The sequence below is a fragment of the Callorhinus ursinus genome, unplaced genomic scaffold (assembly GCF_003265705.2).
Source record: "Callorhinus ursinus isolate GAN/ISIS: 27379988/994484 unplaced genomic scaffold, GSC_fseal_2.0 scaffold72, whole genome shotgun sequence".
NCBI classification, from domain to species: Eukaryota; Metazoa; Chordata; class Mammalia; order Carnivora; family Otariidae; genus Callorhinus; species Callorhinus ursinus.
This window is the reverse complement of record NW_027397134.1, coordinates 1,554,168-1,626,256: the sequence shown is the minus strand read 5'-3', so window position 1 is coordinate 1,626,256 and position 72,089 is coordinate 1,554,168.

The following is a 72,089-nucleotide window of genomic DNA, read 5'->3' as shown; positions in this document are numbered from 1 at the left end:
CCCAGCGTCAGCCATCATGAGCTGTAACTGGCACCTCTGCTAATAAATTGAGAATGTCACATCTCCCAAACTGCATTATTACCGTTTATAATTTTGATTGTTCATTTGCATACGAAAATTAGCCCTGTGACATGCGTGAATTTTATTTTATTCTTGAACTAATTATAAACAAGAATGCCACATTATTTACATAACTAATTATTGTTCCTTATGTTCCCCTGTTTTTAAATGGGGGGCCCATTCTCCATTGGTTAACTATGCAGATGAAAAATCCAAGAACATTTCTAAAGTTTAGGAACTTGCTCTATTTGCATCAAATACAAATTCCTTTGAATGAGAGATAATATGCTTTCCATTTTAATAGGCCTAAATTAGGTTGATCTTAATTTATAGTTAATTTGAATGAATAATTCCTGTCTACCTGAGTCTGTTTTTTCAGCAGTTCATTGTAAATGTTTATTAACCCATAAATCTGCTGACTTCCTTTAGCTGATGATTTCAAGGGCCCCCCAAACTAGAAAGAGTATAATGCACGGAGGGGGGAAGCACAAGAGCAGTTAAGAACTCTGGTACTAGTCCCTGTGCTTCAAGTCACATGCTGTGTGCCTTTGGGCGAATACCTAAACCTCTCTGAGCCTCAGGTTTCTTAATCCTTAAATGAGCGGGCTGAATTAGATGGCTGCTAAGATTCTGACCCTCTCCAACATTATGGGAGAGGAGGAGGCAGAGATATCTAGGTGTCTTCTTCATCTTGCCTTTGATGAGAACTTCTCCCCCAATCTCTCTTTTAAGATTTTAAATCTGTCTCCACTCATGGGGAGCTGACCCATTTTACGGGCCACTATAAAAGAGAGGGAGAAGTTCCTACCAAGAAGGGGACTGGAAGGGCTGCCAAGCTAATGGTGGTGTTCAAGGCACTGGTGAACCTGAGGGAAGACAGGGGGTGGGCAGATCACATGGCTGGGATTCTGCAGGGGCTCCTCCTAGCTGGCAATCACACCACAAAGATATGAACCACACTGCTGTGTCTATGGGGAAAAAACCTTTGGAGTCCAAAAGACCTGGACTTCAACCTCTGAAAGATGACTTCACTTCTCTGAGACTCAGTGTGCCAAATAAGAAACACAATCCTACCTAGTTCCCAGGAAATTGCTGGAGGATTAAATGAGATAGTTATGTGCAAATTGCCTGGGACATAAACCGGTGCTCAAATGCTAAATCCTGCTCTTTCTGTTCATGATTTGACCTCTAGAGGGGAGGAAGAAGAAGATAAGGACACATGTCTCAAGTGCCTCCTCTTCAGATTTTGGCCCAAGAGTTGCTACTTCAAGGAAGCACTCTCTGACCTCCTGAACAAGGTCAGACTCCTCATTGGCGACTCTCAGAGATCTGTGCACCACGCTTCATGACAGTGATCACAATTATGATTTCACATTTCTTTGTGTGGTGTCTATCTTGACCATCACCACCACTCTCCTACATCCAACAGAGGTGGACGCCATGTCTTTTTTTTTTTTTTTGTCTCTATAATACTCAAGTCCCTGCCCCCAGCCAGTCTTCAATAAGTATTTGATGAAATAATGACTAAGTATTTGCCCTAGATTGTCTTATACCATCTTCACAAGATGGGCTCCACTACTGTCATACCAATTTTATGGATGAGGAAATTGAGGCTCAAAAGGGAATATTCCCAGCTCAAGATTACATGCAGACTAAATGGAGGATCTTGGATTTGAACACTGACCTTAAGAAGCTCAATCTCTTAGACTATTGTTTACCTGTCACCCAGAGAGATGGGGGAAGATGAAGGACCAATAAGGCTGGGCTGAGAGGGTCCTGCCTCCGGAAGTCGTCCCAAGTTTCTTGCTTTGCCCATCTACTTAAAAGGGTGGTGACTGATCTTTGAGGCACTCTCCAGGCAGAAGAGCCCTGTGCAATCCCCAAGAAAAAGAAAGGCAGCTGAGCAGCATTGACATTGTGACATTTCTCTATAACTAGTAGCTGAAGGTCAATCTCCCTTTGTAGGAGGTGTAGCCACAATGTCAACAGCCCAACCCTCTTCAGGCATTAACCAGCCTCTGACTACCCCATTTTTGTTTTTAGATTTCCCCTATAGAAAAATATGACCCTCCCCAAAGCAGACAAATCATGCCGATTCTACAATTAAATCATTTCCTGAATCCTTGCTTCCTATACTGTGCTGGGTACTGAGGACACCGGGATAAACAAGACCCAATATTAAAAGTTGACCATATAGATGGGGACTTCAAAGAGATGCTCAAGATAACCCAACTATCCCCGGACCCTGTAGTTCTCCCGCACCTGAAGCCACTGCACCCAAACACCCATCGTGTCAGATATGACCCCAGCGTCTGCTAATACTTCCTCCAGAGCATCTGCCACAATAGGGGGCAGGGAAGGAAACTAATCCCCCTTTACCCCACCTAGATTCTGGGATTCTTTTTGGCCCAAGGTAGGAAAAAGGACCACAGTCCTTGGACTGAGAACTTAGACTGCAGTCAGCCGTGTGTTGATTTAATAGGCATATATTGCAAAATAATTACCTCCATAGCATTAGCTAATACCTCTACCCTGTTGTATAATTACCATTTCTTCTTTGTGGTGAAAACATTTAAGATCTACTCTCTTAGCAACTTTCACGTATGTAATAGAACATTACTAACTATAATCACCATGCTGTACCTTAGATCCCCGGAATATGTATTCATTTTATAACTGGAAGTTTGCACCCTTTGACTGACATTCCCCCCATCCTCACCCCCAACCCTTGGTAATCACCATTCTACTCTGTATTTCTGTGAGTTTGGCTTTTTTCAGATTCTGTAAGAGACATCAGACAGTATTTGTCTTTCTCTGTCTGACTTCTTTCACTTGGTATCATGCCCTGGAGGTATATCCATGTCATTGCAAATGGCAGGATCTCCTTCTTTCTCATGGCTAAATAATATTCCTGTGTGTGTGCGTGTGTGTGTGTGTGTGTGTGTGTGTGTGTGTTTGTGTCTCCCAACTTCTTTATCCATTTATCCATCTATGGACACCTCAGTTGTTTCCATGCCTTGGCTCTTATGAGTAATGCTGCAGCGAGCATGGGAGTGTAGATATCTTCACGAGATACCAGTTTCATTTTCTTGGATAAATCACAGAAGTGGGATTGCTGGATCATAAAGTAGTTCTTTTTTTTAAATTTTTTTTAAGAACCTCCATCCTGTTTTCCACAGTTTGCATCCCCACCAACAGTGCAAGGGGGTTCCTTTTCCTCCACATCCTTGCCCACACTGGTTGTTGCTTGAGGTTTTGATTTTAGCCATTCTGACAGGGGTACAGTGATATTTCATTGTGGTTTTGATTTGCATTTCTCTGACGATTAGCGATATTGAGCACCCTCTTGTGTACTTCCCCCCCTGCATTATTATATCAATCTGTAACCGATACACATTTGTATATCATTTTACGCTTCACCAAGCAACTTCTTATAAATCATTTCATCTGAGCCTCCATTCCTCATCTATTAAAAAAAAGATAAATTACTTTCTATTGCTCACACAATTAGCAAGGAAAGGGAGCCCTTGTTCTCATATTCATTCATTTACTCCCCTACCCTACGCTCCCACATGCAATAAACGGTTAGGATGTGCTGGACGTACAATGTACCAAGCATTGTTCTAGCTGTTGTGTGTTCAAGAGGAAAAAATTAAAAACAAAAGACATAAATCCCTGCCCTCATTGAGCTTAAATTCTATTTTCCTTTTAAAATTCGCTTGTTCATTCCTCATCTTCTCCCTGAACACTTACCCTGCGGGCAAGTGAGGTCAGTCCTTTGCACTCAAGGGTCTGAGAATCTCAAGAGGTAGATAAAATTTGGGTTACTGCCCTTCACACCACCAGACAGGACTTCTAGAGATAAGAATAACAGAGACACGAATTCCCAATAGGTCCCAAGTGTGGACTTGAAACAAGTTTGGTTGAGGCAGGAGTGGAAATTAAATCCCTGATACATAGGTCAGTCCCCTGTTCTCTTGGCCTGGGATGGACTTTGCCTTCACACAATTATTCTTCTGCTAGATTGATATATTAATGTGTTCAAACAATTGTTTCTATAACTAAACAGAGGGTGCTGAATAGAACCTAAAACAAAGGTGTCTCTGTGAGCTGGAACCTATGACCTCTCCTCCAGGTGGTTCAAGATCAGACAGTAGGAATATGGCCATTACTTCGGTGTTTTAGGGTACACACACAGTTTTCCAAGCAGTCACGGGGCTCAGCAACCCCAAAGTGCCAGTGACTGTGGTCTGCGGTTTAGTGAATGATGCATCCTTTGTTTTTCTAAGTCGTATTATCTATTTATTATTCAAAAAAGGTTTGGAGTTGGAAGGACTGTGACTGGAATGAGCAGCAACTCTCACTTCTTGCCAACAACCTTTCTAGGATATTCCTGGAAGATGAGGACCATCAGAGCTTCTCAGGAACATCCATCAATACGGAGCTCAACACCTTACAAAGAAATCGAACCAAAAAGCCATGCCTTGTTAGAGACCCACATTAGGAGCCAGGCTCATCAGCTCAGCTGAGGGGGTGGGGGTGAGATCTTTGCTCCTGATGGCCTTGTGGTTTCTTCTGCCCCTTGAACACATGTGAGAAAGGACAGGGAAGGGAGGGGGGAGAGGAAGAAAGAGACAGAGAGATGCTATTGGAGAAACACTGTTGTTTTGACATGGTTTTCAAGTAATTGCAGTTACCAAGAAAGAAAATTGTTTTCCTTTCAGAAGTCAAGAGAGCACTTACTTCCCCTTCACCTCCCCCATCACTGTGTTTGCGCACACAAGGCTGTCAGCCTGTGGTTTTGTTACGTGCACATTTCTGTGTTGAGACATGGCCCTACACAGGCGTTGGGTGGAATAGCATATCCGCGATCCTGGCTTTAGTGACAAAGGGAGGCTGCTTCTAGTCTCCCCAGTAGGGCTTAGACTATGGCCACCGGCCGAACTGCCATGACCAACTAGAAAATGTAAGAGGGCAAATCGGACAATGGACTCCTACTCCTGGTTCTGGGTTCCCAGGCTGTGTGACTGTGGGCAAGCATCTCTCCCTCTCTGGCTCTCAGGTACCATACCTTCAAAGTGAGGGGATTAACCCAAATGGATTCTGAGGCCATCCATCCCCACTGCTGACTTTCAGAAATTCCTCAAGCCAATTTTTTTTTCAAGGAGTGAAATCCAGCACATTTCTCACTTAAAATGGCCCAAAAAAGGATTTCTCCTCTGTTAAGCAATTACAGGGGCCAAGCAGCAGAAATTCCAGAATGTAAGATCCTCAGCATAAGAAATACACTTTTGCCTCCCACGAGGCAAGCTGCTGACCTTCCAGAACCTTCCTCATTCACCACTTTACTTACTCACTCCTCCTAGCAACTGTAGGAGGTAAATACCATGGCTATCCCCAATTTACAGAGGAGAAAACTGAAGCACAGGGAAATAAAGTGACTCGTTCAAGGTCACCCAGAGGAACAGGGACCCTAAACCCTAGCTGTTTGAGTCCAAATTATTTCCACTATCCTTGGCTGCCCCTCGAATGTCATTTTGAATATACAACCTGTCCTGACAACCCCCATTGACCTCAGGGAAAATGCCCAGGCTCTTCGATCCCCTCCAAAGTGGCTATTTCCTGACTTCCTGGGTACCACATTCTCCTCTGCCAACTAGTTGTTTGGGTTTTTTTTTTTTTTTTTTCTGGAATGCAGGTGATGCCAAGCTCCAGTTCCAAGCAAAGGGACCTAAGGCTGGCTTTTAATTAGGAGGCTCCTGATTATTTGTTGTGACTTCAATAACAAGCATTCTGAGTCCTGGGGAAATCATTAAATAAACACACAGGCAACCAGGCTTGCTCAGGACTCATGCTAGATGAGAGAAGGAGGAAGGAGAGTTGATGTCCCTTCTCAAGGAGTGTCCTGCTGCTTCCAAGCCCAGGTCTAAGATACACGGGACCAGACTCTGATCAAAGAGGGAAGCACCGGTCTGTTTCCACACCTCCTGCGCTGTACTCCCTACAAAGGGATGGAAAGCTACTCTGTCTTCTGTCCATTTCTGCCCAGCCAGGGAAAGGTCTCAGAGTGTAAGTCTCAGAGCTGGAAGGGACTTAAAGACCACCCACTATCCCTCAAGCTCTGGACAGCTCCAAACATGAGACAGGGTTCTTTAGTTGAGACAAGTCCTGTGTCGCCACAACTTGAACCTCATTGGTCTTAAGTATTCTTCTCTCCTTAGACATCCACTGAGCACATATTTACTGAAGTTTATATTGTGGGTCAAGCTGGGTTAGATTCTGGGGACATAACGATGATCGGGAATAGTCCTTGTCTTCGGTGGGGTCATGGACACACCTCACAGTCCCCAAATTCTTGCCAGGTTTAGCACATACGGTTTCTTTAATTGTTTCTTTGGGGACACGATTCTGGGCACTCAGCAATTTGTCATCTCAGAGGTACAAACCTGATACATCTGTCCATCCCCTGGGAGACGCGATCCTGCCCCACCTTACACACGCCCCAGACCCAAACTCACACGTTTACATTTCATCCATTCAAAAGACAGTTACTGAGTACCTACAGGGTACCAAGGGGCCAACTGAGAATAAAACCAGGAGTTGGTTTTGCTTCCCTGGAGCTTTCAGTCTGCTGAGAATGAGAGGCATTCATCAAACAGGTGTAAGTATAAACACAGCAGTGCCTTTGGTACCATGGGTGGTGTGGAAATGAGCAGGTGCAATGAAGGAGGGTAATATGGGGGGGACCGACCCACCTAGGAGGCACAGGGGGAGCTCCTGAAAAGAGGTGAGCTTTCCAAGCCCTAAAGAGTGAAACCTTGCAGCCACGCGATATCCAGACAGAAGGACAAGCACAGGGTGGCCCCAGGATAACCATAGGGATGGTCTGTCCACAGATATGAAAGGAAGCCTTCCAGACGGAGTGAGGTAGGTGAGGGTGGAGGTAGGTGAGGGTGGAATGGCCCCAGATGGGGTTAGAAAAGGAGCCAGAGTTAGGTGGGCTCTTGTCCACCAAGCGGGGGCCTTGGAGATTTTCTCCAAGTGCAATGGAGAGCCACCAGAAGCTGAAAAGCAGGGAATGGTGTGAGCTGCTTCCTTTCTGAGGACACAGAGAAGAGGTAATTGTGGAAACAGAGGGAGGCCAGGAACAAGGCTCACACAGTGGGCCACGTCCCCATATCTTCACACACCCTTTACCCATATTCACACTCATCTGTGCTTTTATCATATACACTCAGAGCTTCAAGGGGAAATGGGCAGGCAAAATAGAGAGGCAGCTGGTCTGTAAGCATGCTAGGGCGTGGATGGGGTAGCCACGGGGCATTCTACCACTTCATCTCCCAGAAATACTTGGAAGCACGTTGTCCCTATTTTATGGATCAGAATACTGAGGCTAAGGGAGGTTAGATGAGCCACCCACTGTCATACAGTGAGGACATGAGAGTGTCGACATTCTACCCCCAGAGCCCTGATTCCGGCACCAGATTCCCTCCTTTCAAAGTCAATTCCAGCAGACCCTGAAGGGCATCGTCTAGCTCCTGTCCATGCGGTGCCCCCTGGGCCCCCTGGTGACCTGGAAGTTCCCTTCTGTGTTATTTTCCTAGGGCCACAAGCTGGGTGGCTTAGAACAATAGAAATGCATGGCCTCGCAGCTCTGGAGGCCGGAAGTCTGAAATCAAGGTGTCGGCAGGGCCACGCTCCCTTCGAAGGCTCTATGGAAGAAGGATCCACTTCAGGCCTCTCTCCAGGCTTCTGGTAGGTCCCTTGGCTTGTGGCAGCATAATTCCAGTCTTCACACAGGGTTCTCCCCATGTGTGTGTGCCTGTCTCCGAAGCTCCCCTTCTTATGAGAACGGCAGATATATTGGATGAGGGACCCACCCTACACCAGCATGACCTCATCTTACTAATTACATCAGCAGTGACCCCATTTCCGAAGTCCCCTTCTGGGGCACTAAGGGTTAGGACTTCAGCAGAGGAATTTGGACTGGGAGTAGGAAAACACGATTTCTATTATTCCTTCCAGTCCCATGTGTCTCTGTGTCTAGAGAGCAGGTGAGCCGTGAGGCTCTGATGGACACTGACCCACTGTAGATATCATGTCCCCTTCCCTCCATTCTGTACCACCCACCAGCCACATCCCTCTGTGCCATGCCCCAGGCTCTGCTTCGGGTCCCGGTGTCATCCTGTATTAGTCACAGCCTGGGGCCTGGCTCCCCCGGTGCTGGAGAAGCCAGGAAGCAGGGAGGAAGCCCTCGTCCCTTCCAGAGGAGGCGGGTGAATATTTCATACCGTGCAAGAGAGTGGAATTCCATACAGCCACCTCCTGCAAATGCAACATGACACCTCATAATGGGGCAATATCAGTACAAATCCAGCCTCGCGGCAGCCGGGACCCTCCTAGTAATTCCTCACATATTGTGCTCACGTTACTGTAAATACAATTGCCAACTCAGGCTTCCATCGCTGCCAGCAGATCAGAGAGAATTATCCCATTTCTGCAGCTAAGACTGAGACCCACAGAAGGTAATGGCCCTCAATCATGCAGTGGGTGAGTGGTGACCGCCCCCCCGGGGCAAGAGCCAAGGAAACAGAGAAGGAATGAGTAGGGCTGGTGTCCAGTGTTACCTCTCAGAAGAGGTGGGAGCAAGACAGAGAGGTCTAGTGGGTCAAGGCCTGGGGTAGGCGGTTTAGGGAAAAAAGGAACAGGTGCTGGGGTAGAAGCAGGAAAGAAATGGCACCCAAGGAAGTCATCAGGTTTGCCAGAGGTGGGCAAGAGGTGAGTCGGGCATCAAGGGGTGGGGCACCGGGCTTTGACAAAGAGAAATCCCAAGCCAGAGACAGAGGGCTTTCATGCTCCCTCCTGATGGGCCCATCGGCAGGAGGGCCCAGTCAGTGCCTGGGAGAGTGAAGAACGTTTAGTCCCTAAAACAAAGGCTGAGCTTTAGGACAGTCTCCAGTTTGGGCAGAAAATCCTTAGCTTAACAAGGAACCAAGACTGGAGCCTGGATGTGGGGAGCGGGGGGGGTGTCGGTTCTCCTCCTTTGGTCCCTCACACCAAGTCTATTCTTTTTCCTTCCCTGCTCTGCTCTGAGTCCCAGGAGGCTGACCCCTTGGGACCACTTGCTCAGTCTTCTAGCTTGGGGTAAGATAATGAAGATGGAGTCGGGGGGAGGGGGTCAGCCAGTACCAGATATCAAAAGGCCAGCGGGGATCTCAGAGGGACTTCTTGAGGATGAAGCCATCACAGAGGAAAGAGAGGCTGAAAGATAAATGCCTATGCTTCTTTCAGGCACCTGGATTCCACCATGCCTGAAGGCCTACTTCTAGAGTTTTCAATTAGATGATCCAACAAATTTCCCTTTTCCCTTTAAGCAAGTCCCTGCATCCTAAGAGTCCAGACTGGCTCAGGTGATCTTGCAGTCCTGGAAAAGGAGCCATTCACTTGTAATTGGACTGACCGTGGTTTTAATCACGGCTCTGCATGACCTTGGACAAGATACCCCATTCTCGGAGTCTGTTCTTTCACACCTGCAATCTCCCCGGGTGAAGAACAAAATAGAATAATACTTGGAGAAGCACCAAGATCCTACTAGATACACCCAATAAATGAGTCTACCTCCAACTCTCTCCCCTTTCTGGGTCCCCAGATCCAAATAAGGAAACTGTAGATCCAAGCATCGATGAGCTCCCATGTTCCATGAGACAACCCCATACACTGTCCTCTACTGCCATTTTCTCCTCCACGCCTTGGAACAGTGGTAAAAAGCCCCCATCCTGTGCGGCCTAGTGCACATGGCAGGACATCTCTGGGCCTCCGATGCCTCAAATGTATAACAAAGATATGCATAGGACTTACCACATGCTGTGAAACTGAGTTCACATGCGTAACGGGTTAGAACAGAGCCCCGGACCTGATAAATGCTCAGTAAATGCTGGTTATTTGGGTGGCGGTGGAGGTTTTAATCATAAGCAATATTGTGATGGTGGAGCATCTGGTTTTCTTTATACACCGTCTCATGCAGACCTTGACAGCACACCTCTGTGAGGCTGGTGATGTCCCAATAGCCCAGATGGGAAACAGCTCAGGGAGGCTGAGGTGCTTGCCCGAGTGTTGGGGCTGGGATCTGAACATGAGTGCCCGATCCCAAGATCACTGTGTCTAAGGAGTACACAGCACCACCACCTCCCCAGGGGATGGCGTCCCCACCCACGTTCTGCCAGCCACCATCTCTGAACTTAGAAAGGCGTCTTCTTGGCGCTCAGCAAGTGCAAGCCGTCCAGAAAATGTTCCCAAGTTTGCTTCTCAAGCCATCCCCTTTTGCAAGCGCACTTTCTGTTCGTGTGAATGAAACCCACTAAATGGTATGGTGTCTGCTCTAATTATAGGCTCCCCAGCCTGTGCCAAGAGGAAGTTGCTTGATGTACACTTGAGTAGATTGCAAATCAGATTTTGTGAGTCGCCAGCATGAGGGAAGGAGGCCAAGTTCTCCTCCAGAACAAAATAATGGGAAAGGCTGCATCATGTGAGTGTTCCCAGCTCCTTTCCTGCCGGAGCAGGTGATGCCTTCTGCTCCCCAGGTACAGAGCCCTTTCCCCAGCTTCTTTTACTCTGCCTCTGGCCCTTTCCAGGAGCTGGGAAGCTATGGGCAAGTGAGGGGAGCGGCACCGGCAGGTGCTGGGATGGAGGATGTGGTGCAAAATGGGAACAGTACTTTGCAATCAGAGGAAACTGGGTTCTGAGCGCAGCCCTGGGTCATTTCCGCTTTCGCTGCCTCTTGGAGTCTGAAGCTCATCATCTATCAATGGGGTAGCAGTGCTTGCCCAAAGATGATTCAAGGATGGGTGTCTCGGTGTTTAGTCAACGTTTATCCAATATTTACGCACAGCTTACTTTGCACTGCACTGTACCAGTTACTGCCGTGAGTAAGACGCCGTCCTGGGCTCCTTGGAACTCCTGGTTGAGCCAGGAGCAGGCCGTTGATACACATCCTTATCACACACTGTGATGGAGGAAAAAGAGGGGTCTGTGGAAGCAGGGCACTGATCCAGAACTGGCGAGTCAGGGAGGACTTCCTGGAGGAGGCACATCTAGGCTACTCAACCTCAAGGGTGACTCAAATTAAGAAAGGATGAGAGAAGGAGTGATCTCCACGTGGGAAGAGCCATCTGAGGACCCAGAAAGGGAAGAATACAGCACATTCCAGAAACGCCATTTAGGATGGTCAAAGATTGGGAGGGAAATGGCCAAAATACAGAAATGTTTGGTGTGGGTTTTTTTTTTATCATGGAATTCAATAGAGCCAGTCAAAATAACATCAACAAAGAATAATCTATAACACAGGGATTGTTCAGGAGGGTTTGGGTGAGCTACCATTGATATTGCCACATGGGTCCTAATGATGTAAAAAATAATAATAATAATATACATGTGAATGTGTTTAAAAGAGTCTGGAAAGATATACATAAAAATGAGAATAGTAATTATCTCCAAAGGATGGGATTATGGATGGATTTTCTTTCTTTTCTTTTTTTTAATGTCCCAATTTACTGCAATGAGCATGCATTGCATTTGTAATCAGAATATAGTTCTTTAAATAGTAGGAACGTTATTAATATAGATAGCGATATATATAGATCTAATTAGCCTAGCTGCAAGGATTATGTCTGATAATCGTGCCGAGCCTCTTTGAGATCTGCACGGCGGCCGACACCCCTTGCATGGGAATGCCGGTGCTCCTGCCAAGCTGGCCACAGCTCCTGGGTGCCCGGTGTCCCTCGCTTATCCCACACTTATCAGTGGGGCAACCCGCAGGAGCTAAGGCTGCTGAGCTCCAGCAGACCTGCCTTTACCTTCAAGGGCTCAGTGTGGTGGGGACACAGGCAGAAACATGGAGGACGCCAATGACAGTGTGGTTAGAGCTCAGCCCAAGGAGGAAGAGCAGTCCACCCAGCGCTTCCAGCAGACATGCACGGCACACGTGTACACACACTCGGTGTGCTTCACTCAACTCACACCCCCACTCACACGCACTCGCCCACTGCACTTACCTCTTCTCTCCAGCCAGACACCACATGTCCACGCTCACACTCACAGAGTCTTCCACTCAGCTCACACACTGTCACCCTCGCCAACCTGCTTGCACACACACTCAACTCACATGGCCACATTCATTCAACACACCCAACATACATGAGCTCACCAATACACACTTATACACACTCACACAGTCACCACACATAAGCTCACCAACGCATACATACATTTACACACTTACACTCAACACACATAAGCTCACCAACACAGTCAACACACTCTCAAAGACACAAACTCACCAATGACATACTCATACATACACTTACACAATCAAAATACACATAAACTCGCCAACAACACACATACCTATGCACTTACACACTCACTACACATAAGCTCGAGAATACACACCCACATGCACATTCACGTACATACCCTGACATGCTTACACGCATACATTCACACACATAAACTCACAATCACACCCATATACTCACACTCACACACACATGCTCCCACACATACACACACATATATTCACACTCACGCACATGCTCCCACGCTCATACATACACTCATACTCACACACGCATGCTCCCACGCATACTCACACACTCACACATATACTCACACTCACACACGCATGCTCACACATACACTCACACTCTCACACGCATGCTCCCACGCATACTCACACGCTCACACATACACTCACACTCACACACAGTCCTGCACTCAGTTGAATCACAGCTCTCTCCATCCTGTCACTTGGTCTGTCCACATCCCTGGGGACTTCATCCTCATCCTGACCCCCGACAACTCTGGCCACACTGATCCCCACCTCCCACCAGCACCTTCATGCTGCAGAGAAATCTGCCATCAACAATGCTTTCCTGTGGGTCCTGCTCAAGAACTCACACGACCTCCCTCATCTGTGAGACTGAGTCAAAGTCACGTCCAAGGCCAAAACATTCATTGGTTCTTTCAGGTCCTCACACCCACTTCTGAGTGGGCCTCAGGCACTGTGCTCAGGCTGAGTGGGGGGCAGCAACGCCGCCCATCAAGACGGCCTCCCAACCACTCCCCAGAGTGGATGGTGTGTCCCCCCCGGAACCTCTCTTGGCCTTCCGTTCTCCCACTCCACCGTGCTCTGCATTCATTTGTTCCTCAGTTACCTAAGTTTCCATGATTTCCTAAGCAGAAAACCACTGAGCAGCCGCACCTGAGTGCACCAGACTCCACGGTAGACGATTTATATTCATGATATCTGGTTTAAGCCTCACTGGAGCCCTTCACATGAGAACACGGGGCCAAGAAAGGGCTTTGTGTACCTTAAAAGGATGGGCATGGCTGAATCATTGCTGAATTGAGCATTTATTATAGCCGGACACTATGATGAGTGCTTTACATACATTATTTCAAACATAAATAATAGTCCGACAAGGTGTTATTGTCATCCCCATTCCCCAGGTAAAAAAACTGAGGTCCAAAGTGGTGAAACCACCTGTCTAAATGTATGTCATAGCGGGGACTCATCACTTCTCTCGACATAAAGCCAATTCAAGGCGGGGGGGGAAACATTTTAAGGCAATGAAAGGAGTTTATAGGTTCATGTAGCAAAAAGGTCTAAGGGCATAGCATCAGGCATGGCTGGATCCAGGCACTCAGTGATCTGTCTTTCTCCATCTCTCTGTGTGCTTTTTTTGTGTGATAGTTTTACCCTCAGGCAAACTCTCCCTCAGGGAAGTAAGATGACCGGAAAAAGCTCTGGATATACCCCAACCACCTCAGCAACCTCAGCAGAAACCCAAGTATCACTGGACCAACTTGGAATTGTGTGACCTTCTAACCTGCTCTCTGTGGACAGAAGGATTAGAGTGTGCTATTGCTCAGGCCAGGGTGCCAAGCCCACCCCCTGAGGCTGGGAGGAGCTCTGGGTGTAGGAGAGGACCATCTCCACAAAGGAAGAACAAGAATCTGTTATCAAAACCCACAGAACGGAATGAAGCGGCCAAATTGCAATCGCCCACCACACGGGGATTTGACCCAGCGCCGCCTCGCTCACAGCCTGTGTGTTAACCAGTATGCTCCAGTCCCTCTATTTTGATTGCCTCTTTCTAATTCCCTGGCCCTGGGCTGACCCCTCTCAGAGTCCCCTCTCGCAGCCCTCGGCACTGAGCACTGGTACTTAACAGTCATGCCAAGCCGGTGATGGATGGCGGCTGTCGTGAAGGCTCTTCAAAGGGGACGGGCAACTGCCGGCCCGGAAATGACTCTCCTGCAGGGATGAAACCCAAAAGCAAACACACACAGTGGGGCCACCCCAGCCTTTTGCAGATTCTCTCCTTTGGCCCCCTGCTCCTGTTTCCAATTTGCACCCCAGGCCTGTAAGCAAAGCAAAATGTCCCAGGCTACTCTAGGAGGCAGAAATCTCAGCTGAAGTGGAATCGGGTGACTCTCCTAGCAGCCGAATAATTGTGTGTCCATTTCTATTCTCAGAATAGAAGATGCCCCAGGTGGCGTCTCATCCCACTTTCCTAACAAGCAGAGGAGGCCCAGAGAGGGCAAGGTCTTGCACAGAGGTTGCACAGCCAGGGAGTGAGGGCAGAGTGAGACAAAACAGAAAGACAACTGATATTAACAGTTCACCTACTATGTGCCAGCTCCACGTGGTGGAGGGGTGGAGGGTGCTTTCGCCAAGCTTTAGCTGCTTTTGCAAACCACGAGGTAAAGCTCTAGGGACGAACCCTTGCTATGTGAGATGGGAAAGAACCCAAGTCCTACACTACAGCCCAGCTTTGCTGTATGTCCTCGGGCGAATCATTTCTGGTCTGGGACTCAGTTTCTCCATTTACAAAAAAAAATTGCTGGCCCTCAGGGTACTTCCATCTCAGCACAGTGGATTGCGTGACAAAGACCATCACTGGGGGAGGGAAGGCCCCTCTTTTTAGCCATAACAGCCAGAGCTGGAGCCACAAATCGCCTATGTGAGCAGGCTTGGCACTGAAGGAGGGCAGCCTTGACTAAGAGCAGAGTCTTAACCATGGATTGAGCCTTTCCGGATGCAATTCCTGCCAGGCCCTCCACCTCCAGCCTCCTCTCTCACGCTTTGCACCCGGCCACTTGGAAACACTTGAACTGCTAGGAACAACCCCCACCTTCACCTCCAGGCCTTTGCCCGGGCTGTTCCCTCTGCCCAGGACCCCACTTCTTCCCACCCACACTCCCTTGCTACCCCCTACTCATGCTTCTGTTCCTGTGAAGCCACTCCCCTTTACCCCATCCCCCAAGTTCGTTGAACCCCCCCCCATTGCATCCCCAGGCTCCTCTAGTCCCCATCACAGCACTTTTTACTGATTCGCTGTCTTGCATGGAATTGTCTGTTGCCCCCCAGACTGTCAACTCCTCCAGGGCAGGACTGCGTTGGGTCATGGCTGGATCCCTGACACCCAGAACCAGGCCTGGCACACAGGACATACAGATAAAGAATGACCCCCCCCCCCAGTATTGGGAATCCCAAGAGTTTGGGGGAGATTATGCCCCAGAACACCCCTCTGAGCACCAAACAGCAGGGTGCCTCTGCCCCCCTCCGTTCCCAGGACTTCTATCCCCCAACTACACATATTGTCAGTAATAATAATAGCCATATCAAGCACAGGGACGGCATTTCTAGCTAGGAGTCTCTGGACAGGAGACCTGTCGCCTTGTTCCTGAACCACTGCGAAAATCTCCTCCTGGCCTCCCAGAGTCTGCCCTGGTCCTCCTCCTCCGCACAGCAACCAGAGTGATCCTTCCAGAAGGCAGAGGAGATCACATCCCTCCTCTGGCCACAGCCCTCCAGAGTTCCCCATCCCACTAAAAGCCCAAGTCCTTAAAATCCCCTACAAGACTGTCACAGGTTGGGTTTGGGGGGGAAAAGGCACCAAGAGCACCCCTACGCCCCCAGCCCCACCCCCACCAGGATGGTCTTTTATCACACAATCTGAAATGTCGAGATGGAAGACACTCTGGGGCCATCAATTCCATCTTCGGAAAGGAGAAACTGAGATGCAGCTAAGCATATGCCCTTGGGATGGATTCCCATGGAAAGGGAAGGGAGGTGGAGGGGAGGGGAAGATGGGGAGGAGGAGGGGGAGAGGAAGGGAGAGGAGGGGAGATGTCTGGGCAGAGTGAGAAGCCAGGCACAGACGCAGGCCCCTGGAGGGCCTGGGAGTGAGAATGGCCCGTTAGAGTTGGCCACGTCAGGTGGAGAGGGCCAGGCCCTTATAGCCACATGCCATTGTCAGTCGATGGATGTGAAGAGCAAGGACGGGCAAGGTGGCTCTCTGCAGCTAAGCCGTCCAAGACAGGGATGACAGCTGAGAACCACAAGCCAATGACAACATCTTCAGTCACTGTGGCCACAAGGCCTTCCCCCCGAGAAGAGTCCTAACAAAGTCCCCACCCAGCCTGCCCTTCGTTACCTCTCTGAGCTCAATTCTCCTCCCCGTGCCAGCCACCCTGACCTCTTCCTTCCTCTAACACGACTGCACATTCCCACTCAGGGCCTTTGCTCTTGCTGGTCCCTCCACCTAGACTGCGTTTCCCCCAGCTATTTCCATGCCTTGTTCCCTCACTGTCTTGAGGACTCTGTTCAAACATCCTCTTATCAGAGCATCCTCCCTTGGTGCCCTCCGTTAAAAAGGGGCTCCCCACTTCTCCCGGACTCCCTTCCCATCCTCCACTGCTGCCATCGACTTACTGTATAATCCTTGTTGATTTGTTATTTCCTATGTCCCTTCCTTTGAACGTAAGGCCTAGACAGACCGGTCTACCCAGCACCAAGCCCAGATCTCAGATGTTGTAGGAACTCAGTAAACATCTGGGGGCTGAATCAATAAGCCTCCAGTTCTTCACTCACAGTGGCAACGCTCCTGGCTTTGATGGCTGCCCCATGTATCAGCCCCAAACAGAGCCATGGCCTTAAGCACATCACTCTGTGGCTGTTATTTCAATTCTCATTTGCCCCATTTTACAGAGGAGGCCACCAAGGCTGAGACAGCAAAGTGTCTGGCCCAAGGTCACGCACCAGGGAGCAGCCGAGCCACTGCCAAGCAGCGGGGCTGTCAGACTACACTGCTCCTTCTGACATCGGGCAGGTGTGGGGGTGCTCGAAGCTGCTCCCCAGCTCAGGGGTCCTGCCGCCCCTTAACTATGCCTTTATTCCATGGTCAAGTCTGCAGTTACTCTCTGACCATAATGATGGTTATTAACTTCCCACTGAGCTCATTACTGAGCAGCCACCTCATCACCTGCCACCTGCATTCGGTGTGATCGTTCCCAGCCCAGGAAGAGCCCCGGTATCTGCCCCAACAGCTGTCACAGCAGCTTTGCTCAGAAGTTCAAGTACGAAGGCCAGGAGCTGGCCCTTCCTCCGCCCCCTCCCCTCGCCCACCACTTTGGAGCCATAAGTCAAGCAAGAATACATCTGAGTCACCCAAATCCCTCTGTCCCATCAGCCGTCCCTGCCCCAGCCCACATATATCTTGACACTGTGACAAATTCACTGCCACGTGGAACTCATCCTCAGCACAGCTGAAGAGTGCCCTTTTAGAACTTTCTGTGACAACGCGGCAAACTGTCAGACATGCGCTTTGCCATTGACTCTCTCGTGCTCTTGGGGGAACTAGCCAACCTCTCCGAACCTCAGTTTTCCCATCTCTGTAATGGGCACAATTATTCCATCTACGAATGTTCGCTGTGTGATTTCAAAGAGATAACAGATGTGTTGCAGGACAGTGTCTGGTAAGAGCTCAACCATTCAGGGCTGACTTCTCCCTCAGACACGCTAGGCAGAGGGTCTAGGGACCACATTGCTTTCAGGGGCTCACGCGAATGTTTTCATTTCTTTCAAAATTAAAAGCAAATTTTTAATACAATCCAGCCTGAATTATATTTCTCTTTATACCAACACAGGCGTCAAGCATAATTTTTAAATATTTTTTTAAGGGAAGAAAGGGCCCACAAAGGCAAAAGTGCCCAGGCCCAGGAATGTCATATTAGAGTCCTGTTTGTTCCTTTCTGTTGGGGAGCCCAAGGCAAGGCCTGGACACAGGCTGGAATCCAGAAGGGGCACTTCGTCAGCTTGACCTGCAGCTCTGATCATCCGATGCATCTCAAGGCTTGAGAGTCACACAATCAGTCTACAATTAAGCCCTTTTCTGGCAAAACCCACTGGTTTATTCTTGCAACGAATATTTGTCTGAATGCCTGCTTGCTCCAAACCGGGCATGGTCTGGGTTCACATACCAGTGTGGGCACCTGCTAGCTCCATGAACTTGGGAACGTGACCTTACTTCTGTGTGCCATCGATAAAATGGGAGACGTGGGGTCGCCCAGGTTCAGACAATTAATCCAGGTGAAGTTTTTATAAGACGGCACAGCACATCATAAGGACTCCATAATGTTCACCCCAGCCAGCGCCACAGACATGGTCCCTGCCCCGAGAGAGCCCGCGATACATGATTCATTAACAAGCACGTTAATGAATGCGTTGGCCTCTGTGGTCATTAGGGCCGTGAAAGGAATGAAAAGAGGTGAGCTGCACAAAAACCGGGAGAGCCTTCTCAGTTGGAGCAGCCCAGGAAGACTTCGCTAAGGAGGTGCCATTTTAGCTGCGCTGGGAGGGAAAGAGACAGCTCATTCTAAGGCCTTGCGAAGGAATTCCAGGGAAGCCAGCGTGCCTGAGCCCACAACAGCTCCCGCACTGCCCCTACCCTGCCCAGAGGACAAGGCATCCCATGGCCGATTGGGCGTAAAACTCGGGGCGCCCCCTGGAGGCAGGCTTGGGAATTACTCCCATTTTACAGATGAGGGCCCTGAGACCCCGTGAGGAGGTGGGAGTTCTGCGGACCAGACACCATGGATTCAAATCCAGGATAGAGACGACTTGGGTCCTCACCGCAACACCGGCTCCGGCGCGCTGTGTGAGCTCAGTAAAGTCACCAGCCTCTCGGATTGTCCTGGTTTTGAGAATGAAGATGATAATCTTTCCCTCCAAACAGACATCGGGGAAGAAAAACAAAGGTTATTTTCTACCATCGGGTGGTATTCTTACCAACCCTGAAAGCAGTCTCCCGTCTCCATCCCCACCCCCACCCTCACCCCCACCCTCACCCGGGTGCTGGGAATTTCCCTTGAAGACCTGAGGCCAAGCTACCAACCAGGAAATTTCTGTGCATCTTCCTACGTGTTGAAGCATCCTCCCCTAGCCATCTCCAATAGCCAGTAGTATTTCCTAGATAACTGCAGACCTGGCCTTGCAAATGGTGATTCTAGCCTAAGGCAACTTCCTTCGGCTTCATGGAGGGGCTGGAACCAGCTGGAAAGGCCTCTTCTCCCCTCCTCTTCTGCCAATCCCTGCCCATAGCCCTCTGGCCTTCCTGCCCCCAGCTGCCCATCCAAGCCACTCTGGACAGCCACCATCTCCAGATGGAATGCCCGCGTTCTCTCTCCTTCCCATTCCCTTTGCCCACAGGAGGGATCTTGTCAAAACCAAACCCATGTGTCACGAGACTTGAGACTCTTCTGTTTCCCACTATTCCTGAGACACAGAGCAATTCCTGACCATGGCCTCAAAGTCCTGCGTGATCTGGGATCTGCCAACCTCTCTTCCTCCCCACATCCCCTCCTCCCTGCCCTTGGACTCCCTGTGATCCTCCTGCCACAGGGCCTTTGCACTGGTTCCTTCTGCCTGGATTATTCTTGTCACATGCCTCTTTACCCTCTCACTGGGTCTCTGATGAAATGTCACCTCCTCAGAAGGTCTTTCCTGACTTCCCCAACTACAGAGAACCCCTGTCTCTCTCCAACCCACTTCCTACTTGGTTTTTCTTCATAACTCTCATCACTACATAACACTATGGTCTCCTTGTGTACTGTCTGCCCCTCACTAGCAGGGGGCACAGGGAGATGGGCTGTAGTACCTGGTCTCTTTCTCTGGTCTCCAAGCCAGGAATGGAGCTTCAAGGGTTGGAGGAGTGGGGTTGGGTCTATCTTTTTCTATCCAAATCGATTTTTATGGATAGTGATTCTCTGAGAGCATATATTATACTCCTATGAAAGCTGCTTAAGAAGTTGAGCTCAGATTTACCAAGACCAGTCTCTTATTTTACTGGTGGGAAAACCGAGACTCAGAGAGGTTGAGTGATTTATACAAGGTCACTCAGGAATCCTAGAGCCAGAAAAATGCCCTTGTGGCCATAGCCATATATGCTCATTTTCCAGGGCTGAGTGGGAGAGCTTATCCACTTATGATATTGGCCCGGCTTGCTTTCTGAGTCCAAGCCTCCCCGCTATAGTGGGCTGAATACTGGCCCCCGAAGATGCTCACACCTAATCCCTACAACCTGTGACTATATCACCTTCTGTGGCAAAAGGGACTTTGTGGGTGTGATTAAATTGAAGATCTTGAGATGGAGAGATTATCCTGGATTATCCAAGTGGGACCAATATAATCATAAGGGTCCTTGTAACAGGGATGCAGGAGGGTCAAGTGGAGGGTCAGACAGGTGGGAAGACGTGTGGTCAGGGAGACAGAAAGAGAGAGACAGAGACAGAGACTGGAAGATGCTATGTTGCTGGCTTTGAAGATAAAGGAAAGGATCATGAACCCAGGAATACAGGTGGCCTCTGGAAGCTGAAAAAAGACAAGGAAACTCATTCTCCGCTGGAGCCTCTGGAAAGAATGCAGCCCTGCTGACCCTTGGGTTTTAGGACTTTTGATCTGCATGTGAAATGGCCCAAAGGACCTGGGTCTGTCCTTCTGTCACAGCCAGCCCAGGAAAGCCAGGTGATAGACCTTCAAACCTCCCTCTCTCCTCTGCTCTCTGATCGCCTGCCAGGATCCTCACTGGCTGAACCCAGCCAAGCCCACAGGGCATGGGCACATGCTGACGTGTCCGAGCAGGTCAGGGTAAGGTGGTGAAGGATGGAGATCCATGTGGAGGTTCAAACAAGATAGATTCTTGCACAGACCTCCCCCCCAATTCCCCGCCTCCACCTCCAGGCTGACATCAGCCACTGACTCCCCTTTGCCTATAAGCAAAGGTCCAAACACCCAGGACGCCCCAGCCCCTCTCTCCCTACACCTGTCCCCACCCCAACCCTGCTCCAGTACCCAGCTGGTCTTACTGGCAAGCCCTAAGCCGCTTCTCAGGTTCCCCAAAAGCATCAGGCCATTTCACATCTTTGTGCTTTTGCCCGGGCTGTCCCCACCACCCGGAACGCCCTCTCCACACCCACAACCTAGGCAAAAGCCACAGGACAGAGAGATAGTGCAGAGCCTTAAGCCCTGGGATCCTTCCCAGCTGACAGCACCTGAGGAAAGCCAATTCATCCGGCTGAACCTCGTTGTTCCACCTGTAAAATGGGAAGAAGGAAAAAAGTCTATATCATGAAGTTGTAATGAGGTCCAAACGAAATACTGCTTATAAACTGGGTCACTGGAATCATGCCCTAGGCAATTTTTAAGCGGCAAAAGGTTCACAATGCCATTCCTGACCATCTGTCCCTCTAGCAATCGGGACCCTACATTTCTCTGAACCTCACAGAGCCTTGTGTGGACAACTCTGGGAGCCCCTGGAATGTTTTACTGTTCATCTCCTTCAAGGCACTGTGAGCTCCAAGACAGAAGGACCTGAAAGCGTTCATATCTACGTCCTCAGCATCCAGGGCATGGTAGACCCTCAGCAAATACTGGATGGATGAATGAATGAATGAATGAATGAATGAACCAACCAATGTTGAAACCATCCAAAATAGGTAAGTCTGCCCCCCACCTCCACCAGAATAAAGGCTGAACTACCTTCACTCCCATCTGAATGACTAACGAGGGCCCGGAGTGACCTTTCCAGGCAGCTTAGGCCAAGGTCACAGCAGGGAGAGGGGGTAGGAGGGGAAGCAGCGGGGCTGGGAGGGGGGTGGCAGGCCTGAGCTCATTGGAAATGCAGAGAGAATCCCAGCAGAGCCGCCTTCTCTGGCAGGGAGCGCGCAGGAAAAGACAAGAAAAATGAAGCCACCACAACCTCATTTTCTGAGGCCTGCGAGTCAGCCAGGAAATAGCTATTACTCCAACCCACTGTCGGGATTAAGTTATTTCCTCCACTAAATACGGGAATGTTCATGAATATCTATTGAGTCCCAGGTACAGACACCTCCTGGCTCTGAGGCTCAGTCACTGTGCCTTTACATTCCTGCAACAACACCCCTCAATCTTGCTCTGAAGTGAAAGACAATAGTATTTTAAATTGGTTAATAAATCTCGGGATTGATGCTCCTCGAAGGCCCGGGAACTTCGTCTCTATTACTCGAATAAAAGGGATCACATTTTAACCACTGCCGGGCTAGGAATTTGGGAGAGTGACCCAAGCCACCTGCTCCTGGGGAGAGGGGGAAAGGGAGGTTTCAGGACCCAGCGTCAGACGGACCTACTTTTGACAGCCAGGAGATACTCATTTTCTGGCCAATTTGGGCCAGTTGGACATCTCAAGCCACTTTAGTTTTGATGGCTTTGTGTTCAGCCAGTTCCCCTGGACTCAAATAAAAGGGATGCATGAGCAAAGCTCCAGGGAGACTGTGGGTGTCTGGCATCCTTTTAAAAAGCCCCCAAGTGAAGATAAGGTTGGGGAAGAAGAGGGAGCATCAATCACGCTGTTTGGAAAAGAATTCCAAGTGTTGATTTTTTTATACCACCTTCCACTTGAGTGAGGGTGACCTTGGGCATCCCCCTTGGGGTGGAGAAAGCTTTTAAAAGCCCAGCTCATGGGGAATGGGAAGAGGGACTAAAAGACCTCCCATTTGTAGAGTTCCTTGCCACCTGCTTTATGTCCTTTCCCGAATCCATCCCCACATTCACCCTAAGAGGAGGAGAGTCCAGATGTTGTCCACAGGCAAAGCAAATCCACGGGTGGGAATCATCCCTGTATACCCAGCCCCAGAGAAAGGGCTCAGAAAACAGTGGAAAGGCTGGTTGTTGTCCAACATCCCCAATTTACGGATGTAAAAACTGAGGCTCAGAGCAGGCAAATGGCTTGCTCAGCATCTCACAGCGAGCTGGCCTGTCAATGACTCAGCCACCGCAGTGCCTGCCCCCTATGTCCAGGCACGGAGCCAGGTGCCAGGGATAAGGATGGGGACCCAAAAAACACGGGATGGCCACTTTGCTGAAGCTCACCATCTCTCTGGAGGAGGCAGAGAGCTCCTGAGTGGATAAGGAGACAAGCAGGACAACCTCAGCTACACTCCATCGCTGAGAAGGAAATAAGCAGGGTGGTGGGGTCAGTGGGGCTGGCAGTGGGCAATGGGGGAGGGGGGCACCATTCCAAGCCCCATCTGCAGACCCTGGAAAGCAAGGAAGCTGAAGCCTATCTCAGACCTAGTGAGGTCTTCGGGGGTAGGAATGACACCTGACTTGAGAACCCAGGGTCTAGCACAAGATCTGGCTCACAGGTGATGCTCAGTGTTTCAGGATGGATGCGTGGAGGGTTGTCATTATTACTAATCATGTTCTCATCGTTCCCTGCGTTCCTTTATCAGAGCTTCCCTGGAAACCCCATCCGGGCTTGCTGATGATCTCAAGTCAATAACCTACTAATTCCAGTTAATGTGAAGCCCAGGCCAGGGGACATGATGCCCTCACCAGGTCACATAGATCACAGGCCTCCTCCCTGGTCCCTCTGTTGAACTGGGGCCCGCACGGCAGCCCTCTAGGAGACAGGTAGGAGGTCTGGCCTCTCGGGTCACCAGTTCCACGCCAACCTCACCTTGAGCCACTTCTGCGCTCACCTGCTACAGGCCACCATGACTGAAGGCCACCCCTACAGGTCATCCTTTGAGTTCATGCTTTTGCACACACTGTTTCCTCCTCCGGGAGTGGCTTCTCCTCCCGCGATCACCCTATTCAGCACCTCCTTCCCGCCCACTCAAATGCCAAAACTCCAATCAGGGGTGACCTCCTCCAGGAAGCCTTCCCTGATCTCCAGGGAGTGTTCAGTGCCTCCTCCGGGCTCCCCCATTGCAGCCCTTACACTGGGTCATAATAGGCTGTTTCTCTGTCCATTTCTTGCCCCCAGAATGAAACAATGGGAATGTCCCATATTCATTTCTTGCCCCACCACCCAGCAGAGGACCCAACACAGAGGCACCGGGAATAATTGTAAGTGAAACTATTTCTGTTCATCCATCCTGGTAGACTGATTGCAAAAAGGCCCCAATTCTCTGCTCTTCCTGAATCCACAGCCCTTGCGATGTGACTTGGACGTTCTTCCCATCAAAGGATGGAGACTTCTCCCCACCTCCTGCATCTGGACCGGCCATGTGATTTGCTTCGGCCAGTAGAATGTGGCAGAAGTGACATTACGCCAGTTCTGAGCTGGGGTCCTAAGAAGCCCTGTAGCTTCCCTTTTCTCCTTAGAGCCCTCCCAGCCAGCAGGCAAGCGAGTCCAGGCTAGCCCGATGGGAGGCACCAGACACGTGGCCCGGTCGCCTCTACCACCCCTGGCAGCCGCCATTCGACCTCAGAACATGGGAGTGATGTCATCTTAGATCAGCCATCAGCCAGCCTCCCCTGCAGCTCACCAGCTTGCAGGAGCGAGCCCGGCTAGGATCAGCCACGCCTGGTCCAGATCAACAGAACTATCCAGGTAACCTGTGAGAAAGAAACAAACACTAAAAAAAGTTAATTGGTGTATGCTTCTGAGAGTCTGTTGCCATTTATTACACAGCATAAACGTGGCAGTGGATAGCAGATTTCCCTCCCACCCTGGCAGGAGGGCAGCAAAACCACCAATTTCCCCTGGAAATTGGCTCCCAACCACAGGATTCAGCACATCAGGGGCTCTTGAAGATGGGTCAAAGCGCAAATCCTGCAGCTGTCTCCAATGGAGCAGGTGGAAAGTGACCACCAGCTGACCGAGTGACCTGTCACCACAGGTACAATGGAAGAGCCAAGCCCCAAGGCACTTCCAGAAAATCTCAAGTCTGGCAAAGGCCTTGGCCAGAATGCTGAACTCCGTCTGGGGAATAAAGCCAGACACATCACTCTTTTGGACAAGCAATTTTTTTTTTTGCATAATTGACAATTCTTGGCATATTCTCTCCTTCTCTGCACACCGTTCCCCTTTCATGTCACTCAGGCACGTACCAGACACTCCGAGGTGACTTCCCTTGAAACGAGAATGCCAAAAAGACCTCTGGCTCCCTAACCTTAAATATTCTACTCGTTATAAATTCCCCAAGGAGTCTTCTCAGCTCCAAATATCAGGGGAACAGAAAGGGAGAGAAAGGGGGAAAAAAAAAAAACCACTTCTCAGAACAGTTCTTTGTGCTTGAGATTCTTTGGTTTGTATTAAAATATTCTCATCTCCCCGTAATTTATGAGCACTCCTGGCACTAAGAGGGTTCGCTTTGTCCCTGATCCTCCATTCTAGAAATAAAACTAACAGTGTCAGAGCGGACATCTCCAGGAGGGAGGGAGCAATGGGCCAGAAACTTCCAGAGTGTTTGATTTGAGCGATCTGAGAAAGGCTCAGCAGACTCATTCCCTGAGCCCTCTTGTCAGGGAGGACACCCAGCAGCAGGCCCCTCCCCATCCATGATCTCACTTGATTTTCTGAAGAGTCCTACCAAACTAATATAATCATTATCACGCCCCTTTTTCAGAGAAAGAAAGTGAGACTCCTGGGGATGAAGTGTTTTCTCAAGAGCCAGGGCTGGTCAAATAAGGAAGGAAAATTTAAATTTAGGTGCGGCTGACACCCGACTGCTCTTACCGGTCAGCCGTACCAACTGGAGAAGTAGTCAGGGAAGCCTGCCTGGAAGAGGCAAGACTTAAACTAAGTCTCAGAGCTGCTGGAGTCCCAGCTAGCTGTTTTCTGGGGGCAGTGATGTACCTACCTCATACACGCAGTTCTCTGTAAGACCCTGAAGGGGGCATGATCTCTAATTCAGCCAACATCATTTTTTTTTTTTTTTAAATACATAGGTCTGATATTTTCTCCCTTACTTAAAAATCTCTGCTGCTCCCACCCCTATGCTAAGTAAGCAAAACTGAATCACCTGAGCATGGGTGGCTTTTTGTTTTTTAAGATTTATTTATTTTATTTGACAGAGATCCAGCAGGGGAAAGGGGCAGAGGAAGAGAGAGAGAATCCCAAGCAGACTCCCTGCTGAGTGCAGAGCCTGACATGGGGCTCGATCCCATGACCCTGAGATCACGATATGAGCCGAAATCAAGAGTCGGACGCTTAACCAACTGAGCCACCCAGGCACCCCTGAGCATCATTCTTGATAATTTGCCCCAAACTACCTTTTCAGCGATGCACCTCAATACCATCAGCACTGCCCGCCCCCCACGCACGCAAGCGCGCCCACACACCCACAGAGACCCCCAAAGAGACCCCATGTGCTAGTCAAACACTTCACCTCTGGGTACATACTTCCTCCTCTACATCTCTCACGGTATTCCCACTTCCTACAGTACCCTGCTCTGCCTAGCGAACTACTCATCCCTCGGAGCCCAAGTCAAATGCCCCCTTGTGCTTCATGCCTTCATTGCCGCAGCTCTTTGTACATGTCTCTGGTGAGAACCAGCACAGTACTAATCGGCCCGTGGTGTGATGTCGGTCCCCCATACAGAGAGTGAGATTTGCAGGCGGGAGCCCAGGTATTAGATATCCCTGAACCCCACATCTTTAGCATGGGGCCTGGCCTTTCTTCCAGTGGTCGGTAACCTCAGATGCTGGTTGCATTTCAGGAGATGCCTGTTGGTGAAGCCAAGCCTCTGTCACAGACACACACACGCGCACACACACACACACACACTGAAGTCTGTCTCAAGACCTTACAGGTAGTTGGTGCTCAATTAGTACATTTGATGGGTGCATGGGACATCACTCTTCTCACCTAAAACTGATAGTTTTGAGAGGATTAAAACAAAGAGACAACAAAAATCAGCCCTGGCATGTGGTCTGACCCTTCCACGGAGGAAAATAGACTTGTGGCTTCTTTGCCTGCCCAGCTCTGTCTCTCTTACTCACTCCGAGACCCAGATAAATCTTTTTTCTGACAGGCGGCCTACCTCACTTAATATCGTCCGTGAGAGCTGAAATCAGGGGTTTTCAGATCCAAAGCCTGAGCCGACCCTGGAGAGAGAAAGTGGACAATGTAGTAAAATGGCAGCTTGGAAATTAAGCCCCAGGGCCCGTGTCTTTGCTCCCAAATGTCTTGTAGAAATAAGGTGTGTGGGCTTGGGAGGCCTCAGCTCTGTCCCGACGCTGTCATCCCTGCCCCGGGGACCACAGCTGAGCCTCTTGGCCTGCCTGAACCTCAGCTTTCTCATCCACAAAATGGGAAGGAGAAATCAGCTGCTGCCGGCAGCCTTCCTGGGTCAGGAAATGCACTCTGTGCTCAAGGTCTGGTTTCATCCATGACGAGGGTAGAGCAGAGACCACTGTCAGGCTTGAGGAGACTGGGGCCCACAGAGGAGAGGTAACTTGCTCCAGGCCACACAACCAAGGAGCGCAAAAGCAGAAATCTGTGCCCGGTCGTGTGACTTCGGAACACACTGATTTCTAAAGTGCTTCTAGAACATGGTTCGGACTATGACCCTTTGCCTTTACAAGGCCCTGGGGGGACCCGGGAGAAGCCAGTGCAGGAAGCCAGCACAGGGCCGCCCACTTCTGACAGGCACGGCTGGGAGACCAGGCAGCTCTTCCGTGACTTTGAGCAGCCCGGGAGTGAGAGAGCATGGGGCCTAATCGGGAGAGCCAGGATTTGGGCAGGAAGTCTGTCCCTGCCCAGGCTCGGTAGTCAAGAACCCAGGCTCGGTAGTCAAGAACCCAGGCGTGGAGTCAGGCCCTGGATTTACATCTGGCTGTGACTTGTACGAGCTGTGTGATTTGGGGCAATAACCTCCCCTCTCTGGGCTCAGTTTCCTTATCTGCACAAGGGGAACAAACAGCCCAGGGCCTGGCCCATAAGAAGCAATAGTGTTACTATAATATTACAGCTTAGCTAAAGGCACAGGTGTGATGTGTGCTATGGGGGAGGGGAGAAGTGAGTGTGGAGACAGAACATGAGAATTGCTCATCCGCTCCAATTTCCAAGCATCTGTCTCTCTCCTGTGCTGTCCCGTAAGGGAGCCACGAACCACACGTGGCCCTTAACCACTTGCACCGTGCCTTATCAGAACTAAGCTGCGCTGTTAAGTGTGGATGTAAAATGCCCTCAGAATAAAAACAAAGGTTAAAAATCCCATTAGTGGGGACACCTGGGTGGCTCAGTCGGTTAAGGGTCTGCCTTCGGCTCGGGTCATGATCCCGGGGTCCTGGGATCGCGCCCCGCGTCGGGCTTCTCCGGCTCCCTCTCCCACTCACCCCACTTGTGCTCTCTCTCACTCTCTCTGTCTCAAATAAATAAAATCTTCTAAAAAAATCCCATTAGTAATCATTCATGTTGATCATTTATTGCAATGATAATTTTGATAGGTTCAATAAAATGTTATTAAAATTAATTTCACCCATTCCTTTTTACTTTTTTTCATGAGGCTACTAGAAAATCTAAAATTACATCTGCAGTTCACATTCGTGCCGCATATTACATTTCTACTGGGCAGCACCTCGCTGGATAACCACACCAAATGGTCCGCCTTTTGAAACTCGGTTCTGAGTTCAGCTACTTCCTGGCTGTGTGAACTTGGGCAAGCGGCTGGCTCTCTCTGAGACTTAGTGTCCCTATCTATAAAATGAGGATCATCCTTTGAGGAGATCTGGTGAGTGCCGAGTCATTATGTTTGCAGCGTCCTGCACATACTTGAGAGACAGGAGCCTCCTTTCTCTCTAGGGACCCGGCTTGGGGACTGAGCCCCGGGATGATGCTTGCCCCTGCAGGAAGCAGGTGAAGGGTTTCCTGGCCAAGTCTCAGAAGGTCTCCACCTCAGGCAAGACCTCCGACCCGTCCCTAGAATGGTGACCACCTCACCACCTGGCTCCTGGAGTGAGGTGAGGCTTTCCCACTGTGGTCGATTGCAAAATAGGACCAAAGATTCCTCCCAACACTGTGTGCACACCTCGCCCGGACCGCCAGTATCTGAGGACCCCCTGGGTCCCTTGCCCAGCGTCCACCCCTTGTTCACAAAGCTGTGGAAATAAGGAGGCAGGAGAGAGAAGCAAGACGTGCCCTGGCCCTGCCTGGATCCCACGCCTGGCTATGTGCTGCAGGTATGCACACCCTGCTGGGAGAATGGCCCCTTCCCTGCCCTGGCCCCTGGCTGTAGGGGCCAGAGAGTAGCCAGGTGTTGACTCGAGGCAGAAAGGCAAGGCATCCCCTTGCTTTGCATCCCTGAGAGCTGAGGGCAACTGCTGTCCACGCTGCCAGGGTAGATGGAAATTTGCTACCCTGATTAGGAAGCACCAGGGTTGTGATACCCCAAGGATACACCTGCTGCAGAATGGGGAAGCTGGGACACTCTTTATCTCAGGTTCCTACCAAAAACAGCCCCACCTGCTGCCTGCTCACCTAGACTGAGTTGCAGGGTGGGACCCTGGACACTGGGTTCTGGGCCTAGCCCTCCCCCCGACCTCCTCACTGGGGGCCCTGTGTGATCCTGAGCAGGTGCACTCCCCACTCGGGGACTTGGCGATTTTTTAAAAAACCCTCCACTGGACATCAGACAGCATGCGGTATTTTGAACGGGGCAGGCACTAACATTTACGGGCTTGACTTTGTACAAGTGGCCACCTGTACCTCTCCAAGACTCAGTGTCCCCATTTAAGAGATGGGGATATTAATATGGTCTGCCTTACAATGTGGTTGAAGTTGGAACAGTGGTTTTGTTTTTTGGTTTTTTTTCTTAAAGTGCTTAACACAGTGTCTGGTGCTCAGCAAATATTCATGAAGTGGTTATTATCAGTGGTGTGCTGGTAAACCAGCTCTGGGGATGGCAGGGAGGAGGGGCGCTGATTTATCGCACTGGCCAATTTCCATGGTGCAAATGTTTCCATCGTGACTGATTTCAAGCCAGTGGTTTAACAACTGGCTTACAAAACTCCTGAATATTTAACAATCAGCTCTAGTGAACCGGTGTGCGCCGGCTTCAGCTCCGAAGGGCCATCTATTATTGCTCTTAGCATTATTTTTACTATTCAACCAAGCAGCTTTGTTTGCGGGTTTTCCTTTAATAAATCTACATGAGACTTCACTTTCAACACTGGGTTCTGCAAGGCTAAAAATAGTTTGCAAGCCATCAAAGCAGATGATCTGGTAAAGTCCCCTCCGGCTTGAAATAACATCCCGGGGATTCTGTACCCGAGTCCTCCCCCCTCCCCCCAGAGAGAATTCCCCAGGCACGGAGCCCTGCCCCACGCCATTTTCCCTCATAACCCCACACTGGGCAAGTCAGAAAACACTCACCAAAAGAGAGGCACGAGAGGACCAAGAAATGAGATCCTCCCCTGACATTCTAGCTGTGTGGCCTCAGACAAATGGTTCGACCTCTCTGGGCCTCATCTAGCGCACAGAGCCACTGTGAGAGGTTATTAATGGGATAATATGTGTGGATCGTATGCGAAGTGTGCATCAGTAAAATCTCACTATTATTAAGAATACAACTAATAACACAACCACCAGGCCCGGGCCCTTGCCCCCATGGAGGGTCTCCTGCAAGTTGTGTGCCCCAGAGCTAAACCCCTGGGTCTGAGCCTCCCCACCTGCTCTCTTTCCCATTGCCTCACTTCCACACCCACCCCGGGACTTGTTTATTTATTTCCTTCTGGATCCTCAAAGTCCATCAAACTGTGGAGTGGTTGGATAGATTTTTTAATTAATTAATGCAGAATCAATGGCGAAGTGATTGTTTTGGCCCTGGCTGGATGGGGAGCCATCTCGACCATTGGAGATAAATGGATGGCTCTGGGCAGCGTGGTGGAGGAGGAGGGGAGGGGACTTCATTGAGCGGTGATTGCGCTGCGGGTACTAAGACCTGGGAGGCCCAGCACCTGCCATGACAGACAAGAGAGAGAAGTGAAAAGGTGGCCAACATGCCGGCCCCAGAGCCCAGGGGATCAGACCTCAGGCCCGGACACCCCCACAAAGCAGCTGCGTGACCTTGGGCAAGTCACCACACCTCTCTGGGCCTCCCCGGCCTCCCAGGGTTGCTGCGAGGATTCAGTTCAGACACATGCAAACTACGACATGGATGGACCTTAAAAGCATCATGCTAAGTAACATAAGCCAGGCACAGAAGGGCAAATAGTAGATGATTCCATTTCTATGAGTACCTGCAATGCACAAATTCACGGACACAGGAAGTAGAGCAGAGGTTCTTGTCCCTTCCCCACCCCCCTTTCTCTAAAATAGATAAAAAAATAAAATCTTTCAAGAAAAGAAGAAGAAAAGTAAGGTATGCTGAGTGCTTGACACTGCCTGGCTTCCAGAAAGTGCTCACTCAATATGCATTTTAATTGTGACTACTCTTATATTTTATATTATTAATTATATATTATATTCGTATTACTATTATTATTCTAAAATCACCGGGGTGAAGTGATATATTCACGCAGACTGCAAAATATGACCAAAAATTCTTCCCATCCCTATACCCGTGCACACATTTCCGAAGGGACTGGGCAGCTCCCTCGAGAGATGGGGTCTATTTCCCACCCCTTGAATCTGGGCTTGGCCACGTGACTCACTTCGGCTGGTGCCTTAGCTTCCCGTGGCTGCTCCCAGCTTCTAAATTACCGCAACTGTCGTGGCTTAAAACAACACATTTTAGGGGCACCTGAATGGCTCAGTCGTTAAGTGTCTGCCTTCGGCTCAGGTCATGATCCCAGGGTCCTGGGATCAGCCCAGCATCGGGCTCTCTGCTCCGCGGGAAGCCTGCTTCTCCCTCTCCCACTCCCCCTGTTTGTGTTCCCTCTCTCACTGTCTCTCTCTCAAATAAATAAATAAAATCTTAAAAAAAAACACACATTTTATTCCCTTACATTTTTTAGAGGTCGAAAGTCCGAGGCAAGCCTTAAGGGCAGAAGTTGAGGGGTTTGGCAAGGCTGGCTCAGGCTGGAGGTCCTAAAGGGAGAGTCTGTGTCTTTGCCTTTTTCAGATTCTGGTGGCCACCTGGATTTCTTGGCATGTGGCCTCTCCCTCCATCTTAAAGGCTATTATTCTAATCCCTGCTTCCAACATCACATGACCTTCTTCTTTTCTGTAGTACCCCTCTGCTTCCTTCTCATAAAGACCCTCATAATGATGCCGTGCCCACCCCGGGATGTAAGATCATCTCCCCATCTCAAGATCCTTCGCTTAATCACATCTGCAGAGTCCCTTTTGCCATATAAGGTAACATGTTCCTAAAATCCAGAGATTAGGACCTGGGCATTTGAGGAGAGAGTGGGGGCATAATCCAGTCTACAACAACCAATGAGACTTTACCAAATGTGGCCCAGGGAGAAGCTCGTGAAGAGCTTGCGCCATAGGGCTAACTGTGCAGCCCTTCCACCACCAAGCGTGTGAGCTCAAACCAGCCTTCTGGAAAAGGAGAGATTCATGGCTCCATCACCCCTGTCACCTCAGCCAGCAGCCAACAAACCTGCAATGGTGGAGCCTCCTTGCTGCCTTGCAGCCAAGGGCCAACTCTTGTGTGAGCCCGGCTAGGACCAGCAGAAGAACCTCCCAGGTGTGCCCAGTTCAAATTGCCAACTCACAGGATCCTAAGTTAAATAAGCCATTCTTGGTTTAAGCCACTGAGTTTCCTACAGTTTGTTACACAGCAAAAGCTCACTGAATCCCCAGACAACCGTTGAGAAGGTGAGGGGAAAGAACATTTATTGAACACTTACTGTATGCAAGGCACATTTCTCATGTGATCTCGTTGGACCCTCACAAATTCTTCACGTTAGGCATTCATTGTACCCATATTACAGACAAGGAAACTGAGGTTCAGACAGGGGAAGCAACTGGCTTAAGACCACATGGCTGGGAGTTTGGGGAATCAGGTGTCAGCCTCAGGCCTGCCTGAGCCCAAAGCCATTGGTCTTCCAACAGCCCCACCCCTGCCAGATCCTGCCAACCTAACACATTCATCTGTGCTGCTGGCTTGTTCTTCCTCACTCACCCTTCCAACAACTGCTACCAGCCACCCAGCTATTCGGTGGTTATTTATGGAGGCAGGAAAGCAAAGCAGTTAGGCATTCATGCACTGGTACACCAGAGTCAAATTCCAGCTTGGCCTCTTCCTTGCTGTGTGACCTAGAACAAACCGATTCACCTCTCTGAGCCTCAGCTTCCTTGTCAGTAACATGGGGAACACGGTAGGGTCTACTAGTATCTGCAAGTGAAACGAGCAGAGTCATGGAAAGCACTCAGCACAGAGACTAGCATGTAGCAGGTGCCCAGCGAATGCTAGTTACAGTTCTTGAAAGCCGGCACTGAAACCATCCCTGGGCGGACCAAGAAGATGCCAGGCTCCACCAAACAGGGGCAGGGCCTCCTACCTACCAATGAATTCCAGGCTGCTGACCATTTCAGACCCTGTTTCCTTCACCTTCTGGACAAAGAGGAGATGCCGCAAAGCGATGAAAAGAAGAGCCAGTCCTTCCTCAGGACGCCAGGGCCCCCAGCTCAGCCCCAAACCCACACTGTGACCCTTCCCTCGTGGGGCCCTCAGGTTTTCCTTCTCCATCACGAGGGGACAAACTTGCGGACTGTTTCCTCCCCTCCTGCCGTGCTTCAGCTAAGGATCGTCAGCGCGTTACCCCCCTTCAGGCTAACCTGACATCGGAACGGGCTCCCCAGCACACGCATTCGGTGCCAGGCTGGTTTTGATAATCCGGGGAATGCTGTTATTTCTTGATGATGTCCACCTACCCCCTTCTGCAGCCCATGATAAATTTGCATTGGGGACTGGATTCAAAAAGAGAGAAGGAAAAAAAAGAAAAAGAAAAAGAAAAAGAAAGAAAGAGGGCTGTCTTTGAAGTGAATGACATGAATTATTTCGACCTAACTTACTAATTAAGACCTCATTAGCAGCCCAAATTTGTGATAGATCAGCAGAGGACTTGGCACAATGGTTTAATTTAATGATTTCTTGCATTACTTTGTTAATCATCTTTAGTCTGGTTTAATTTATGCCAATGTGACTGTCCTAATTTCTAATTAAGGCATTGATGGTGGGGACGGCCGCCATAGCATAAGAATTTCAATCAAGGCTGATACAAAAGCAGATATTCGTTTTTAAGGCCTGTGAGGTGGCAATTTGCTAAACTGGCTGCTTATTGTTTTATTCTCCCAGAAAGGTTGGGGAGGGTCTGGTCTTTGCCTGGGGCAGATGGTTTCTCACTAATCATAGACCTTTACAAGCATCGATTTTTTTAAAGGCTGTGAAAAAGACCTTGGAGATTAACTAGAGGAGCCTGCTCATTTCACACATGAGGCAACAGGGGCCAGAGAGGGTGAGGGGCTCCCTCAAGGTCACACAGCACAGGAGGAGACCCCAGACTCTCCTCCATGGCCACCCACTGGGAGGCCCTAGGCGGCAGGTGGCGCCTTCTGCAGGAGCTGCAATTGCCTGGGATTTGGGTCAGTGAATTGAAATTGGCATCATAATTCTGATAACTCCCAGTCCTTAAGCACTAGGCTCTGAGCCAGAAATTCCACGTACCTTTTTCTCAAATCCACAGACCAGCCCTGCACGTGGGTATTATGACTCCTGCCCTCCCATTTTATAGCTGAGGAAACAGACTCAGGGAGGTAGAATGCCTGTCCAGGTTCCCAGAGCATAGAAGTGGGATTTGAACCCAGGTTTGTCTGATCCCCAATTGTGTGCACTGGCCATTGCTCCGGCTGCCTCTCCAAGTCACCACTGGGGATTCACAGAATTTGTGTTCAGATTATAGGTCATGTGTTTGAAGGGCTTACCATGTGCCAGGAGCTGTGCTGAGCATTTCAGGTGAGAATCCCATTTGGTCCTCACAACATCCTGTGAAGAAGGCATCATTCTTATGTCGGATTAAATGCAGAGAAACCAAGGATCAGAGAGGTTATGTGAACTCCCCAAAGTTGCACAGAAGATGACAAATACTAAACCATTCCCTCCTGCCTCTTCCTAACTCCAAAACTCCCTACGCCTCACCTCTCCCCTGAATATCTCTGAGCTCGGTTGGGCTAGAAGGTCTGGGCTTTGCCTACCCAGGGCACTTGAGTATGCTTTGGGACTTCCTTCACAGTGACAGAGGCAGCCCCAAACCACGGGAAGAGCGGAGAACCAAGAACCAGGATTCCCATGTTCGCATCCTAATTCTGCCACCAATTTACAAATCCTGTCCCCTTCCCGGGGCTCATTTTCCCCATCTGCAAAATGAGGGGATAGGAAAAGTGGTCCTCCAACATAGGTGCACGTTGGAATCACCGGGGGTTAGCAAAATAAAACGCTCATGGCTGCACCACGTCCCAGACCTGAAGAATCTGAATCTCGGGGTCCAAGGTCCAGGACTCTTGCTGGTGACCAACATGCTTAGTGATGCTGACCCACCCTTCTTTGGGGGACTCACCAGACTTGATGATTCATACTGGCCCCTACATCCCCTGATGTGATGAAAAATACACTCTTGACCTCTTGACGTTGCTACTCAAACCATTCCTTCCCATGTCCTCCTCCCTAGCATTGTAAATAGTACCCAGATGCTCAGATCAAACACCGGAAGCGTCCTTGGTTCCTCTCTCCCTGTGTCTCCGTATCTAATCCATCAGGGTATCCTGTCAGCTCGACCTCCACATACATCCTGAAGCTTCGACTTCTCTCCTCCCTGCAGTCCTGCCCTTAATGACTGCGCCCGCCGCCTCCAGCCTTGTGTCCCCAGGGCCAGCCCGGCCCCCTACAGTCCATTCTCCACCCACTCTGCCCCAGCACCCTAGTGACCTTGGCAAAATATAAATCTGACCATCTGCCCCCTCCTGAGTCTAACCATCCCAGGGTATTCGTCACTCCTAGAATTAGACCCCACACTCCTTCTCTTGGGACTGTGAGACCCTTCATGAGCTGGGGCTCCCTCACCTCCCCATTATCTCCCTCTTAGCACACCAGGCTCCTACCCCACCAACCTACACTCTGTCCTTAGAAGGAGCCAAGTTCTCTGTAACCTCGAGCCTTGGCGCCTGGTATTGTTTCCTTCCGCCTGGGGGCAGGGGGGCTGGCTCTTTGACCTGCCTATCTCCTTCCTGCCATTGTCTCCAACTTTCCAATCTAAAGGCGCCCTGCCCAGGGCATCCCCCACCCTAACAGTCTGCTTTATTCCCTCGGTAGCATGGATCAGCACCTGAAAATTATCTCAGTTTTCTTCCGTCCTGTCGTCTCCCCCTGTGATGTGATATAACAAGAAATATATATTGGGTCTTTGTTCCTGGCACAGAGCTCCTAAAACCCTTGGAATTTCGCGAGTGACGAGGCGATAGGAGCGTCTTTTGTTATTCATAAGTCCCTTTCAACCATACCTGAGTTTATGCTAATGAGGTGACTTTTGGAAAGACCCGGAGAAGGGGGGCTGGTTGCCAGGGGAACCAATCATGTGATTAGATGGTTGGAACTTTCAGTCCAACCCCCCCAACCTCTGGGGAGGGGAGAGGGACTGGAGACTGAGTTCAATCACCAATGGTCAATGATTTAATCAATCGGGCCGGTGTAATGAAGCCTTCCATGAAAACCCTCAACAGTGGGATTCAGAGAGCTTCCAGGCTGCTGAATCTCCACCAGCTAGGTGCTAGAAGGGTGGCACACCCAAACGGGGCGTGGGAGCTCTGTACCCCTCCTCCCATAGCTGGCCCTAGGTATCTCCTCCATTTGGCTGTTCCTGAGTTGTATCCTTTATTAACAAACAGGTAATAGTAAGTAAAGTGCTTTCCTGAGCTCTGTGAGCTGTTCTAGAAAATTGTCGAACTTGAAGAAGGGGTTCGCAGGAACCCCAGATTTATAACCGGTTGATCAGAAGTGCAGGTGGCTTGTGATGGGTGTCTGAAGTGGGGGACAGTCTGGTGGGACTGAACCCTTCACCAGCGGGGTCTGCACTAACTCCACGTAGTTGATGTCAGAACTCAATGAAAGGACTCCCAGTTGGTGTCCAGAAAGAGAACTGGTTGGGGTGCGGGGGAAACCCATACATATCTATCAGAAGTGTTGTGAATGATAGAAAAAAAACCAAAAACATTGTTTTTTTCCTTTTATTGGTATGTGCAATAGTGGCAGATAAAGAGGGCTTTTTTTTTTTTTTTTTTTTTCATTTTATCCCCACCAGAATGTCACTTCCATGGAGACAGGATCGCTACCTTTCTGGTGCATCACAGCGCCCCCAAGGTGCGACGGGTGACACACAGCATGCACCCCAGGAGCACTCATCAGATGAACAGATGAAGGAAGGATGACATCCTGCTCCTGGAAGTGCACTGATCCAAATTCCAGTACTTGGGGATGTCCTAGAAGCGAAACCCTTAAGGAAGGACATCCTGGGGACCTTTAGTGCACAGGACAACCTCAGACCAGGATGAGAACTAACCCCAACCTTCAAATGACTCCTTTGTCCCAGAGACCCAGACTCCCTTATGCCCTTGAGCACAATACCAGAGAATTAAAAAGTTCGAAAGAAAGTGCATCTGCTAATGTGCAACATTTATGTTAGTCAATATAGATTTATTTAATGCAATAAATGACATAATTGGACTTTTATTTCCATAATATATTTTTCCAAGATAACTAATATTTTGAGTACCCGTGGCCTACTGATGTCTCCTGAACGAACATATTTCCTGTATTATTACTCTTGTATAAAACTGACATTTAAACAGTTTAATAAATGAGCAGTTGTTTGACTTGTATCAGTTTCAATACATTCCGGGATATTAATAAAATATATTTCATAAGCCAGCTCAATAGACCATGCCGTAAAAATTCAATGATTTATTAGCGATACACTTGCTATTAGTTGGGACAGATACTCAAAATGCCATTAGGGTTAAAATAATAATCAATCAAACTAATTAGACCCTATTTTTCATATGCAAATATAATTAAGCATACATTTCTCCGTAACTTTAAAGAGAATTATTGAAGCTCAGTCTTGTATGAAGAACCCCTCACTTGAGTTAATGAAATGACAGTGTCTCAAGTTGGATATGCAAACAAAATTGATGAACCGTTCTAGGCTTTGAGGATCAGAGGGAGGTGGGATGGGAGGAAAAGGGCTAGGAAAGAACGACCCTGTACACCCCAGTCTATTATTCCCATCAATGCTGATCAGGGGAAAGTTTCAAGACAATGTGGGCTAGGATGACAGATCTAATATGGCGCCATGGGCAAGAACATGGACTCCGAACTCACACTGCTGTGTTAAAATCTTAACTTCACCAACAGAGTGGATCTTGGGCAAGTTAACCTCCCTCTGTGCCTCCGTTTCTCCATCTGTAAAATGGGCATGATGATGGTGAGAATAGCAGTATACACCTTGAGGTTTGCTGGAAGGAGTGAGTGTGCCCCTAGCTCATAGCCAGTGCTCAGTAAACATAGCTGCTTTTATCTGGGAAGCAGTTCATTTGCCCCACAGCTCTGTCTGCAAGACCTCTCAGCCACTCGCTGGTTGGGTGACCCTGGGAAAGTCTACTCCCCTCTCTCTGAACATTCAGGGAGTTAGTCTAGATGATTCAGAAGGTCAGAGCTAACAGTTGAAAAGGTTGAAGAATAGTCACCCTTAACCGTTCTTTCTGTCTCTGGGTCCAATCCACAAAACCTAGTTGCTCCCAAGGAATAGAGTCAGAATAGTGGAAGAAACCAGAACCAAGTCAGAGCATAAAGCCAAGGCAACCAGGACTGCTCTCTTCAAAGAAACCCATATTAGAGAGCAAGAGAAGAATTTAGACTGCTTCTGGCTCTGGCCAAATGCTTAGGGTATCCATTAAGGCCAGGGTCTACAAATATTTTCTTTAAAGGGCCAGATAGTAAATATTTTAGACTTTGCAGGCCATATGTCTCTGTCCCACCTACTTAACTCTGCTGCTATAGCATGAAAGTACCCAGAGACTTTCCAACAAAGTTTACTTACTTTGCAGACACAGGCAATGGAAGGGTTTGGGCTCAGGGATAAAGGCAATGTCAACTGGGGAGGGGGGGAAGGCAATCTCAGCCGATGTAACAAACAAACCCCAAAATATGCCATGGTGGGCATCTGTTTCTAGCTCTTGCAAAGCCCAGTGAAGACATTTGCAGTCAGGCAGCTCTCCCACTCTCCCTCCAAAAGGTACTAGAGACCCAGGTTCTTGCCACATCATGGCTCCCTCCACCCTCAGTGAGGGATCTCCAGCTCACTTGGTCTGAGTTCCATCAGTGGAAAGGATAGAGCATGAAGGATCATACCTGGGAAAGTTGATGGACCTGCTCTGGGTGTGAAGTACATCACCTCACTCACATTTGACTAGAACTTGGTCTCGTGGCCACATCAACTGCCAGGAAGGCTGGGAGATGGCTCCAAGTTGTGTGACTGTCTAGGCCATGTGTGCTAGGAACTAGCAGTGTCTGCCAGAGGAGGGAGAAGAACCTTGACTTGTCAGGATGCACCAAGGCACATTCACCTTCCTCATTCTGTCTTTTCACATAAGGTTGGTCATTCTGACAAAGAGCATAGTTATTCCCTTTGAGGTACTTCCTCCGAGACTTCCAGAGTTACCTGTCCATCCCCCCTTTTCCACATTCCCTCACCATCTTTACCCCTAAGCACCTCCCCCCTTCATCTGTCTCTCCTCCTAGGCAGGCTCTCTCCTTCTTGAGGACAGGGTCAAGTCTGTGGCTCACTACTGCATCTGTCTTCACATTGGCCACATGGGAGATGCTTGATAAAAATTAACTGATGCACGAAGAGATGAATCTAAGATGAATTATAATGATCAAGCACATGTAAAGTAAGGTTTAAGAAAATAATTAAAAAGAGCAAAGAAATGAATGTGGCATATCCCTGGGAGAAAGTCCAAGGAAGTCCAGGTAAAAAGAAAATCTAGAAAGTTCAAGAGAGCCCAGAGCTAAATGTAGTTTCCAGCTGTGGCCACTCCGCCCTAAAGAATTCGAAAAAAAGGTGTCCATGTGCGTGTGTGTGTGTGTGTGTGTGTGTGTGCCCGCGCACGCATTGGGTTATACCGATCTCTTTGTCTGAGACAAGAGCTCATGAGTCAGTCTCTAACTTGGTCTGGTTTTCCAGCCTTTTCTTTCCTCCTCAGGTTAGAACACGCAGGGGGCTCTGGAGAACAGAAAGGTAATTATGCCCAATGGGTGGAGAGCAAACTCAGCATTTTTCGCAAAAAAGCTGTGGGCCCGCCAAGGGACACCTGTGGCCAGAAGTCTGGCTTCATCCACAAATGTATTTTCAGTCTTAGTGAGAAAGAGGGGTGAGGTGGTTGGGGCTTCTGCAGCAATAGCCTTTTTTTAAAAAAATCATTTCAAAATTAAATTAAATGCTATTAAATTAGCAAAAGTGCCAGGGGAGCCTGGGAAGCAAGTCACTCAGATAAATGGCCCAGGCTGGGCATCTTAAAATCATGGAGATGTCAGACACAGGGCTGGAAGAGGCTCCAGAGGCCCCCCACTTCCTGGCTCTTAACCATGCCCTGAATCCGGATGACCCAGGGAGTTCTCCCAAAAGCACAGAGCCGGGCATAGCCTTCACAGAGGATCTGGCTCTGCAGATATGGAGTAGGACTTTCTCTCTTAGGAAAGCTCTAGGAGGTGATTCTGACACACACACACACACACACAGTGACAAAGCACAGATATACTGCAGGACCTTCATTTTGCTGAGAAGGGTGAGCAGTGACCTGTCAGGTTCTCCCGGGGAGTTATGGAACAGTGCCGGGAGGTGGGGGGGTGCTGCGGAGGGAATCACAGTCCCAGCATGGTGTCCCTTCCCAAGGAAGGAGATTCAAGAGGATTCCAAGGAAGGAGAGGGGATGACTTGGGCAGAGGGGATTTTCCCCTTCTCTGACCCCTGCTGACACATTCAGTGTTCGCCCTGCAGCCCCTCTGGTCCAGGAGCTACGCTGGGCACTCGAGACCCAGTGGCGGCCGAGTCCCAGCCCATAATAAGCAAGATGATTTCAGCTACTGATAAATGCTGTGATGGGAATGAAGCAAGTGGATGAGACTTCAGCGAAAGCAGTCATGATGGCTGCTTTGAGGCGGTGACATTTGACTGAAGAGGAGAACAATGAATAAGTAAATCCAAAGATGAAGAACAAGGAGTATCATGGGAATGTCTAATGGGGAGGCGGCGGGTCAGTGACCTTGGAGTAGGGGGTCCCCAGGGAGACCTCCCTGAGAAAGCAATCTCTGAGCTAAGAACGGAAGGAGAGGTCAGAGTCCATCAGGGGAAGAAGGGAAAGGGAGAGGTTTCATTCATTCGTTCAACATTTTAGCAGACCCCTGACCTGAACAAGGAAAGCCAGCAACGCTGGGTTTCTCAATCTCACCACTGTGGACATTTGGGGCCGGGCCATTCTTTGTGGTGGGGGCCGTCCTGTGCCTTGTAGGATTCAGCTAAGGGGCACCCTGCTCCTCATCCTGCAGACCCCAGTAGCACCTCCCAATTTCATCAACCAAAAGCGCTTCTGGACATTGCCACATGTTCACTGCCCGCGGCAGTGGTTAGGACCACTGTACCAAAGTGTAATGAGAAAGAGAATAGTAATGATAATATCATATCATATCATATATTCTTAAGAGGAGGTGGCGCTTTGGGACGGACTTACCCCAATCCACACCCTAAAATACTCCCGGCTCAGGAGTGTGCATGGCACATTTCTGCAAGCCCAGTAGACACACCACAGCCCTTCCCTTTAGCAGGTTCATCTGTGGATACTTAACACGTGGATGGAGAGACCAGGTGGAGAAGAAGTCTGGGATGCAGGGCGGTGGGGAAAGCTGAGGGGCACACTGGCAGTGATCCTCTTTCCTCCCACTGGGGTTTAAAGCCTCCTCTCCCGGCTGGGTTGCAGAGGGTCTGCCCACACGGTTCAGGAAAGTGTTAACCGGAGATGTTTATTTATGAACTTGGCCTATTACTATAGCATAATTTGAATACAGTGCCTATGAGGTTTTTTATTGCCTGCTATAATTTCATTTTTAAAGCTTTCCCTATGCCATACTTTAAAAATGATATCTCAAACAAGAAATAAATTCTGTTTTGCAGCTGTGTTAACTATATTTACCCATGGGACACACTATTTTGTCCTTGACACAAACCCCCAGGGATTTCGCTGAGAATTGCTTTGGCAGCCTTCTCTCGCTCTCTCCCCATGCAGGAAGAGTGCTGCTGCTATTCCCTGTGACACCCCACAGAGCCCCAACTGCAGCCCAGAGAGGCCTGAGTCTGGGGGTGGGGGGGGCAGAGAAGGAGCTGAGAAGCCTCCAGCCTAAGAGCGGCTTCAGCCCCCCCACAGCCGGTCATGGGGACACGGCAGCACCCCGGGCCCTGCCAAGCCTTCCGACCATAAAATTAGGGCATTGGACAGAACGCCGTCCCCACGGCATGCCCTCTCCCTCCTCACCCTCCTTGGCAACAGCTGGAACCCTGCAGAATCTCTCCCCCTTCCTCTCCTGCTCTCTTGGAGTCTGTGATAGAGTTTACATAATTTCTCCGTCTGCAGAATGATGGCTCAGGATCCTAAGTCGGCTGGCTTCCATAATTTTCAGCTTTTTTTTTTTTTTACCTCAAAGTGAAAAAAATATTGCAGGGCCCGACTGACAGTAACAACAACTTATATTTATTGAACGCTTACTCTTCGCCAGTTACCACGATAAGACCGGATGTAAGCACATTTGATGCGGTCAGCAGCCCTCCAAGCATGTGTGACCCTCCCCATTTCACAGGTGGGCAAACTGAGGCTCGGGGAGTCCGAGGGAGGGTCCACCCAGGTTAGCCCAGGGGGGTCAGGAGTAGAGGCTGTGAGAGATGCCATCCTCTGCCCCACGTGCAAGGTGGCCCCGGTTAGCTCAGGAGATGAGCTCCTGTCCCCAGCAAGTCCAGAAGCAAGGGTGTAATTGAAAAGCAAAAGGTGTGGGCACAGGGCAGGCTGCTGGCTACAGACACCCCAGTGCAGAAAGTTCATCAGATGAGGAGTGGGGGGTGCCGGGAGGAGGAAAAGAGAGAGGGGCCAGAGGTTGTCAGTCCTACACAAAACACAGCAACAATACTTCTCACACCTCAGCATCACAAAGAACACAAAAACCCCAGTTTGGGTGGCAGGCAGCGCAGAGTTCAAATACCGGTCCTTGGTTCTTGGTTCTGCAAAACCTCTTCTGGCTCCATGACCCCCACCACCCTGTTTCCCCCCTCCTTAAAATGGGGATGGCACCACCTTAGTTCATAGTACCTATTATTTATTATAATTTACTGAATACCTATTATTTTGATGGACATAGAGTCTGGTTCCAGAAAGACCAAGAGAGGGAGAGAGAAAGCAAGCAGACCAGGCAGAGAAAGCATCAGGTAAGATACAACGCATGTTGGCATGAAGTTAGAAAGCCCTGTATTCCGATACTGAGTTCATCATTCATTGAGTGCTTGTTAGTTATGAGAGCATGGACAACTTGCTTACACTCTGAGTCTCAGCTTCCTCACCTATAAAATGGAGATATGAATGCCTACACCCAAGATTGTTTGGGATTAGTTAATCCAAAATTAGTTAATCCAAAGTTAATTTGTGCCAAGCACTCGGCACATAGCAGGTGTTTAATACACGGTACCCGCAATGGTGACTGAAGGTGGCTTGGAGGAGCCTGTGCTGGAGAAGAACATGGTCTCTGAAATGGTCCAATCTTAGCTCCACCATTAGTGACTTCCTGTCCCTGAATCTTAGTTTCCCCATCGGGAAGTGGAAATGATAATTCCCATTTAACAGGAGTGTGAAGTGAAAGGGTGGGCAATGATCTTGCATGCCTCTGTCACTGACCAGAGACTAACACACAGGGGCCAGTGCTGGCCCCCAGGGGAGGAGAGAGCCGTGTGGACAGGGAACCAAGCACAGCCACCCCAGAATGCTGTGGGAGTAAATGACTGTTGTTTCAAGCCACCAGGTTTGGGGCCCTTTTGTTACACAGCATCTCTGAGTCCATAGCTAACTAATATAGGAGACTTCAACCCCTCAAAGTCATGTCTATAAATTCATAGATATATGGCTACTATTTTTTTTAGCACAACTGTGTGCCAGGCACTGTATTAAACACCTGGCATGTTTTACCTTATTGGATCTCCACAACAAGCAAAGGAGGGAGGCATATTATTACCACTATTTTACAGACAAAGGAACCGAAGCTCAGAGAGGGATGGTCTCTGGCCCAAGGGCACACAACCCGGAAAACATCAAATTCGAATAAGAAACCCAGGTCCATCTGACTTTGGAGCCACCACTTTGAACTACTGGGCCACAGGGAGATCATCAGGGCTGGAGCTCAGTGCCCAGTGTTTAGTGGGACACAGATGGATGGTCTCTGTGCCTCAGGAAGGCACAAGGGGCAGACCAGCTGGGTCTGGCCAGCCAGGACCCTAAACGCAGGCAGACTCTTGCCTGTTCAGTGCCCTCTACCAGGGCCTCCCCCCAACAGCAGCCGTTCAAGCTGAACACCTCCCTTGCAGCCCTCTGGCACCAACCGTATAAATATTAAACCAGTGGTAATTAGAGGAAATCAGTCCATCACTGCACTCCGGAGTCCTGCCACGTCTCCCCACCAGGCCCGGGCTGGCTTTGACTGGGAAGCTTTGTTTCTTTTAATTTGGGAACCTCATACAAGGCATGTGTCAGGCACCAGGACATCAAGCTCATCCTCATGTGAGCTGAGGCTCCCGCTGGCGAAGCCCCACCCCCTCGGGGCCTCGCAGGTTCTGCCAACAAGCAGCAGAGGGGCTCCACGGAGAGGGCGGGGGTGGAGGGAACCGCAGGGCTCCTGTCAAGGCCCGAGACCCCCAGGGGACCCACATCGTTTTTGTGGATCGTGTGGCATCAGGCACTGGTGTCACGGCTTTGCGGGGCTGATGACACATAATGCACGGTGACAAGGTGTCACATCAGAAAACACAGCTCCACGTGCACTCAGGTGGGACCACAGGCCCCAGGGGTTCTGAGAAAAACCAAAGATAAGGAATCTCCAGCAAAAAGGGCCGGGAGGCCAGGAGGATACCAAGCCCACCCATCCCCCTCTTTTGGGAACCCAGCAGCAAACTTCCCACCAGGCCTCATGAAGTTAGGGTAAGTGGGAGGATGGGACAATGGCCAAGAACCTTCCAACCCACACACATTCACGGAGCATCCTGGCTTCTGTGGGCCGTGTGGCTCTCCACGGGCCTTTCCACGGGCCTCACATCTCACAGAATTGATTTTGCCCAATCCTGGCAGCATTTTTGCCTGGAAGATGTTAACCTTGGCTCCTTATGCAGATGGGGAAACTGAGGCAGGAAGGCATGGCTGCTGCAGGCATCAGCTCTGAAATCACAGAGAACAAGATCTAAATCCTGGCTCTGACAATCCCGGGCTGTGTGACCTCAGGAAACTTACTCGATCTCTCTGAGCCTTGGATTCCTCATCTGTAAAATGGTATTAAAAAAAAAAATTACCTACTCCTTGGAGGGTTTAATGGGATCAGACATGAGGAGCGTGTCACACAGAAATGGATGTGTTGCAAGCACGGAACAGTCATTGCTGTTGTGATTACGTTTACCAAAAACCACACAACTCAGAAGGGCTGGAGGTAAAACTCGAAGCCAGGTCAATTTCATCTGAAACCTGTGACATTTCCCCTGTGACACCCCACCCCAGCACCCCACCGGCCACCCAACCAGTCCCTAGGATAGTTTCTCTTTCCCAGCATGGCAACTCACCACCCATCCCATCAGCACCACGGGATGGTCATGGTCTCCATATCCATGGACCAGGGTTCTGTTGGCAAGCATTCCCCAGAGGCGTCCAACAGGGAAGATGGACTCACTCCCATTGTGCAGCTGGGGAAGCTGAGGCCCAGAAAGGTGAAGGCACTGTCCCACAGCCCACAGCAAAGCAAGAGTCAGACCCACGACTAAATCCCAGGTCTCTCACTTTTAGCAGAAATGCCTTCAGCCTGCTTAACGCCTTAGAGTTCACAGCTATTATGCTTCTTAATTTGATCCGTTAAATCCTCCCATGAACATGAAGACAGGGTTAAGTCCATTTTCTGCATGGGGAAACTGAGGCTCAGCCTGGAGACTTACCCTGCCCAGGATCTCAGAGCTGGTAGGAAGCAGGACAGGGACTCGAAGCTGGAGGGAGGAGGGAGGAGGGAGAAAGGAGGCAGCCCCTGTCCCGGTGCGGTCTGATAGGGCACCTGGGTGGCCCCGGTGAGAGCTGCCTCACCAAAAAGTGACAGTGTTCTGAAAGCAAAGAGTCTGCTGCACTCAGCCTGTGGCCTGGAGGTGCACACCCAGGGCAGCTGCATAGACCCATCTCGTCCATGTACCCGCGGAGGAAGGAAACCAAACCTCAGGCCCTACAGAACCCACATGAGTGGCAAGTATTAATTGGTGCAATTAAGGCAGGCCTCTCCAAAGGCTACAGAAGCTGCAGCATCAATAATTAGACTCAGATTGGAATTCCTTTGGCTCTACGTGTAAACAGGACACTCTTTCTGCAGCTGGGGTAAATGATTTGTTCAAGGGGGGGAAACATTTACTGTAATTTGAAAGGAGCAATTGACTGTATTATTAGTGGATGTGAGTGCCCAACTGGTGACAGACTCCACGTTGTTCTGTCTTCTGCCCAGGGTCCAGGAAAGAAACCTTCGGAGATGGGGTCCCCCAGTCATTGGGGTGGCCTGGCTTTGGATTCAGAAGAACCCAGACCTGGGCTCTGGTCCTTACTCCCCTCCTTCTGTGCTATGTGACCTTAGACAAGTAACACAACATCTCTGAGCCTTCCTTTCCCCATCTGTAAAGTGGAGATGATAACAGTACATGTCCCACAAGGTTGCGGAGAAGGTCAGATGAGCCAAGCACACAGAAAGTGCTCAATAAAATGAGCTGCTGTCATTGTTACTAGGAATAGTTGTGATCACTGTCACCTTTGAAGCACGCCTTGGTCCCGAAGGAGCTCACGGTCCCCTACGCATCTGCAAAAGGAATATATCAGAACAAAACAAACAAAAAAACTATAATCCACCCAACAGATCATGCCTTTGATTGAGGACCAACTGTTTACAGCACTGAATCAGAAAAGGACCGTGCTTTCAGGGTGCTGAGTCCTTGGCGAAGACAGACACAGAAACAGATAATGGCCAAAACCTCACTTCAGACAACACTTTATAATTGACAAAGCATGTCTACCTCTTTAGTCCCCAGACCTCTGACAGTGCTGGAAATCATGCAATCATGCCCACTTTATTGATGAGAAATCTTAAGTGTGAATTCACTTGCCCAGAGTCACATGGCTAGGAAGAGGCAGAACTAGGGTTTGAACGCAGATCCGCCTGCCCTGTTGGCTGTTACAACCTCCCGGCAAATTCCCTCCGTGGAGGGAGGGTGTGGAGACGGATCGGGATCATCCACCACCTGCACGAGCAAGCATACGGTTGGCTGACCCCATGTCCGAGGCCCCTCCAAATGCAGAGATGACCCTGCCGTCCATCTTCCTCCTTCTTGCCCTGACCCCCACGGCAGCTCTCCCGGGACTGTCATATATGCCTCATGGGTGACCACTCTGCATGCCCTTGCTTGGGGGCCTCACCCTTTCTGGGGCCCCTGCATCAGTTCCTGCAGGCAGCCCTCTGAGACAGCACCAAGCCAGAGGTCAGACAGCTGGGTCTCAGTCCTTCATCCACCTCGGACTTGGGCAGCTTGGCCCAAGTCATGGAACGAAGCCTCAGTTGCCCTGTCTGTTAAATGGGGATAAAGATGGGGCCACTGTGGGCGAAAATGGGAGCTCCGGGAGGGCAGGGAGCATGTTCCCATTGGTTGATGCATTCCTGGCACGTAGGAGACACTCAAGTAGGTATGGAAGGAAGGAAAGATGGAAGGAGGGAGAGAGTGGCAGGAGAAGCAGAGGGAGGAGGGACACAGGGAGGTGGGGAGTGAATCTTTTCCATCCTTCAATATCCAACTCTATAGCCAGCATCTCTGTAAGCCAGCCAGCATCTTTCCAAAGTAGGGTGGGCCATGGAATAAAATGTTTCAGCTGAGCCTGTGGTCTCCTTATCAATAGCACCCACTCTCCCAGTGGAGAAGCCGCTGCTCTCCGGGCCTCGTCCCCCCCATCTGTGGAGGGGGTGGGGGCCACAGAGCCTCCCTCATTGTGGTCACCGTGAAATGAGGCTAGCTGGATCTCTAACAGCACTTAGCCTCTGACCCATAAGCACATGCTCTGGTTTACGTTATCCACACACCCACCAGCTTGCTCACCTTCTAAAACTCAGGACAGATTTAAAATCATGGGCTCTGAACCCCTGCTCCTCCCATACTAGCTGTAGGAACCTTCCTCTCCCCACTGGGCCTCGGGTTATGCATCTGTAGAGTGGGCGTGATGGTAGTTCCAACCTCACAGCATGGTTGCATGGTTTGAGTGAGTGAATGCAGATACTCAGCACAGGGTGATGCAGAGCCTGGAGTTTCTTTCCTGCTCCTCCCTGCCACACACACTCCAGGTGACCCTACTGGGCGCCGGGCCCTCTGCTAAGTGCTGGTGATACAGCAATGGGCAGAACCGGACAGGCTCTGCCCTCCTGGAACTGACACCCTGTCACCGTTTCCGGGACATTTCTCTACCCCAGGTTGCTCGAGGGGGAGGGAAGAGGAAGATTTCCCCCAGAGTTTAAAATCCAGAACTTGGGGCCCCACTTGGGGAGAGCTGGTCAAAGGGTCAACCTCCACCTCAAGGAAATGGGCAGGAGGTGATGCACTCCCATCATGGAGTTGTGCAGATGGAGGCGTGGGCGGCCACCTGGCCAGGATTCCAACGTTGGGAGACAAAGGGCTGGGTGGCTATGGTGGGGCGGGGGGGGCAGGCAGTGGGGCCAGGATGCTGTGAGCCGTCCCTCAGCCCTCCTGCGCTGGCTGGGTTCTGGGGAGACAGTGAAGCCACCGCCATGCACCACCCGACCTTGCTCCCCGGCCACTGTCCAGGCACACAAGCTCTGTTCACTGTGGGTCTGCAGGCTGGGGTAGGATTCGGTCCAGGGCCCTCCAGCCCAGAATCCAGGCTATTCCCAGGCCCAGGCCGCCTTCCAGGGAGATAGCACAGGAGCCCAGTGCCCACTGTGTGCTGGGAGAGCCAGCCATGGGCCTGGGAGGAGGGAGGAGGGAGGGGAGGAGTGGAGGAGGGGGGAGGAGGGAGCAGGGAGGGGGGCCTGAGCAGCAGCAGGGAGGATATTTTAGTACCCCATGAAAACCTGAATAAATAGTGTCTAACCTTTCCTGCTCCCACCGCCTTATCTCAATATCCCATTTAATAGCGCTTTGAGGCCTCACTAAAAGAATACGAGGGCTGTTATATCCGCTCTAAGTCACTGTTACAACGGGCCTGGCTGTCGGCTGCGGCAACACCCGGGCTCGGCAATCCTGGCTTCCCCGTTCCTCATGGGCAGGTGCAGGTCCCATTCCTCTGGAGATGCCTGGTGCCCCTTGCCCGAGACCCACCGGGACATGGGGACGATGCCATGCAGTGGGGCCCTGCTGGTGAAACCTGCATTATCGTCCCAGGGCTGCCCTAACCAAGTCCCACAACTGGGCAGCTTAAACCATAGAAATGTATCGCCCAAGGTTCTGGAGGACAGAAGTCCAAGGTGTCGGGAGGGTTGGTTCCTTCCAAGGGCTGTGTGTGAAGGATCTGCCCCAGGTCTCTCTCCCTGGCTTGTAGATGGCGGGCTTCCCCCTGTGTCTTCACATCACCTCCCCTCTGTGCGTGTAACAGTGATCATAGATAGATGACCTCCACTATCCACTCACAGTCACTGCACACCACACCTGTCCCCCCGCCGCATCACTTCCCCCCTCTCCAGAGCCTCCATGCAGCATCCTGAAGCAGGACTGCCCTTTCCCCCACCCTGACGATCCAGGACAGAGGTTCCAAGAGGCGAGGAGACCCACCCAAGATCACACAGCCGGCAGTCAAGGATTCAAAAGCAGGCCTGTGTGTGCCCCGTTCCCCATGCCACCACCTGTGTCAGGATGTGCTCAGGACGTCTGGGCGTGACTGCCTGCCCTGTCACTTTCCAGCCGGCTGACCTCAGGAGAGTCCCTTGTGCCCTCTGAAACTCAGTTTCCTTATCTGTAAAATGGGGATAGAGAAAGCCTGGCCCACGGGAACAGGCAAAAATGAGGTTCTGTTCCAGGACAAAATGCCTTCAAATGGTAGAACTTAGCCACAGACTCGGGAATAACAGAGACAGACAGACAAATGCATAGACTGCACGCGTGTGCCAGTGCAGAAAGATCTGGATACCAGAGTGGGCGTGGCTGCGAAGAGCAGTGCGCACAGAAGGGCACGCGTGTGTGTTCAGCCTGTGTGCACTCCTGGGTCCAGTAGCATCTGCACTGGAAGAACTACCCGTGTGTGTGTTTTTCAGGGCACGTGTGTGTCCCCGCCTGGCTGGGTGAATGGACAGGAGCAAACGTCTGTGTTGGCGCGTCCCTGTGTACATGGGCACCTGTCGGGTGCCTGTGTGTGTGCACAGAGAAGCAAGTACAGGTGTGGACGTGAGCGCGTGTGTGCCCTGCACGTGTCTGTGCAGCCTGCGGTCATGGGCGCCGGTGTCTACATGGGCCCTCCGGAGTGTACCAGCCTGGGTCTGTGCACCCTCTGTACCCACGACTGTGTCTACCCAGGGCCTGAGATGCGCGTGTGGCAGCATCCACGTGCCTCTGCGAGCCCCGCACCGAGTGCGTGTGGCCACTGCGCGCAGGGTCCAGCGCTGGGGTAAACGAGGCCTTTTCCGCCCCCGGCTGCACCCAGGGCCTGCAGGCGGCTGCACTAATAAGGCTGCTTTCCCCGAGGCGGTGGCTGCCGGGAGCAGGTCGCAGAGTCGGAGCCTTGGGGCTGAGCTCAGAGGCCCCTGGCCGAGGCTGCTTCGTCAGCAGGACGGTGGCCCGCCCTGACCCAGTGCCCTCGGGCAGCCCAGGACCAGCGCAGCCCCAGAGTGACCCCTGGGGAGACCTGCCTCCCTCCAGGCTCCATCTCCCCATCATCACTGCCCCACAGTCCTGAAGTGCCCTGAGAGGGGCCAGGGCCCACCCACCTATACCAGTCCCCTCTCACCCAGGCTCCGACTGGCCTTGCACACGGCCTGTCGAGACCTCAGGCTCCCGATCTGTAAAATGGGGCAAGAAGCGTACCCGAAGGCCAAGGCTCAGGCTCTTCCAGAGGGGCCTCCTCCCTTGAAGCTCCTGCTAGGGCAGCTGGGTGTGGATGGGGCAGGGAGGAGAGGATCTCATCTCTCGGGGAGATCTTAATGGTGACCTGAAAATGCTCCATAAATGCCACTTACAGTCCCGAGCCAGGCTAATGATCATCCTCCTAATAGCAGTGATAATGGCAGCTTTGGTTTAGAGCTCTCACTAAGGGCTAGCCAGGTGCTCTGGTGGCCACTGCTCGTAGCACTGTGGTCTCTCTGCCCACAGCTGCCCCACCACCCCTCCCCACTCCAGGGAGCTGCCTGCCGGAGCCGTGCTCCCCACCTCCTCACCAGGGCTTAATTAGGTCTCTTAAAAGGCAGCGCTGGCTCAAGGGCCTGCGGGGAGCTCGGGGCAGAGGAAGCTGCAAAGGAGGGGAGGAGGTGGCTGAAGACAGAGACCTGGGCGGGGGGGGGGGGAGGGGTGATCTCCCCCTGCCTTGGGAATGCTCCAATCCTATCCACCCCCCAGGGCCTCTCTGCAGCAAAGCCTGGGCCAGAGCGAACCTGAGACTCACACACACACACACACACACACACACACACACACACACACACGTACATGCATTGCTCTTCAAGCTCATTCTTTAGCCCTGAGCAAAAGCGCCACCAAGCTTCATCAATCCGGATAGTGCTGGGATTAATTCCTGAGTCAAGCACACCTGCGTTGCATCCTGGCGCTGCTCCTTCCCCGTTGCATGACCTTGAGCTACTGACTTTCACTGTCTGAGACTCTGGTGCCTCATCTTGAAAATAGGGATGCTAGGGGCGCCTGTCCCATCACAAGTGGCTGTGAGGATTGAGTAGTGAGAGAGAGGGAAGCAAAGGGCTGCACGTGGTGCCTGGCCCACAGTCCATTCGCCTTTTGTGGCGGCCTCATCATCATCATCATATCAGTCAGGATGGGATAGGTTATGCTACATAACAAGTAACCCCCAAATCTTCACAGATGCATCTCATGCTGGTGCTACCTGTCTCTCAAACTGGCACGAGGAGGGTAGCTCTCATCAGTCACTCAGGGACACAGGTGGATGGGGCTCAGTCTCCATCTTAAATGTTACCTGTGGCCGTACAAGAGAGAAAGAGAAATCCTGAGAGTCTCCAACCAGCCATTAAATGCCCCAGCCTGGAAAGGAACATGCCCTCGACTCTTGGGCTCGAATTCATCACATGGCCCCACCACCCACAAGGGAACCAGAAAGACAAAAATGTAAGACAGTATGTAATAACAAGGACCCGTTTAGAATCCTAAAACCTGAGGCGCCTGGGTGGCTCAGTCGGTTAAGCATCTACCTCCCGTTCAGGTCATGATCTCAGGGTCTTGGGATCAAGCCCCACGTCAGGCTCCCTGCTCAGCAAGGAGTCGGCTTCTCCCTCTCCCTCTCCTCCCCCTCCACTCTCTCTCTCAAATAAATAAAATCTTAAAAAAAAAAAAAAGAATCCTAAAACCTCACACATGGAAAGCCTCGGGATCATCTAGTGTTTCAGATTGGGAGCTTAGGACCCAGAGAAGGAAAGCGACTTATCCAAGGTCACACAGCAAACTGACTTCAGAACCGGGGGACTCCAACTCAGGTTCCCCTGACTTCCTAGCCAGGATGTTCTTGTTCAATCCCAGAGGCACCAAAGTATCAACCCAACTCTGACCCATGAGAAATCTCCTGGGAGGAATCTGGAGGAAGGTTTTGTCTCTCTTTTAAAGAGTCTGAGGACTGGAAGTCTCTCTGCTAGCTTTGGATGCTGTTGCATGAGGATGAACTGCAGCAGCCATTTTGTGACCATGAAGAAATAAAACAGAAGCCTGCCCTCAGGAAAGCAGAGTGAACATAAGGAAACATGGAACATATGGAAAGAAATTGGGTCCTTTGGTGAGGCCATTGAGCCCCTGAATTCACCTACCCCTGCACTCCTTGTTACACAAGATAATAAATTGTCCTATTTAAATCATTTTCCTTTGGGTCTTCAGATGCTGGCAGCCTGGGGCAGCCTCAGAGACTGAGCCTCACATTTTTACCTCACCCCACTCCACTCTCTTCTCCTACCCAAAGCAAACTCCTACTTCAAGCTTCAGATTAAGCATCCCTCCCTCCCGGTTTCCTGAATCGCCCCCCCCCCACCGCCAAACCTAGAGCAGGCCCCCCTCACACCCTTTCAAAAGCACATCTCTTTCCCTCAAAGCGCTTTATCCCAGTTTGTAATGAGTCGCGTGTTGGTTGGTGTGATTCTTTGATTTACACATTCCTTCTCCACCAGAATACAAGCCCCGTGGGGGCCAAGGACACACCGTTTGGACCCATTTTAATTATCTGTGCTTAGCACAGTGCTGTGCATAGCTGGTCATCAGTGTTCACTGAATGAATGAAGTGATTCCTGTGTGCTTACCGATTCGGCCACTTTTTCATCCCAAAATATTCACCAAGCAAGCTTCAGGAGCCAAGAATCTTTGTCTTGTTCACTGCTCGGCCCCCCAAGCCAGGAATGGTGTCTGCCATGGGGATAAGCATCCAAATACTTGTTGAGTGAATTTGGTAGGTGAATCAAGCCCCCTCTGTATGCAAGGAGGCTGGCTGAGGCTTACCTGTGCAGTAGACGCATTTCTGATTGGGAGAAGTGTGGCATCAAATCAATGCTGAATGTCCATGTCCTTGCCTGGTAATAACATGGCCAGCGCTCCGCTGGAAGAAGCAACTTAAAACAACAGTCAACGTCACCCCAGACTCCTGGGCTGTGAGCCCCTCGAAGGCAGGGCCGGTTTCCACAGAAGCGTCTCGCCCAGGTGGCTGAGCCCGGGGTCCTGCAGGGAGCTGAGCTCCCAGCGCACCTCACGCCAGATGGCTCTCCCGGGCCCTGCATCTATCATGGCATTTGGTCTTGGGGAACACAGAAGCAACGCTTGAGAGATGGATGTCGTTGGCAAATGGGCTGTGATGATCATGCGTCTCCATTTTCCCCTTAATATACATGATGAATAAACTTAATTACACGGAAAATTGCTGCCATTGAAGAATGTGGCGCGTGTGGCTTTCTTGTGTTGCTAGTGTTTCCCCGCTCAGCTGATGGTCCAAGGTTTCTAGGGAGGGAAGCAGAGTCCCCATCACTGACTCCAGGATCCTTCTTCATGAGAAGAAAGTCACACTCAAGGAGGGGGAGAGCACACTCCTGAGGAAGTGACAACATGTCAGCTCTGAGACGGCCTGGGGGGTAAATTTCGTCCAACCACCCATTTTACAGATGGAGATAATAGAGTCCCGGAGGGATGGATGCAATGACTTGAATCAGGGCCAGGGAAGAAGCATGGTCTCTTCTTCCCCAAGTCCTGTATGTCGCTCCCATCCAAAAGAGGCATAAGTCAAATCCCTGTTGGTTTTGATTTCTCCAAAAGTAGACATTTGGGAAACCGCCCCATGCCAAGAGCCTACTCCATAATGGTCAAAATTCCGACGAGAATTTTAACTCACCAAAATCTAGCTGTCACTTGTGTTGTTTTGTTGTTAGTGACAAATTCTAAGCATTTAATCAAATCAGTTTTAAGCTTTTAATGACACCCAGCCAAGCCTCAATTTCCTGTCCTGCAAAATGAACATACCAATCTCTTCTGTTAACCATCATTGGGTTGTTGGAGGCTCAGGTAAGCTAATCAACGTCTGGGCTGCACAAACTTTTAAGAGGTTGTATGACAGTTTTAACTGGAGACTTCTGCACTGTATCGTTGCACAGCCAGTCATTGACAGAGCATAAGCTCGGACAAGTGCCCTGTGGTCTTCCAGCCCCTGGTGAGATGAAGACAAGCCTGCCTGAAGCCAGGCAGCTGGTGTGGGACAGGGCAGGAAATCATAACAGCTGATGTCTGCGTACAACATTCATCATTATTCAGGAGACACCTACTCTGGGGCTGTCAGATGCCAAGGGAGGGGTACAAACATGAGGAAGACACGGGCCCCGCCCTCAAGGAGCACGTAGTCTAGAAGAACAGACAGACGTAGCATCACTCCACGAGTGTGACAACTAAAAAGTGGCCAAAAGTAACTGCAGAACATGAGATGCAATCAAGGAGGACCCTTGGGAGGCGCGTGGTTTTGAATGAATGAGTCACGTGCATGCACGCCATGTGTCTAACAGGCTGGAAACAGAGGCAAATAAAACAGATGAGGTCCCTGCTTTCACTGACCCTAAAATCTATGAAATGAGTCTTGTCCAGGCCAGCCAGGGGCAGCGGAAAGGGCACTTGGAGCAGAGAGAACAGCGCGGGCAAAAGCATGGAGGCGTGAAGCAATTTGGCATCACTGGAGTACAAACCACTAGACAGCGGGGGAGGCGGGATGGGAAACCTCTCTTATTTTGCACTTTGCAAAGAAGCAGCAATATCTGATTTCCCACCTGGCACCACCTAACACACCTTCCCTCAAACGTGCACCGAGGCACAGGTGAATGGATAAACCCATATGGTCTGGCATCCGACGGATGGCCATTCAGCCATCAGAAAGCAAGGAGGTCCTGACACGTATCACAGTGTGGATGAACCTTGAGGACATGATGCTGAGTGACGTAAGCCAGGCACAGAAGGACAAACAGTGTAGGGTTCTGCTTGGATGAGGTGCCTAGCATAAGAAAGCAGAACAGAGGGTACCAGGGGCTAGGGGCTGGGAGGACCGAGTGGGGAATTAGCATGTAATGGGGACAGAATTTCTGTCTGGGAGGAATCAGAAAAAGTTCTGGAGATGCATGAATGTACTTAATGCCACAGAACAGGACACTTAGACATGGTTAACATGGCAAATGTTGTGTTATATATATTTGACCACAATAAAGAAAACTTGGAAATAAGTGCCCCGTGCTACTCTGAGCTCTGTGTGTATCTTAGAAATACTCAGAAGCTCCTTTGTTGGTTCATTCCACGAATATCTCTGAAGCACCAACAACATATGAGACACAGTTCCAAGCACTGCGGATGCAGAGGCAAAAAAGGCAAAGACCCCTGCTGGCCCAGAGGTGACAGGAAGGCAAGAGCCAGACAGTAAACAAGCAAATACATTAATAAACAAGATAATTATAGATGGTGATGAGCTAAGAAGGATATCAACAGGAGCGATGTGCTGGGGAGACAGGGAGGGAGCCTTCCTACTTTAGAGAGTGCGGTCTAGACTGTGCTCCCTGCGGAGTAGCAGATCCCCTGAGGCCTGCCAGCATCCGCCAAGCAGCCAAGCAGCCAAGCAACCAAGCAACCGGCTGGGACGACAGCAAGCCCTAAGATGTAATAGACACCCCTGTCTGTCATATATTTGTAGCCCTGACTCCCTCCCTCCCACCAAACCAGACCTTTCTGATCTCAGTCCCTCTCCGGGAGGGTCCTGGGTCCTGGAGATGGACATTGCTAAGACTCAGAGCCCTTACCTAAGGATTTTCCAAGCCTCCCCCAACAGAAAGTGCTTCCATGTGTCTAACCTTCCTCTCTCCTGCTGTAGGCACCTCTATTGGGTCTTTAGGGAGACAGAGACTTTTCTTAGGAAATGGCCCTCACGCTGACCCACCCAGCCACCACGTCCCCTACAATCTCTGACAGTGTCACCTGAGACCCACAGTGGGAGAAAAGAGCCCAAATGCCAAACAATTGTTGGTGGTGAGATGCACCAGCGAGCTGGGAACTACAGCTCGTTAGCAGTAATATAATTAAGTCCCAAGCTGGGGCTGGTCCATTAGTGCCTTTAGATCATCCAAAGGCAGTGGTTTCTTTAATGAAAGGTTCTCTATTACAAAATTGGGCTTCCATCCATCTCCATTATGGGGGGCAGTTTACCTGCTAATATACACACCACGCACACTCCCTGGCAGGGGGTGGCGGCCACAAGAATGTGCAGAATGGCTTTCAAGGCACCGGGATGCTGATGAACGGCCTGTCCCTGCTGCCTCGGCAGACGGAGCATCCAATCCTCCTGGGGCTGGCTGTCTGCCGATATCTAGGGGATAAGGGGAACCCAGACTTCTTGGGATGGGGCACATTCAGGCCAAGACAGGGGGTAAGTTCACTTCCAGAAGCTCCTTCGTTCGTTCCCTGCCTGCTCAGAAGTGCTGGGTGGGTGGGTCTGGGCTCCAGCTTTTCCAATCAAGCAGCGAGGCATCTGCAGTTTCCTGTTCCTCACCTGACACCTTCAGCGGCTCCTATTGATGCCACCTTCAAAACACTCCCAGGATCTGACCCCTTCTGGTCACCAACAGCCAGTTGACTGTATAGACTGGGAAGACTTAGGAGGGAAATGGACTCACCACGGGGGAAATTTGGCAAATGCATAATTTCCCCATAATTTTTACAACCAAACCCCCGGTCCTGGGAGGCGCTCTGAGATGGGGAGAGAAAATGGTCTCCTTCTCATAGGTCTGGGAAACTTGGAACAATTCCTTTTGCCTGCAGCAAAGACACCTGTTGGAATCCTCACTTCTGTGACACATTTGATCGTGGATCTGAGCTCAGGCAATTTTAGCAAGAAGTTTCTCTTATTTTCAGTCCTAAGTCAAGAAGTCCCTTGTTTGTCTCCTCATGCCCCCCGGCAAGGTAGGGGAGGGCTGCAGGGAGACCAGCATCCACTGGGTATTTGCCACGGGAGCGACACGGGACTGTGTACACCTTGTCTCATCGGATCCTCACGGTGCTCCTATGAGGTGTGTACTATGATGACCCCCATCCAGCGAGCAGATGAGAAAAGTCATGTTAAAATGATTCCCTAAGGTCCATGTGACTAGGAAAGCCACTTTTCCTGGCTCTAAGCTCAAGCCCTGTGACCCCAAGCCACCATATCCTACTATCTGTGGACCTGAATGTGCCTCACAGAACATTCTCCCTCTCAGCCCTGTTCCCCCACCATCACAGCCTCCTCTGGGAACCAAGGGGTTAACCTCTCCCTCCTGTTTGCCCAGATTCAAGTTCATTATGCTGACTAATTGCTTCAAAGTCAGCGATTCCACCGTGGCTAATGGAAAATGTATCTGCAAGTAATAGATTAATTGGCCACTTGTGATCAGCCCTCAACTAGAGGATCACCCGACTGCTGGACCCACCCAGCCAATCCTTCTGGGGGCCAGGAAAAGGACCCAGAGGCTGGTCTCTAAGGGGTTTGGGGGCATCTGGAGTTTCACTGACCACCACCCTGAGAAAAGCCAGCCAGCCAGCCAGTTCTGTCCCTAAGGAGACACATCCTTTTCAAATCATTAAAATGCAAGTGTGCTAACTTGAAAAGAATGGAAATCTTATCAGCATAATGAGCCACCAAATACCAGAACTGCAGCACACCACCTTCCCCCCTACCCCAGAACAAGAGAGGGAGGGGGGCTTTTCTCAGAAGGTTTAAAGTCATTAATTATAGAGTAACGGCTACCAGTTTGCACACCAGCTAGGAGCTGCACGCTGCATTTACCATTATTCATTTCATTCCAGCAACAGCCCATGAAGCAGGTACGATCATTATTCTAGTTTACAGAAGGGAAACAGAGCTCAGAGAGAGGCGGCAGCCTGCCCCAGGTCACACAGCAAGAAAAGTAGAAGTGGCCTTGGGGAGACCTCAGGTCCGTGGGACTCCAAAACCAGATCTTTTATTCTGTGCTCCAGGGGTCAGCAAATGATAGGCCAAGCATAGGCCAGGTCCGGCCCGTGGCCTGGGCTTGTAAATAAAGTTTTATTGGAACACGGCCATGCCCATTCATTTACATATTGTCTTTATATGGCAACAGCTGAGTCAGGAGTTAAGCTCACATCACCCACAAAACCTGAAATGTCTATCGTCTGCCTCCTTGCAGGAAAAGTTCGCAGACCGCTGCCAGACCAAGTTACCCACCCCGGGGCAACACCTGTACCTTCATGAAAGGAGGGAGAGGTGACCATGGGAGAAGAGGCCGTTGGTGAACCTGGAGATTCCAAGGGCGACCCCATCTCCCAGATACACTGTCTCCCCAGATCCTAAGGAAGATCTCTGTGAGTCTGGGAACAGAGAGGGGGGAGCGAAGTGCTTAGCAAGTAGGCACTCAATAGATGCATGGTAGATGAATGAAGAACACAGCTGGAGGTCTCAGAGGTTGAGCTTTGCAGAGTTCCCGCCTTTGCCTGCCTGGTAATGAGGCACTGCTCAACCCCCTGCTGCCCGCTGCCCAGGGTTGGGGTTGGCCATCTCTGGTCTCTGGAGTCTTACTGGCTGAATGAGTCGCAGGAGGCCGTAAAAACACGAGGGCTCTTTCCTTTAAGCCTCCCCTGTAAGTCACCCCGAAGCATTTCCCTGATCGATTGGCTCTTCTCCTCCTTGTAGGAGCCCTCCCCAGGGAACTGTTTGCAGAAAGGAATAGGCCAGTTTGCATTTAGTCACCTTTATCTGACCCAGGAGATAAATCTCTCTTAGTTTGGTTTTTCCGCAGGGGGGGTGGGATCCTGGGAGGCCCTCGTGCTGCACCTCACAGATGCTGGAGACCTCGCTAATGCAGATGCTGATTATTCCAAATGGAAGATGATCAGAGGGCGGGAGCGAGCTGACATTCCCTGGGAAAAGCAGGTTTCTCTGAGAAAAGAGGGTTTGTAAAGGTAGGATGGCCAAGGTGTATTTGAGCTTTCAAAGCTGCACGCCCCCCTCTGGAGACTCCAGGACACCGGATTGCACAAGAATAAGAGCACTGCGGGCAGGGGAAAAGGGGGTCCGCTCTGAGGAGAGGGGCTTCAAGTTGGCCAGAGAAGGGGTGCGTGCATAGCATCCCCTAGAGGCCACGTGCTTGCGTCACAAGCCCTGAGTTCAAATCCTAGCTCCTTTCCAACCCAGCAAGCGCTTCAGTTCTGAGCCTTGTTTTCTTTATAAAATGGACATGCTCCTGATCTCATAGATGACTGACCTCATACAACGGTCTTGAGGATTAAATGAATTTCTGCATTTAAAGAAAGGGCTTGGCACATGGCATTCTCTCAATAAAGGTCGCTACTCCTTCCCCTGATACTAGTATTATTGTCATTGTTGCTCTTGTTAACTGACTGAGGCAGAAAAGCAGAGTGTGTTACTCATACACCCACCATTGCGGACCCTCTCCCACCAACACACATGGGCGGTATGGCCCACCCGTCTCCAGCTTCTGCATCTGCTACAGAAAGGTGTCCGTCCTGCTGAGGGTCAGATCTACAAAGAAACCACTGGCTTCCCAAAGACATGGATTCTGTGCCCAGAGATCCTGAACCCCTTCCTTAAATAAATTTCCTTCTGCCCCTCAGAAACCCCCTCCTCGTAAGGTTTCCCTGGGCTCAGGGCAGACCCTTTCAGATGCTTTCAAGTCAGTCTTTTTGAGAAGGATTAAACCTCCTCTCTGCCCTTCCCCACAGGGGACAACAGGCAGGTGGCAATGCTTGACCCATGGAAGCCATCACAAGGAGACGGTGCAGGTACCACACACAGCCTTGGCGAGGAGGCATGTTTTGGGGCGGGCTGGAATCCTGGTGACTCTTACGCCACACCAAGGCGTAGCGTTTAAGGACCCATCCTCAGACAGACCACCTTCCCCATCCCAGATCCGTCACTTCCTAGCCTGCCTGGGGGTTGAATCTCAGGAGGATGGGGATACTAGTCACATCAGCCTCATGGGATTATCACGAGGTTAACAGAGATAATACAACACAAAGCCCTTACCTCGAGCCCGGCACACTGTCCATGCTCTGTAAAGGGTGGATATTAGTATCAACAAAGAGCCCCTGAGAGCAAGTCAGACTGTAGGGCTTTTCATTGCAGTTTGGCCACAAACTAACCAATGACCCTAAGCAAGTCCCTCTCCCTCTCTGGGCCTCAGTTTACCCTCCTGTTCTCCAAAGTCTCCCTCCCCACTGGGAGCCCACCACGCTATGGTATGCTCCATCCTCACCCCATGTCAGTGCCCAGTCTGAGCACCTTTGCTCCGGAATCTCTGCAAATTCTCTGAATAGCGTAACTGCCCATTCATTACGTCTTTTTTTTTTTCCAGGAGCAGAAACCGGGGTTTGCCAAGTGGGGGTTCACCCCATGTCCTCCACTTCTTTGAAATACACACCCACACACACCCCTTGGTGGATAGTCATCTCCTGCTGCCTTCATCCTCCCACCCCCATCCCATGTTCATCCCGAAGTCCTTGTCAGAATATCACCCCCCCCCCGGGACCAGCAGGTGGGAAATGTCATTTTGGAGCCATTACTAGAGCTTTAAGGTGCTTAGAGGCCATCAACACCAATTGCAGTTCCCGTCCAGCGAAGGGGGCGGGGGGGGGGGCGGCGGGCTGGACCTGCTTGTGTCTCGGGCAAGGGGACCTGTGTCAGTCACGCCACGCCGTGGGGCACCACCCACCCCCGGGGGCAGGCACGGAGGGCTGTCTGGGGGCCAGGGACCCCCGCCACTCTGTGTCCTCAGATTTCCCTGCCACGGCTGATTTGAATAATTCAGCAATGCCGGGTCTCTTGGGCACTATTGTCTTCAGTGAAGGCAAATCAGTCGCCCGCTCGGCCTGTTAAGAGGGCCCCTGCCTGCTCGCTTTTTCTGTAAATCAGGATTAATGAGATGGTGAGGGGAAGCGCCGAGCCCTGGGCAGAGATGCTGGCAGCCAGCTCTGCAGGAGCAGCGGGCCCCAGAAGCAGCTCCCGCCTCAATGTCCTCGGGCAGTCTTCTGTGGCACTCATCAACCTGTCGATAACTAGCTATCACCCAGGCCGGGCCCCTCACTAGCCCCCACGGCTCCAGGGGAAAGAGAAAGCAAGAGAGAGAGGCTGTCTGCAAGCAACTTGGCCCCCACCCCTTGCCGTCCGGCAGGCTAGGACGGTGCCAGGGGCTGGGCTCCTTCCCCGCAGGCGGCACCCAAAAACACAGCGTGAGGGAGATTCTTCCAGCCTGGGGCTGGTAGACAGCTCGTCAGTCTCCAAAAGAGCGAGTGCCCTGTGCCTGGCTTTTTGACAACTGTCACTCACACAGGGCACAAGGGACAATGTCCTTGTGGTGGTGCCTTCCTCTCTCTCCTCCTGCCTTGTAGTGGCTAAACAGGCAGGCTCTGCGTACCCCACTTATATGCTGTGTGACCTTGGGCAAGTCAGTTAACCTCTCTGGGCCTCAACTGCCTCATCTGGAAAGTGGAGATAAAACCCTGTACTTGCCCGACACATTGCCAAGCAGATTCCAAGGTACATAGGCTTAGAAGTCTTTTACCACCAGCCACCCTCCAGCCCACAATTGTGTGATCATATTGTATTCATATCTTTTTCATGGTTAACTCCAGAATCCCACTACCCAGAGTGTGGGTCCGCAGCCCACATCAGGTCCCAAACTGCTTGTCACCTGTGTGCATGAGGTACATAGAAAAAGGGTAAGTATTTAGAAACTTTTGTAGTAATTTTGACAGACAACAATTTTATATCTGTCGAATATAACGATAAAAATGCAGGGGCTTGGATTTTGTATGCATTTTAATTTTTTATTTAATTTTTCCCAAAGTCGTTTTGTACTGTATTTTACAAAAACATCACTCTGCAATGAAAGGGGATTTAAGAAAGATACATTGGGCCCTCCGTGCATGTAGTTTAGAAAGCGATGTTCTAGACGAATGTTAACATCACATCAAACTTCAGATCTCCCAGAGATCTGGTTAAAATGTGGATTCTGAATCAGTAGGCTGGGGTGGGACCTGAGAGTCTGCATTTTCAACAAGGGTTCGGTGGATGCTGATGACGCTGGTCCAGGGGCCACATTGGTGAGGGGAGAGTGTGGAGCACCCCGACTGATGCCTTATCCCTTCCCTACCCAATTTCATTCCCTGTAGCACCCCTGTACCCAGAAATGCTGCCTCTTACTCTTTCCCTGGCTCAGTACTCACCGAGGACTGCAGACACAGTCATACAGTTGCTAAAGTTCACACGCCACCACCAAATCGGAGACCTCAGTCAGGAGTCCCAACTGCCACAGCATCCAACAGGTAACACGTGTGGAGCAGGTACCATGTGCCGGGCTGTGTTTGCAGCAGTATGATGTGCTGCCCTGGCATGCAATCTGGTACCCCTCTGTCTGCAAGTCTTAGAGATAATGCATGTCAAGCCTGAGCACGGTGCCAGACAGTCAGCATCCAGCCAATGGCGGCTATTTTAGCGACAGTCCTTTCTCCCTGTAGCCACTCCTTGAGAGAGAGGTGTTATCTGTTAGCCGTGGCTGCATAACAAACCATCCCAAGCCTTAGCAGCTTCAATCAATGTGCATTTATCCATTGTTGCCCATGATTTTATGAGTCCACTGGCTCTTCTGCTTTTCTGGTCTGTCCTGGTGGGTATGGGCTGGCTTTCTTATGCATCTGTGGTCACCTGGGTACCAGGTGTTTTAGAATGGCCTCAGCGGGACAGCCCAGGTCTGCTCCATGTGTCATCTCATTCACCAGCAGGCTTGCCTGAGCTTCTCCTTATGGGGATCGGAGAACAGAGTGAACAAAGCCTCTTGAGACCTGGGCTCAGGACTAGCGTACCGTCCCTCCCCGCCACATTCTGTTGACCAAAATAAGTCAAATGGACAGCCCAGAATCAAGAGGTGGGGCGGGGGGGGGAACTCCACCTCGAGAGGTGGAGATGTGAAATCACACTGCAAAGCACATAAATACAAAGGCAGGGGAAGATTGCCAGCCGTTTTTATAGGCTTATCATTATTCCTCTTTCTAGACGAGGAAACTGAGGGTCAGAGAGGTTCAGAGACTTGCCCAAGGTCAGACAGCAGCTATAAAGGGACAGAGCTGAGCTCTGCCTGACTCTGGAAACTGTGCTCTTAACCTCTCTTTCAGATTCTTCTCTGTGTGCAAAAAGGGGAAAAATACATTTTGGTAACTCAATTCACCAAAGGAAGAGGATTTTCAAATGTTTTGACATCACCAATGGAAGTTTTTGCCTTCTCTGGCTCCTGGGCCACCCCCTGCCCTGTAATCACAGGCCTGTTTTCCATCACCTTCTCCCCCCTTTCCTCCTGGGCCTTGAAGCCTCAGGCAATTTATCTTTCCCTCTTTTTTTAATGATCTCTTTAACACAAGGGTTTTCTAACGAGACAAATTGAAGGGCTTGGGTGTCAAGCAGAACTTGCGCGTGCTCACAGGAGGGGATGCAGTGAGGAGTAAAAGGAGCCCAGAGAAGACACAAGCACAGGTTGAGTGGTCCCCAAATCTCAGAATAGGGAGGATTTTGTCTCTTCATCACCCTATTTGCCCATTTGTGGAAAAGGACATCCCTGTCCCAAAAATCGAGTGCCACTTGTCCTGGCTTCCCCAGACTCCCACAGTCCTGAAAAGACCCATGGAAGTCCTTGGGAATGGGTTGCAGTAATGCAGGTAAATTTGGGAACTCAGGTAGTCTAGAAATATTAAGTGTACTTTTCTACAATTGAGTATAATTTTTTTAAAGATTTTATTTATTTGACAAAGCGACACAGTGAGAGAGGGAACACAAGCAGGGGGAGTGGGAGAGGAAGAAGCAGGCTCCCCACTTAGCAGGGAGCCTGATGTGAGGCTCGATCCCAGGACCCTGGGATCATGACCTGAGCCGAAGGCAGATGCTTAACAATTGAGCCACCCAGGTGCCCCTGCAATTGAGTATAATTTTTATCCAAGCCTGTGTTGAGCATTGTCCAGTTAGGGTCCTCTGCCTCCTTTCTCTGGAATTGTGTCTAAATTCCAGAAAGATTATGGTATGCCAGCTTGAATGCATTCTTATGAGTTGCTGCATAACAAATTACCCCCCCAAATGTAGTGGCTTAAAATGATAATAAACATTTATTATGTCATGTGACTTCTGTAGGTTGGAAATTCATGAGCTAGGTGGTCAGGCTTCAGGTCTCTCATGAGGGTACAGTCAGATATGAGCTGGGGTTGCAGGCTCATCTGAAGACTTGACTGGGGCTGGAGGCTCCAATTCCAAGCAGGCTCACTCATGTGGCTTGTGTGTTAGCTCTGGCTGTTAGCAGCAGGCCTCCCATCTTTGTACATGGGCCTCTCCACAGAGCTGCTCAGGATCCTCCCAATATGGCTTCCCTCAAAGCTGGGATCCAAGAGAATGAGGTGGAAGCTGCAAAATCCTTTATGACCTCACCTCAGAAGTTACCTCTCTTGCACGATACAGTCCGGATTTAATGATGGAAGAGACTGCATGAGGTGAGACTCACTAGGGGCGATCTTGGAAACCGGCCACCCCTGGGATGTCAGGAATGGGGGTCATCTGCTTTTGGCAGTGTAATTACTGCACAAGCTTCTGCAGAGATGCCTTTGCTCATGTGTGGCCCGTGGTACCTTATAGACACCCTAGTTCACTCCCCACTGACCTCAAGCCCCCTCTGTCCTTTTTCAGGATATGTGTATGTTCCCTTCACTCCCCACCTAACTCTGTTCCACAGCCCAGAGAGCCTTTACAGTTTTAGATACAGGATTTACAGGACTGCTTCTCTTTTATATCCTTCCAAATCCTTTGTCATATGCCCAGTCCTTGGCTGGCTTTTAAAATTCAAAAGCCAAGAATTCAGCTCCTTCCTTATCTGCGTTCTGCTGTGTCATCCTTTCCCAGAGGCAATGAATGTTGCATGGCCTGGCTGCTGCCTGAATGACGAGACTGGCCACAGGACATAAATAAATGCACAGAATTTTAAAAAGAAGAGAAAGAAACTTTGGTTAATATTTCAAAATATTTTCCTGCCATCCCGTAAAGCATAGTGTTAACAGAAGTTGTCCATGGCATCTCTGTTGATGCTGACTGATGACCCTGGAAGAAATATCTGATATGTCCCCATTTCCTAGATGAAGAAACAAAGGGTCAGAGAGGATGGATGGTTTGCTAGACCTATATCCAGGGTCTGGTGGCCTATGTGAGACTCAACCCTAGGTCAATGCTCTTGCTACAACTGCACCACTTCCCTGTGTCCCCTGCATCCTGTGTTCCTTCTTTCCCCTCTGAAATCTGCTTTCTTCAAGATTTTCCCCCCGCCACTGAAAAGGTATAGTACTGGGACACGGTTTCCTTTCTCAGGCATCTTGACAAGAGAAAGGGATCCTCTTAAGCTAAAGAACAGGTCCTTGAATGGTAGGATCTTAGGCACAAGTGAGAGAAGATCTGAAGGCTTGCTGGACCAATCAAATGCTCCTGAAATTATACACCAGGAGATCTCATGCTTCACCCACAAGTGAGTTTGACCTTTTGGATGAGGAGGATCAAATCCAGGGGGTAGAGAGAAACAGATGGACGTACAGACAGAGCAGCAGGAGAAAAAAAAAATTCTGAGTGACCCAATCCATCCTCTTGCAACAAAGAACCTCTCCAAAGAGTGTCAGCTTCTGAATTTGATACCGACTCTAGAAGGTTATTAAGTTTGAACTCCTAATGAAGAACAGATGGGAAATGGAAGAAAATCAAAGATCAAAATATGCTTTCCATATTTCACGCCTAAATGAAAAAATTGTCAGGAGCCATTGATTGTCTTTTGCAAAGTGTCACATCCACGGTGTGGGGTTTCCAAGTCAGCGAAGGGTGTTTCTTCCTCATGGATCCAGGTGCAGCTGCCATGGGCAGACCAGGCAGTGGTGTGTATGCTGTCACTTGAGGGTGAATGTAGTCACCCCACTGGTTTCCCTGGAGTCTGAAGGTCTGCCACACGAGCAGTAAAGGACACAGATGTCAGATGCATGCAAACCTCAGTTTAAATTCTGAATCTGCCATTATTTGTGTAATTTTAGACAAGTTGTTCAACCTCTATGGGCCTCAGTTTCCTCATCTATAAGTATCTCTAATGATTTCCATAAATTAAGGTAGGTTAATGGTCTTATGGTCATTACTAAAAAAAAAAAAAAAAAAGACAAAGTAGTTGCTGCAGAAAATATACTATGTGTTCACCCAATGCTGTTCCATATCCATCCTTCCAAGACACATAGGAAACTACCCTTTCCAGCCCCCTTCCTGGTAGGTGGGATCATGTCACTGGTTCTGTGAGTGGAGGTGATGAGTATCCTTCCCAAGCTGAGACAGTTCAGGAGGGGACCTCATGTTGAAATGCAGAAGCCGAGATATAAGGAGCCTGGATCACCGAATCACCACGTGGAGCACAGTTGCCCAGACCCACAGTGGACATTACAGGGGTGAACAATAAGCTTTGCTTATTACGTTTCAATTTTTCATTACATCAGACCAGCTTCTCCTGACTATTTGATCAGTCATTATTATTGTGCTATGTCTAGAAGACCCCCATCCAAATTCAAATAGAAGTGTTAACCGACTAACTGACCCACATGCAATATGTGGGTTGCTTTGTCTGGACCCCAGGTAGGGAGCCAGGGATGCTGTGGCAGGTTGACTTAGAGGGGAAGGAGGGCAGAAATGGTTTATCACAGAGAAACCATAACAACTGGCCAAACCCGATGGCGTCAGAGCATCCTTGTCCTCTCCTAGCCAAATGGGTTGATGGTTGCTTCATTTCCATCATTGCTTACGTCCCTTTCCATCCTCCACCCAGCTCCTAATCCCTTGGCATCATCTCACTCCCCTGGCTATACACTGGTCCCTCAGACCTGTTGGCAGGTGTGGACGCTCTGGTTTTGATCTGGGCCATGAGACAGCATCTCAGTCAGCATCTCCCCCATCGCACTCCCACCCCTGGTGCCCTGCCTCGGGACGGACCAGCATCTCAACAAGAAGGGCTTAGACTCATTGACTCAAAAAACTCCATCCTTGGAATAATTGAGCCAGAAAGTCCACACCCCAGGATCATCGTGTCTAAAATCAAAGAAATGCAAAATCAAACCCTATAGATCGTTGAGGATGAGTGCTAAAGAATCAAAGAATAGTAAAAACCATCGAATCATAAAAAAAAAACCCAGAACTATAGATCCCAGCCGAGCCTAAGCAGAAATCTTGTATGTTGGGTCTGCTGTACCCTCAGGCAGCGATTTCCATGAGTTGCTATGCATGAGTGCTGTGTGCTGGAGGAGGAGCAAGGTCTGTGCTTGGGATCCAGGAAGATGGAAGACAAAGCAAGGTGCTCTCTGACTCCTCTGGCTCCTATCACCCCAGCAGAGGGTCTCCACAGTCCTCTTCATGAAGACACACTTACTCTTGACAAAGAGTCTCTACTTAACCAAGCTCTAGTTGGGCTTCTCTGAGCCCTCTTCTCAACTAGACTTTGACCTTGGTCCCCATTCTTGCTTGGCCTGCATAGCCCAGTTGTAGTTAGAACCCTGCTAAGTCAGTTTAGAGAGGCTTCTCCACCTTTGACATTAGATCACCCTGGCTTGCTTTCAGCAAGAATCCTGTTAGGTCAGGGCACCTGGGTGGCTCAGTCTGTTAAGCGTCTGACTCTAATTTTCAGCTCAGGTCATGATCTCTTGTGAGATCGAGCCCTGTGTCAGGCTCCACTGGGTGTGGAGCTTGCTTAAGATTCTCTGTCTTGGGGCGCCTGGGTGGCTCGGTCGTTGGGTGTCTGCCTTCGGCTCGGGTCATGATCCCGGGGTCCTGGGATCAAGGCCCGCATCAGGCTCCCTGTTTGGCAGGACACCTGCTTCTCCCTCTCCCACTCCCCCTGCTTGTGTTCCTGCTCTCACTATCTCTCTCTCTCTGTCAAATAAATAAATTTAAAAAAAATCTTTAAAAAAAATAAAGATTCCCTGTCTCCCTCTCTCTCTGCCCTTCCCATCTCCCACTTCTGTCTGTCTGTCTGTCTGTCTCTCTCTAAAAAAAAAAAAAAAATCCTGTTAGGTCAACAGCAAGAATCCACCCCCTACTCTTGCTATCTTCTCTTAGTAACTGTTCCCCTCCCACCACTAACACTAACCTGCTCCTTGGCTGAAAAATCCCAGTGCATTCCTGTTGTATTCAGAGTTCATCTCTTTCCCTTAGCCTCATAGTCCTGAATAAAGTCTTCCTTACCATTTTAACAAGCGTCAGAATAAATTTTTCCTTTAGCAGTGGTGCAAGATGATACAGTGGGAGTTAAACTGTGCACGTGGCATGTTTTTTCAAACAAAACCATATAAGTAAGATCGGCAGAGTGGCCCAGCGCGAAAGTAGGAGGTGAGCTTGAAGTCCTTCTGTACACCTCGTAGTGAGCCCCCTCCTTGGTAGACCTCACATAAGTTGGAGTCCCCAAGCATAGCTGGGAAACCACTGGGGAGGTGGAGAGACCACTGGACGATGAGCCAGGAGCTGGCATCTCAGCTCTGACACACCTGCCTCCACACACTCCCCTGGGTGACAGGGACTGGAAGCCTGAAGACTGTATTCCCCCGACCTCCTTGCCAACAGAGCTCCAGTTCAGGTTCTTCCCGTGGGAAGTTGTTCACGTGAGATTTGGGAGGCAGGAGAGGAGAAAGTATGCTTGTTCCACCAACAGTGAGCAAATGCATGGACTTTGGCAGAAGGGAAACATGAGGTATTTTTTCCAGCATCTTCTGGGTATCCTCTGATAAATCATCCACTTTGGTGCTGCAGTGGGCTGAGACCATCAGTACTGCCTTGTGATGGCCATACACTCTGCTGTCCCCAACACCACAGCTGCTTCCTGACCTCCTAACCAGTTCCTAAGCATCAAGTACCCTGTATTAAAACTCTTCCTGCTTGAAGTACCTAGAAGGGGTTCTGATTTCCTAATGCACTAAAATAGAGTAAGGAAAGAGAGAAAGGAGAGAGGGAGAGGGAGGGAGAGGGAGAGGGAAGGAGGGGAGGGGGAAGGAAGAAATGGAGGGAGGAAGGGAGGGAGGAAGGAAAAGATTATCCCCCACTTTATTTTTAGTTAAAATACTAGGTAGACATGGAGAAAGAGACTATGACAACGGGGTCATCTTTCCTTCCCCCTTTTAAAAAAAACTCCCACTTTCTGCAGAGAGGCAAGCCCTTCAGCTTCCTACCCATGCCCTCGCATTTCCGATCTGTAAAACAGGTGCATAGCGACTACCCTCCTTACTTTGCTAAAGACCCTCGACTGTGACCACCATGACCTTGCCACTTTCAAGCTGTGGAGCTTTGCACAAGGCAGTTCACTTCTCCAAGCCTCAGGCTTTTCACCTGTAAGATGGACATCATGTTCCTTCCCCCTTGAGCACATGAAGTAGGCACAGGGGAGGCAAAAGGTCTCCCCAGTAGACTGTGCTGTTGTGAGCAATGCCTATCCCAGGATTCTGGATGCTCTTCCTCTGGGGATTCATGCTATTCCAAAGTACCCCCCAAGCTTGGTTCTTCTCTTATCCTCCTAATACCCCATCTAAGCTAGCCATTATTCCCTGTACCCTTTCAATTCAAACTGGCCTCCAGACCCGGCATCCTCACTCCCTGGTAGACAACCACTCTCTCCACTCTGAGCCTCAGTTTTCCTCCTCTGTAAAATGGGGCCCAATCATCTCTCTCTGAGGAATTGCCACAATGTGGTTGCTGGTACATAGTAAGTGTTCATATAATCAATAATTTCTTCTTATCTCCCTGGGGCAGTGCAGGGCAGGGGGGGCTCAGGTCTTGCCCAAGGGTACATAAAACTTTAGTGAGGCACCTCGGTCTTAAACCCAGAGCTTCCAAGGCCCAGGCCCAGGCTCTCTGACCACAGAAGAAGGTATTGCCCTGCGTTCTTGCCGGCTGTCCCTGGGAGATACTTGCACTATAACTCCTTGGGCTAGAGGCAAATATTAAAATTGCTGACAGCTTGCTTGCCACGGTGCCGACTTGTAATATTGATGAATCAGGAGCCAGGCCCTGTGCTGGCTATGGGTACAAGTGCCCAGAATATTCATGAGCTCTGTGGCCATTCCCTGATGGCCTCCCTTCCCCTTTACAGGGCGATAATTCTACCGCATGGCACTTGTTCTGCCATGATTTTCAGATGCTGCCCGCATGTCCCAGCCTGGGCAGGTGCCCCTCCTCCCTGGAACTAGACCCCGGGCCCCAGGTGGGCTGTCATCAGTGCATAGGGACACCATGGGACAATTAAAGAACCTGCACTCCCCCCAAGCACCTTCACTCTCCACCCGGAGCTCCAGTCAGAGGCTAGCAGCTTCTCACTGAAGCCAATTGAACAAAGCAACATTTTGCTAACTCCCACCCCCGAGACCTGACCTGGACATCTGGGGAACCAGGGGCATTTTTCTCGATAAATATCCTCTCCCCCGAGCTAGACAGCCTGCCAGTCCTTGTGCCCCTGGAAAAGCTCGTCCATCGGATGATCTGAGTTGCCGTGTGCTTTTCTGGTTAAACATTTATATGGCAGCTTTTGTGGATAAATAGATCCATACATGTGTCTGCATGATTAGGATTAAATATTAAGAAGATGCAAGGCAGGGATCTGGTCGGCCTGGATGAAATGAAACCTGGAGCACAAATGTCGAATCTGAGTGGAACTGAAGGACCGGTAATTGGGAGCATTGACGGTGACCCGTGGCCGGTGGGGTCCCAGGCTGCCCTCGCAGAAAGCAGCCCTAGTGATGCTGCCTAGACGTGATCATCTTTTCTCTTATGCTATCTTTTTGTTCCTTTGCCCCTTCTTTCTCCTCCCTTGCAGGCAAAGCTGACTCGGGCAACCCCCCCTTCCG